Source organism: Antechinus flavipes, chromosome 5, assembly GCF_016432865.1.
Source record: "Antechinus flavipes isolate AdamAnt ecotype Samford, QLD, Australia chromosome 5, AdamAnt_v2, whole genome shotgun sequence".
NCBI classification, from domain to species: domain Eukaryota; kingdom Metazoa; phylum Chordata; class Mammalia; order Dasyuromorphia; family Dasyuridae; genus Antechinus; species Antechinus flavipes.
This window is the reverse complement of record NC_067402.1, coordinates 74515056-74587144: the sequence shown is the minus strand read 5'-3', so window position 1 is coordinate 74587144 and position 72089 is coordinate 74515056. Positions and strand designations below refer to the sequence as shown.

Below are 72089 nucleotides of genomic sequence, written 5' to 3'. Positions count from 1 at the left end.
AGGACACTAAAAATTATCTCATGGGATGATCAATTGAAGGAATCAGTGGTGTTTATCCTTGTTTATTCTAAGGAAGAAAATACTTAGGAGAACACGATAGCTATCTTCAAGTACTTGAAGGCTATTGTGTTGAAGATGGATTACACATGTTTTGCTTAGACCCTGGGGACAGAATTATGAGTTACAGATAGATCTTGGCTTGATGCTAGGTAAAATTTCTTAATAGTTAGATCTGTCCAAACCAAGGGAAGCCTTGGAAAGTAATGAGTTTTCCACACTACAGTCAGTTCTTGAAGAGGAAAATGGATGACTATTTGGGGGGCATATGAGTCAAAATACATGACCTCAAGCTCCTGGAAACTCTGAGATTCAATGATTGTGTGAATAATGATTTTTAAATCACATTTCTTATGGATTCTAAAATGTATCTTTTCTGGAGTAAAAATCTATTCTCAAACTTCTGTAGACATATTAAGGGCTGGCTTCCTTTAAGACAAATCACTTTGTCTACTAACATTGTAGCCTTCCATAAGGGCAGGGATTGTGGACATATGCCACTATACCCAGCCTGTTTTATCTCTTTCTGAGTAAAAGTTCCCTTTCATGGGAATATTAATTGTGATAGCAATTTGAGTAGATTCTTAGTCAACAATTCAGACCCTGCCAAATAGAGTATCCTTTCATCTTCCTCATCCACTCACTATGTAAAAGTTTTATGTTGTGAATGCAAAACATTATATATAACTATTTACCAACGAGGGACCTTACCTATATTTGGCTTCACTTATGTATATCTGAATTTCACTATCATCAGTTCTCATTCTTTTTTTATTATTATTATTAGATATGCCCATAAACAAATATGGCTATTCTTAAATTATACTTACTGAAAAATCATCAAACAGTGATACTAATTTTTCTAAAGAAATACAATAGTAAATATGGTATAGTTGGAAGTCAGGAAAATCTGGGTTGAAGTTTTATCTATAACATATTGTTAACTATGGGACCATGTCAGTCATCTAGCCTCTCAATACCTAAAGCCATTTCACTAGCATATTGTTAATGAATTGTTATTCTCCCACATGGAGGGAGTTTCCATACTCATAGTTCCCCACCCATAGGTTGGAGTTCAACAAACAAAAATCCTCATAAAAGGATTGTATTACTAAGTGTATGTTGAGTTAAATTCAATGTATAAATTGACCTGTCATCACTGAGATTATTCTTCTTTTCTTCCCAGGAATATGGTAGTTTGCTTTCAATTGTCCACATTAATGGATGGTAAGGGAGAATAAATCCAAAATGTCAGATCATCAAAATTTTATATTTAGCTATTTGGCTTCATACTACATTTGGCTATTGGTATATGATAGAATGGGGAAAGCATGAAGATAGAAGTCAGAAAAGAGGGTTCTAGATTATCTTGGCTATATTGCTTCTGCCAATAATTATCCTGGGCAAATAGCTGCCTGCATTGTCAGAAAAAGTTATGGACTTGAAATTTGAAGGTCCTGCCTCTGACATTTAACTGTCCTTGTTAAGATTTCTCAGAATTTCAATTTCCTAACTCTCAAACAAGGATAGTAATGGCTATGGTACCCGCGTCATAAGACTAACAATGTAAGTAAATCACTTTGCTAACTTTAAAACATGAGGTAAATGCCACATATTGTTTTAAATTTCCTCATCTTCAAAGGGAGAAGGTTGGATCAGATAGGCTTTGATGTCTCTGCTCGCATATTTCATATTAAAGTTTTCTTAGAACTTTAAGCATAACTTCCAGTAAATTATAACAACTTTCATTTTTACCACTGTAAACTAAACTATAGACTTCATGTGTTTGTTGTGAGAATGGTGCTTTGCAAACATATTATAATATTGTTGCTTTTAAATTCTTACATGGAGTGCAAAAATGTTTGTGAAAGCCCTTTTTGTAGTGGCTAGAAACTGAGTGGAATGGCTGAATAAGTTATGGTATATGAATGTTATGGAATAATATTCCATAATTGTTCCATAAGAAATGATCAGCAGGATGATTTCAGAGAGGTCTGGAGAGACTTGTATGAACTGAAAATAAGTGAAATGAGCAGAACCAGGAGATTATTGCACATGACATGACATGACAACAAAAAGATTATAAGATGATCAATTCTGATGGACTTGATTCTTTTCAACAGTGAGATGATTCAGACCAGTTCCAATGATCTTGTGATGAAGAGAGCCTTTTACATCTAGAGAGAAGAGAGCTGAATGTGGATCACAACACACTTTTTACTCTTTTTATTGTTGTTTGCTAACATTTTAATTTCTTCCTCTTTTTTTTTCTTTTTGATCGGATTTTTCTTATGCAGCAAGATAATTGTATAAATATGTATGCATATATTGGATTTAACATATATTTTTACCATGTTTTAAATGTATTAGATTGCTTGTCATCTAGGGGAAGGGATTGAGGAAAGGGGGGAAATTGGAACACAAGTTTTTGCAAGGGTCAATGCTGGAAAATTATCCATGCATATGTTTTAAAAATTAATTTAAAAAACAAAGAAAAAAACAAATTCTTACATGGAAACATGGAATTCCAGCGACTGACTAACACTTTCCCAACTTGCCCCATTTTTTGACAATGTTTAAGTCAATATTTTCTCTAAAGAAATAAAGAAAAAATGTGTTCTATTGTGTTTCTCATCTAAGAATACTCTCTGAGTTGCCATTCTGGGCACTGAGGAAGGGAGATGCTATTTGACAGAAGGGACATAAGCATTGCTTCATCTTTTCTTGATTACTTGTAATCATACCTCATGCCCTTTGCTGGAAGGATACCAGCCATGCAATGCCTTCCCTGGAAAGTAAAGGGATTCTGCCAGCTTATATGACTAATTTGCCTTTTGGGGGAAAACGGGATGTCAGTGTGCAATGTTCCTTGGTATTATTAAAGCATTCCAGTTGAATCAACTTGATACCCTTCTTTGTACATGACTAGAATGTTTACCAAAGAAACACATTATCAACTGAAACAATTAATGACACTTTTAATAGAATTCGTTATCAAATCTGGTAATGTGCCACTCATAAATTATACTTTGCTTCAGATGTCAAAAAGTTAAACATTCACATGTCCCTCGACTCACAATACAATGGAGGCCAATTCTGTAATTGTTTTCTATTAGGGAAATGAAACATTGAGCCTTCATGCCAAGCAATGCCTAAACCACAGCAAACACTGAGGGATAACTGCTACAGACTTCAATCCACTAACCTGATAAGATCTGCCTTTGGGCAATGCATGATTAAATGGACATATTTGGAAGCACAAGATGCTTCTGTTTCATTTAGAAAATAGGATTATGATGGTGATAGAAATACAATAAATCCAGGCTATACAGCCAACAAGGGCACCAAGGAGTGAACATGACATAATGTTGATGAGTCTACAAGACAGTGTGCATAGGAACATATTTTAAAATTTTTCCTTCCTACCTCTGACTAATTCAAAACCTAATACTCCCTCTGCCTCACATGAAATGGAACTATAAAGAGAAATGTTAAAATGACATTTATTTCCTCCAGTAATAGCAAATAGCCAAAAGGTATTAATAATTCCATGTTTTTAGTACTGTGTATATAGCACAATGAAGAGTATTGTCTCTAAAACCAAAATTTATGAGTTCGAATTCTGCCTCTGATGTTAATTTTCTATAAGGCTCTGAACAAAGAACTTAACCTTTCTGGGCCTCAGTTTCCTCATGTGTAAAATCAAAGATTGTACTAAATGGACCCTGAACCATTCAGCTAAATGGCCTCTCAAGCGATGATCCTATTACTGCAATAATAGTAATAATAATTAACATTTACATGGCACTTATTATGTACCAGACACTAATTGTTTTAAATTATTATCTCATTTGATTTTAAACCTCACTACAACCCTGGGAGGTAGGAAGCCTTATGACTAAGAATATAACTTGGTTGAGAATTTAATAAGACCTAAAAATTTTATAGCAGTTTAAGTTTTGCAAAGCACTTTACAAATATTGTCTCATTTCACCCTAGAAGGTAGGTGCTATTATTATCCTCCATGAGAAAACTAAAGAAAACATAGGTTAAGTGACTTTTCCAGGGTTACACAGCTAATAAGTGAGGTCAAGATTTAAACACAGTTTTTCCTGACTCCAGATCTAGCACTCTAGCCACTGTCACCTTATTACCACACTTGACATTGACACTTTACAAGAAAGAAAGCAAAAATGTCTAATCCTTGTCATATGAAACTAACTTTAATTATCAAGTCATGAAGGGGAAAGTAGAGGATTTATTGTCTATTAATTCTATAAACTCATATGACCATATCCCTTACCAAGAAGGGATATCAATACTGGATTATCCCCATAAGTCCTTGGGGAGGAACTAGGAGCCATTAGAAGATGTTGAAAAGAGACAGATTGATGTCAAATGTAAGGGAAAAAGCTGAATATCTTAATTTATCTAAAAGTTGAATGGGTTGGTGAGTTCCCCCTCACTAGAGATCTTCATAAGATCAGGAGATTACTTATTAAGGTAGTTATAAAGGGAAATCCTTGTAAAAGCAGACCTTAGATGATAAAATCTCTGAGGTCCCTTTCAAATTGGACAACCTTTGTGTGTATAATTGGAAATCTGCATTCTTTTAAACAGCAGGCTGTAACTCTATGGATAATTGATTTCTGAGATTTTCTACTTTGAACTGTTTTGCCAAGGTAATACTAATAATAACATTTGGATAGCAATTACACTTTTGGAAATATGTTCACATCTTTTGTTTCAATTAATTAGTGTTCAACATTATTTGAGACCCTATAGAAGTATGAAGTATACGAAAGAACAAAACAACATTCATATCTTTGAGGAATTTATAGTTTAGTTGATGAAACAATGTTAATATCTATGAAACAATGGGAAACTAGTGTAATGCAAGGTCATATATAATAAAGTGCTAATTATATATAAAATTTAATTCATTAGATATTAAGTACCTACTATATGCAGAACATATCCCTTGGCATTGGGGTAGGTATAAAATTTGGATAAAATAGTTCTTGTCTTCATGAAGTTTAATCTTCATTAAACACCTTTAATAGGGTGATATTATATATGCAAATAAGTTTGATATGAAATAATACTTGTCCACAAAAGAAACGGCTTAAATGCTCCAAATGGGAAAAGGCTATTGCCAACTTAGAAGTAGAACAGGATGGAATTTTTAAAAGCTTCTTGGAGAAAGGGACATTTGGGTTGGCCTCTAAAGAATGGTAAACATGTAAGAATGGAGGAAAAAGTGGCTGCAGACAACCCAATAGGGATTCTATAAGTGAGAAAACTGATACAAGTTAAATAACTAGCTAGGCTAATGAAGCATATTTGTAACTGAAAAATAACTAAAGATATTTTACTTCCTTTCTGGCAAAATTTCCTTTTTCTCTGTCAAAAGGTAAAGATTGAGGAATATGTGAGGAGAGAGCAAGAGTTTAGGGGAAAGGCAACTAAAATTAAATATTAACAAGAATTTGGTTGAAAGAGCAAAGGGAGGAAATGAGTGAGGATATGTGCATACATACATACACACACACACATATATGGAGAGAGAGCGAGGAGAGGAAGGAAGAAGAGAAGAAGAAGGAGAGGAAGGAGGAGAAGTAGAAGAAGGAGAGGAAAAAAGAAGAAGAAGAAGAAGAAGAAGAAGAAGAAGAAGAAGAAGAAGAAGAAGAAGAAGAAATCATATGACACAGCTAATTAGTCTAATAAGGAGAAGACAAAGCAAAGCAATACAGTGGAAAAGAGAAAATACTCAAATGGAGGCAAATTCTAAATTAACTATATTTTCCAGACTTTATCTAAATATTTAGTAACTTGTAGTCTCAGCTGGAGAAACATAATCAGTCATGAAAGGTAGTGGAGAAACAGTAGGAAGATAAAGGAAGGAAAAAGGAGAAATGGAAATCTGAAAATAAAAAAGGGATTATCACTTGATATGAAACCACATTACTTCATTTTGAAAATATCTCTATTTATAAGTGACTTTAGCCCAGGGGAATGGGGAGGTTAGAACTTTTCTTGGAACACTTCCTAAAATGTGCCTTAGGTCTCTTGAAAAGAGGAAACAAAGGAACACTGATTTAATAGAATATTTATTCATTCAGGCCCTGGTAAATGTGGTGTCTCCTTAGGCGTTATGTCAAAATAGTGTTGCTTATTTCATTCATGAACATCTCTCTGAATCAGGGCAACTACAATATCAAACTGTTCGTAGAAGAAGAATGATCACATCCTGGAAATTTCTTGGCCAGGACACACAGGGCCAAGTTCACATCTTTGCCCAGAACATTAAAAAACTTCCTTTACCTCTGGTAGAATGAGCAGACATCCTTTACATAGCTTCTCCTTGCACAATATTGCAATTGTAATGTATTACAGATTACTTTTACCCACTGAGACCTTTTTACTGCCCTTTCGGTAACCTTCAACTTTAATTTTCCATAAGCTGGTATCTTGAGATTCTTAGTATACAGTATCACTGAAATTCAAATCAATTAAGTCAACAAATTTGTTAACTATTTTGTCTACATGCAAAACACTTTCCTAGGGGCTGAGGATAGAAAGACAAAATCCCAAATAGTTTCTGCCTTAGAGAAAGAAGCTTCCATTCTATTGAAAAGAAAGACAGTGATTTAAGATGGATCTTTGACAGGAGCACCTGACTCTGAGGACAAATCTCTTTTTACAATATCATGCTGGCTCTTCATGGAAAGTAATGCTATTGGTACTTAACTAACAATTATGATTGATAGTTACTATCCTTTTCTCCAAGTGATGGGCAGAAGTCTAAAAAGTCTTAGCCCTAGCTGAATAAGAATCAGGGATTCCTCAACAAACTCCTCAGAGACCTCTTTGTCCCTAGAGTTTCATAAAGTTCCTGGAATCATCACTGGAAGAAGGAGGAGAAGGAAGAGGAGAGGAGCAGAAAAACTATGTGATCCTGGGCATGTCACTTCATCTCTTATTCTTTACCCTAAGCAACTTTTTAAGACAAGGAGATGCAGATCACTTATTAATATGTATTGATAAATTAAGCTTCTTCACTGTTAGTTCCATGGTTTTTAATTGCTTTTCAATAATGTTTGACTTTTTGTTATCCCATTTGGGATCTTTGCAGAAATACTGGAGTGGTTTTGCTTTTTCCTTCTCCAATAATAAGATAGTTCATTACACCAATGAAATAACAAGTCAAATTTTATCCCCCACCCTCCAAAAATTATTGCCATGTCTAACTTTGGATATATTTCTTGAATGAATTTTCTCCTTCAAATTTATGACTCTTGGTGAAGAATATGGTGTCTATTTAGCTACTAGTAAAGGTACAAGAAAAACAGGAAACAATCACTTTGGTTTAATATTTTTGTTTGCAGTTTTGTTGTATTAAACCCTGGCCCAGTGAATGAAAAACCCCAGTTCAATCCCACAATTGTGTTATATTTAGGTAGTTGCCTCTGAATGTAAAGAATAAATAAAATATGTTACTTAAATTGAAGATAACAAAACCAACTAAAAGCTTTTTTGGGAAGCATAGCAGTTGGCATGTCTTCAATGCCTCTTTTTAAGTCATGAGGGCTCATTTAATTTTCAGACTGTTGTGGTAGGGGAAAACATCAGAGACAAACAGAAGATTAATAAAAGTTAGAATAAAAGGACATAAAATAGAAAATGCAAAGTCAGAGTCCATGGCTTGCCAATATGAATGGAATTAGAGTAATAATTTGGATGGGTTAGAGGCCAAAGATAAAAGCACAATAAATTCCCAGAAAACTAGATTACCAAGAGCGCCATTGGAAATTAAAAAGCTACATAAATCACAATTGTAGGATAAATGGTATTTGGATGGCTTTTTTGACTTTTTTTAACTGATTAAATTTAATTTTTGTTTCTTCTAAGGAAGGTCTTGTTGGGGGGAAAAAAGAAAAAGGAAATCTCTAATAACAAGTTAAGAAAAAATATTTTTAATCATAAAAATGTTAAATTCCAAACCTTTTATTTTCCTACTATCTTCTCCTATGTGAATTTAGTTCATTCGTTACCATGACAACAGGTTATTCGACAATTCCTCTTACTAAGACAGTTTTTCACTGAGGATAGTTTGAGACTGAACAGTAAAATGGTTTTCCATTTGATTTAGCTCCCATACTTTCTTTCTATTTTAGGGATTCCTGTTTCAATCCATTGAAGGTTAACAAAGGCCCAAAGATAGGGCATATCACAGTTGTGGTGTGATCAATGTAAAATGAGATGACATTCTTGATGTGAAAATCACCTTCTGAATCATTTGCTGAGGGCCGACTGAGCGGATGACAAAACACTACATTGGTAAAGTTAACAAAGTGTAAGCTGTGTCTGCTTTACTTTGTGCCTGTGTTGTTTCTAATATTCCCCATTGTGAACCAGGGTGGTATCCATTAAAATGGATACGACCACAGTTCATGTTCTCATCTCTTCTCACTTGGTCTGCTGGAATAACCTACTAATTGGTCCTCTTACTTTTGCCATTTCTCCTCTCAGATTTCCTTCCATACCTCAGCCAAAACAGTCGGACCACGTTGTCCTTATTATGCTTACAAACCTTCTGTTTTTCCCTGATACTTTTAGAATAAAATACAAACTGTTCAGGCTGGCATTTAAGGCCTTCCCCAAATTGAATCCCACTAATTTAGCCTTATCTTATATTATTCTTCCTGTTAATAACTTCCATATTCCAACCTAATTGGATTACTTGTCTGTTTTTGTTTTTCAGCTTTCCATTTCCCTACTTGCTCATGCATTCTTGCAAGGCATTTACTAGACCTAAAATTCATAAAAGCTTCTCAAAATCCTCATTTTAGGAGCAGCTAGTGGTGCAGTGGATAGAGCCTGGAAGTCAGGAGGACCTGAGTTCAAATATGACTTCAGACACTTAACACCTCCTAGCTGTGTTACCCTGGGCAAGTCACTTAATCCCAATTGCCTCAGGAAAAAAAAAAATCCTCATTTTCTTTCAAGGTTCACTGTAAGAACCATTATCTTTATTTTCTTTATACTACACTTATCTGTGTAGCTGTTGCTACTCCCAATAGTAAGAGCTAACTTTTCTATAGTGCTTACTATGTGTCAGGCTTTACAATTATTATCTCATTCTATCCGCCCCACAACCCTGGGAAGCTTATGCTGTTATTATCCCTATTTAACAGATGGGGAAAATGAGGCAAACAGAGGTTAAGTGATTGTCACACAAGTAGAAGCTAAGGGCAGATTTGAATTCAGATTTGACTCCTGACCCACAGTTCTAATCATTGTATCAGCTAACTGCCTCATGGTAAACTACAAAGTCTTTGAGGTCTGGGATTAATTTTTTTTTTTTTTTGGCTTTCTATCCTCAGCCCCTAATAACATTGTATTTAGTAGGCATTTGATAAATGTTATTGAATGAACTGACTAGTCTGAAATGGGGGTGATGGGAGTAAAAGTCTGTATATCAGAAAGAAGCAGAATTTGAATGACGTGAAACTTAACACATCCTCACAACTCAAATTTACTTCCCTCTGACTCAGAGGTATACTTTATTAGAGGAGAATTGAAGGGCAGCTTGAACAACTATTTGAAGATTCCACAGAAGTTCATCCAGAAGCCCAGGATTTCTCTACCCAGTGGAGTCATTTTTCAAAGGTGCCAAAATCTAAGTTAGAAACGTAGCAATTTGATTTCCCATGAAGCCTACTAGCAACTGTCAAATGGAGGGAGCTGTGCACAACTTATTTCAGAAGACTTTCTTTTCCAAAGATCTTGAAAAATTATGAATGGAATATTTGTCGACATCATTATCAGAAAACATCGTAGTAATCCACTAAAAAATATTAGGGGGAATGTGTGCATCTTCTAACCTCAACTTTTCATACAGAATAGTTAGAATTGTGTCAAACTTAGTGTTAGTAATGTGAAATATTAAGAAGGGGAAAATGATTGTATACATTTGAATTTGATCAGAGAATTGTGGAGGGGATGCTTACTGAGCCTACTGTGTGCTAAACACTGTACTAAGTGCTTTGCATATAATGTTCTATTCCACACAAATACCCCTAGAAGAGTTATATTTGAAGCTTATATCTTTATATGAAAGAGGGATCTAAAAGAAAGCATTGATGGGTAAGGAGATAGAGGAGGGAAATGTATGAGGATATTAGATGTTGGAGAGTGATGGGAGGGTTGGGGAAGGGAAAAGAAGAGAAGAGGCAAACCAGAGATGTTAATGACAGATTTTGATGACCTCCTAATTTTGTTGTGGAAATGACTCATAAACACCTACTGATATCACTATCACATGCAGATCAGATTGAAGGTTTACAAATACTTTCTTTAGAACCAACTCATTGGATAGCTCAGAAATCATTTTCCTAATTTTTTAAAATAAGGAGGCTAGGATTTAGAGAAGACATGTAATTTTCTCATGCTCATATTAGTAAAGAAAACCGGGTAGGATTTCAGGTTTTTGTCTTAAAAGATTTGGTATCTCCTGTTCCTTATCCCTAGGATGACAGTTATAAATCTTAATCTGGAAGGGGCCTGAGAGGCTCAAAGTCACAGGCACAGGTACTAGAAAATACATACATATATACATATACAAACATATGCATGAACATGTATATTTTATCTATCTATATTAGACACAGGATTTGAATCTAGATCCTGGGAGAAGAAGCATTTGCCACAGTCATAGGGAATATCCTGGGAATAACACACAATTAGAGCAATGATTGATGGTTGTCTAGCCCATAGTGTTTGTAGGTGACAATGTGTTAATTGCCTTGAGGACCAGTGCTCTTTTAGAAGACTTTGGACCTACTAATTAACTAGATCATAATTTCCTCATTAATCAGAACTTCTTTGAAAATTTAGACTGTCAAATGTTATTGGGCAAACATATAATGTTCATTATTTACTTTTGTTCTAAATATTCTGAAATGCCTCTAGAACTATATTATTTAAAGTAAAGTGATAGTCTTTTTTTTCATTCAAGAACTATTTTTTAAGTTCTTATTATATTGAAGGGTCTGTGCAAGAGTTTGTGGAAAAACAAAATAAACAGTTCTGCCTTCAAGGAGTTTACATAACTTCCATCTGAAATGAAATAATTTAATAAACAGAGAAAATATTTTAGAATCCAATAACCTACCCTATCTTCAATTCTTAAATGGCCATAATCCAAAATTTTATAAAAATGTATCTATCTCACACATCTTTCTTTTAAAAAAAATTAAATAGTATTTTTTCCAAATATATGCTAAGATAGTTTTCAACATTCACCTTTGCAAAACCTTATGTTCCAAATTTTTCTCCTACTCTCTCCCTCCCTTTCCCTAGACAGCAAGTAATCCAATACAGCTTAAACATATATCACACATATTTTTAACAAATTTCTAATATCCATCTTTTGCATTCAAAATTGGAGGAATTGCAACTCCCACAGAGCCCTATTAGGAATAATATTGTGGGGAATAAGGGAAAGAGAGAGGGAGAAAGAGAAAGAAAGAGAGTAGTGTTTATTATTGTAAGTAGGCAGAGAGACCAACAATTAATACAAAAGTAAATTGAAGCAGCTGAAAGGTGGAAATTGAGGAAGGAAAGAGCTAAAAAGATAAGTAATACAAAGAAAATGTGTTTCTATAGAATTATAATTTATTATATTAAATAAGTTATAAATAACAAATTATAAATAAATTATAATTTATCCTGTTGAATCATAGACATTAAACACTTCTGTGAGAAAAAGAAAAATATATAATCCTAAAAACTGAGCCATTTGTTAAGAACCATGCATTTCCTATCAGGAATTTAGACAGAACATATAAAACGTATAAGGATAAGGACTTGTGATTTCATAAGAAAGCCCTGGGTTAAGAAACTCCTTCTGCTAGTGTTATATTTATGTCATCTCTGCAGCCTTTATTCCCAGAAAGTTACCTTAAATAGCAAAATCTGACGGAAATAGAAATGATCCCTTCAGGTGGCATAGTGACTTAGAAAGTCTATTATTTTTAAATGTTTATCATTTAACATTTCCCAATTACAGTTTGATCAGATTAGGTAAGAATTTAGGAGTTTGATTCTTCTGACCTCAAGCATTGAGATGTCCACTGACTATCTGGGTTTATACAGACAGTATATATAAAAGGAAGTTCTTGAACCCAGATCCTCACAACTCTTCTCTCTATCTATTATATGTCATGCATAGATGTTATGACAAATATGAAATATCTGAAGATAGTAGATTGTAGTAGTGAATAAAAAAAGAAAATGTTGATCATTGTCAATTATGATGGAAAACTTACAACATTGAATAGAGTTCTAGGCTTAGATGAGGGAAATTTTAGCTTCAAATTGGGCCTCAGACACCCATTAGCTATGTGACAGTAGTAATGAATAAAATCCCAGAGCTCTAGGCAACTCTTAGACTGTTAAATAATTCTCTAAGGAGTTATGGATCTGCATTGATGGTAGGATTCCACATGAGAAGTTCCCTATACTGATGAAACTACATATTTGGATACTTAGGAAACAAACAAATAAAACTTTTAAAGCTTAATTCATCACCTGCTAAAGTGGTACCCGTTGTAATCCCTGTTATCAAGGAGATTGAAGCTGCTAGATCTTGAGCTCAACACTCCTGAGTTGAATTGGGCTAATGCTGATCGTGTGTTCACATTAAATTTGCTATCAGTATGGTGAACTCACAGGATAAATGAGTACCAGGTTACCAAAAATATGGGAAAGAAAGGAAGGGAGGAAGGGGAAGAGGGGGGAAAGGAAAAGAAGGAAGGAGGGAGGAAGGAGGGAAAAAGGGAGGGGAAGGAGGGAAAAGGGGAAGGAAGGAGAGAGAGATGGAGAGAGGGAGAGAGGGAGGGAAGAGGAGGAGAAAAGTGAGGGAGAGAGGAAGGAGGAGGAGAGAAGGGAGGGGAGGGAGAAGGGGGAGAAAGGAAGGAATTTAATGTCCAAAGCTGGTCTACCACTCAGAAGCTTCATTTTTATATACCATGATTTTTTTTTTTTAATCAAAATGAAAGTTTGAACATGGTACATATGGCAAACACTAAACAACATATCCAAAAATGAGGATGACTTTTTTTCAAAGAGAAAGTTGTTGGTTATCAAGACAGAATTTATTTCTAAATTGGCTTATCAGTTTAGGTCAGATAATCAACAAGTTAGAATTGGTCCAAACCAATAAGAAATTAGAACAAAGAAACAAATATGAGAAGAAGAATTTATGTGCAGTTATTCAAGAGCTTATTTTATATAGTCAAATCAAAAACAAAAGCAAATGGTAAATGGACAAATTTATAGACACTGATTCTGTTACCATGTCTTAGAGAAATTTCCAGTTACTTCAGTAAGGAAGTTGAAAGAGTCTAGAAACCACTCAGTCAGCAAACACTTGATCTTCTTGTAAAGCAAAGCGAAATAGCAGCTCAGACAACAGCAGTTCAAAGTCTAATTTCATTCTGAAACCATTATTGAAGAAAATCTTAACATATGTTAACATCATGTAAAATTCCTCAATAAATTCAGCATTAAGATGTTAAAAAAAAAAAAAAAAAAAAGGAAGACATTTGCTTGCCAAAAGTGTTTACCTCAGTCATGAAGGACAGCCTATGTACAATAGAAATGGAAAACAGATTTCTTAAAGGTGAGATCTTCCATATGCTCCTGTGTGTGAATGACATTGTGTTAACTGCATTAAACTCCCGAACATCATAGGATTTTTGTAATCAAAGTAATAATTACTTCAAATTAATCAATTAACCAACATTCATTATGTGTCTACTATGAAAAAAAAGCAGATCATGCTTTCAATAAACTTACAAACTAATGGGGAGAAAGTATCTATATATATCTATATCTATATAGATAGATAGATAGATAGATAGATAGATATAACAAGCTGCAAAAGGGATTAATGGAGGAGGCACCAGCTAAGAAGGGTTGCAGAAAACTTCTTGTGGAAGGCACAATTTTAGTTGGGGCTTAAAGGTCTGTAGTTGGAGGGAAAGAAAAGTGTTCTAAACAGGGGGGCAACTTCCCTCCTCCCGCAAAAAATTCCCAGAGCTAAGATATAAAGTGTCTTCTTCATGGAATAGCCAGAAGCCAGCATCACTGGATCAAATAGTACATGATGGCAAGTAAAATGTAAGAAAAGTGGAAAAGGAGAAGGCAAATAGGATATGAAGGCTTTTCAAGGCCAAATGTAAGGTTTGATATTTGATCTTAGAGACAAAGGCTAACCACTGGAGTTTATTGAGTGGAGAGGAGAGATAACCTGAACTTGAGGAAAATTGCTTTAGTGACTGACTGGAAGATGGATCAGAGTAAAGAGAGGCAGACAGATTATACAGAAAACTATTGTAATAGTCCAGAGATGAAATGATGAGGGTCTGTTTCAAAGTGCTGGCAATGTCAGAGGAGAGAATAGGGTATATTTGAGAGATGTTGCAAAGATGAAATTAATAAGCCTTGACCTCATAATATGGTAAGTGAGAGATAGTGGAGGATCTGGGATGACTGCTGGGTTGCAAACCTAAGGACTTGGAGGATGATGTTATCCTCTAAAATAAGAGAAAAGGTAGAAGTTAGAGAAGGTTTAGGAGGAGGTAAGTTCCATTTTGCACATAATGAGTTTAAAATCTACCAGACATCCTGGTGAGATGACAATCTATACACAGATATAAATTAAAGATCTTCTAGAACCCAATGGGTTAACTTTGAAAGTAGCTGTGGCTGACATAACCAATATTTAGCTAACTTCATTAGAAGCCTTTCTGAACAAATAAGGGGTCCTCAGATGACCGAAAGATTAATTGATCATCAAAAGATTCTTATTTTAGGTCTGTGGTAGAACCTACCAGAGCTTATGATCCATTGAGTGGTTTTGAGAAACCCAGAATCAACTCCAACTCACAATAAGGCATGGAATAAGTCTAAAGTAGAGAAAAAGACATTCCTAAATATGTCAGAAAGTAGAATAATTTCCATTCCTATAAATACTGGTTTGATAGTAGAGTACATCAGAGCTTATTACAACTGAGTAAAAAAGAAATGGTACCTAAGACTGCATGCCTAAAGAACCTACAGGCTTTGAAGGTCACAATCTTTTTCTTGGAATTAAGCCTCATTTAGATAAATAATAGGACTGCAATGTGAACAGTAACAGATAAGGTACCAGGCCAAGAACAGATTCTATTACTCTGCCTACCATAATGCCATGCCAAAGAGGGTCTTAATGAATATTTGATGATGATAGTCTGATGATGAGCATTAAGTGTATTCCTAATACATAGTATTATTATCTTAGACTCAATTCCAACCTAGTATAGGTATCATCTCCTCTATTTCAAGGAATAAATCAATATAGCGTATGGATAGAATTTATTTATATAAAAATTCCAGTTTTGACTGATGCTGTCTTACACTTACAAAGTGTACTGTATTACTTAGAACTAACTTGACTAGATAGAGTTTGCAAGATTATAGATTTCAGCCCAATAAAAAGAAGAATCCTCTTTCTCAAGCTTTCCAAATGGAGTAGCTATGGTCACTTAAGAACTTGACAGAGAAATTCAGAGAGCAGATGTCTGCCAAGTATACTAGAGAAAAACACTGTGTTGGAGGATGAGTTAAATGCCTCTTTCCAACTCCTAGGTTAGGACTCCTGCCCTGTGAAGTTGATCTAAGTAGTAGTCAATGGATAGGAATTAATCCAAAATCCTGTCCTGTTTCTTCCTTGCTCACCTTCACTATTACGCTTCAGAAACTGTTAAAGCAACTAGGTAGTTTTCAGTCTTTTATAATAGCTGGAAAAAGTGAGGATGGGGATAATTCAGTGGTTGACAAGACATGTAAGTTTAGCTGATTAGGTGCCACTATGCTGAGGCCCTAGGGGCCAATGATCTTTGCTGATTTCTATCTTTATTAGTTCTTCAAGTTTGCCTTGGTATGATCAGAACTTAGGAGAACTAGTTTCCCCAGTGCGATAATTCCACCCCATCTTAGATTCCTAAGGAACAACTCTATTTTTGATTTGATTAAGAATCTTCCTAAATCTTCTTCAATAAGGAAGGAGGACATTTTTAAAAGGCACTGAGAGTGTAAGCATGAATTGGATAAAGAATAGACAGATTTGTCCTTGAGAAAAAGGTAACATCAAATGAAAAAGGATAATGAATAATTAAATTGATAGCCTAGTACAAAAACCTTGTGGGACATTTGCAATAGGGATGCTCATTTTGCATTTCTCTTCCACTGATGATAGCCAAATCAATTCCAAGTGGACTCTTCATGCCAATGGTTTCTCTCTATCCCTCTCTCTGTCTCTCTCTCCTCATATCTCAATATTCAGGTGTTCAGGAATAGGAGGGAATGCCTCCTGCATCTTGAGATATTACAAGGCCTTGCACCAATAGAAACAAGACTCAAGTAGTAGGAACCCCCATTCCAGATACAGGTTTGTCGAGAAAGTCATATGTTTACAGGAGAAGGCAGGCCAAAAAAAAAAAAAAAAAAAAAGATGGATTAGAGCCAGATTTTGGAGTGCTTTAAATATCAAAGGAATTTTTATTTGACCCCTGAAGCAATAGGAAGTCACTGGAGTTATAGAAAAGTTATGTGGTCAGATCCATATCCATTTTTATTTTAATTTTTTTATTTAAAATTTTAATGTATTTACATTACTTTTACAAAGATAACTAGGATGGATTAGAATGGTGAGAGATTTGAGGCAGGGAGACCAATTAGGAGGCTATTGCAATAAAATAAATGAGCAGTACTGAGAAATTCATGAGAGCTGATAAGATTAATGAGTGAGAGTATAGAGGAACAAGATAAGAGGACTGAGGACAGAAATTTGGGGGACATTCACAATAGGCACATATTATGATGACAATCTAGGAAAGGAAATTGAGGAATGGTGGGATAGGAAGGAGAAGAATAAGGTGACATAAAAACCCAGAGGGAAAAGAGTGTCCAGGACATAATTGATGCACACTGTCAAATGCAGCAGGAGGACTGATCAAAGACCAGACTGGCAATTAACAGGTTACTAGTAGCTTTACAAAGAACATTCTCATTTGACTAATGAAGTTGGAATATGAATTAGAAAGTGTTAAGAAGTAAGTGAAATATGAGGATGTGAAGACAGAAATTGTAGACAACTTTCTCAAGGAATTTGACAGAGAAAGGAAGAGAGCTATAGGATGATATCTTGAGGGAGCTTAGGGTCTAACAACAGTTTTTAAGGATGAGAGAGAAAAGGAGAAAGTGTAAAATGATAACTGGATGTAATGAATATCACATCACTGCAGGAAATAATGAAAATTAATAGACTCAGAGAAATTTAGGAAGATTTCTATAAATGATACAGAATGAAGTGAGCAGAACCAGGAGACCAAATCATAAAACTACTTCAGTAATATAAAGGAAAACAACTTTGAAAGATTTAAATACTCATATCAATTCAATGACTAATCATGATTTCAGAAGACTGATGATGAAGCAATCTTCCCACCTCTTCACAGAGAGGTGATAGACTAGAGGTGTAGAATGAGACATACATTTTCACACAGATGATGTGTGAATCTATTTTGCATGACTATATTTGTTTATTTTAAAAGAGGGCTTCTGAAAAGGGGGGTTGTTGAGAGGAAGTTGATGGTTGATACTGATGCAAAAAATTTTTTAAAGAAAAGGATGTCAATAAAACATCAATAAAATAAAAAAGAGCGGAAGGTTAAGAAGGAACCATAGACAGGAAGGATAATTTTGTTACGATTGTGTTAGAATGAATATACATTTTAAAAACAATGTAACAGAGGTGTCCAGTTTCATATGTAATCCTCTTTTATATTCTTTTTTCTTTGTAAATGGGAATATTCATTATTTAAATTCATACTAAAATGGGGGGGGGAGTTAAACTTTCCTAGCATACTAAGAGATATAGTTAATAGTCCAAGACTTTAAAGAAAATAGACAAATGCATAGCACAAAATATAAATGTGTATGTGTATATACATATATGTATGCATATGTTAACATCAATATATGTTAATATAACATGTATAATAATATGTACATGTTAATATACTATATGAATTACAAATCCACTATAAATAAATCATATATACAAATAGACATACGTGTAAAAAGATTCAAATGCCCCCCTCTCACCACACACAAGTATATGTGCACACAAACACACACATATACAGATTACGCCTGTGATTTCATTAGCATAAGGAATTCCTAGTAGGCAAACACCCTTCATTAATACAGATTAGCATTTTATAACTTACGATAAGAAAAGATTTGAAAGAATAAAATATGATCAAGAAATCAGTCCAGTATCCTTACTAGTATGCTTTGTAAAAAGAATGAGTTTTGACTTTTCAAGGAATTTATAAAGTTTGGGTGATCCAATACACCCTTAGCTTGTTCTCAGGCTATCATGACCTTATTTATCTTTAGTACATCATACTGTACTCAAAGGAGAAAAATAAAGCAAGGACATGAGTAAAGTTTATCCTGGATATATTTCCATCTTCATGTTGTATGCTCTGTTAGATCACACAGGAAGGCAGCACAAAATGAAATGAAAACATTTTTGATGACAAATTAACCCACTTAATTTCTCCATTATCAAAGAATTGTCATTTCACTACTTCCAGAAGTAGCTCCCCCTTCTGTCTTCAAAAGAAAACAAGACGGTATGGGGGAGAAGCTACTCATTCACATAGGATTAAATACAAGGAAAATAAAAGCCTCCAAAGCTCTGTCTTTGCTTATGCTACTGCAGTAAGCACTTTCCTCAGGTCACTGCTGATGTTTAAATAAAATAATCGAAAGACTCTGCTGATCTCCTTTCATTCTATCTTTCCTTCATGAGACAGGCAGTTCTTCTTTTGGAATCTCATTAAATCACATGAACAGCTGCACCAAGTTGTTATGGCAACTAGAATTTTAAAAGTAAATTAATTTCGCTACAAGGTGTTATTAAGACCAGGTAAGGATGGCCTTGAATAATAATGGCTCTGTATTGTTGAGCTGGAATACTAGAGCTCTAATTTAGTTGAATAAGTGTTACTACTTGAAATGAAACGTCCTTGATTTATCACTCTGTGTCAACAATTCTTATAGGAGACCTCATCCATAAATTGTGTTGATTTTAGCATAAATTCTCATATTCAATTTTAATCCCCTATAAAATCTTAGAATAGAGGAATTATATTGCCCATCACTTCATTAGTTTCTAATGCACTTGAATAACAATGGCAATTATAATTTTATGATTCCCTAATTCTTTAAAATGAGTAGGACTACTTTCCTAAATTAAATAGCAATTTATCTGTAACAAAGACATAGGTTTACATGTTGTTTACATTTGAGTTCCACAACACAGAAAGCTATCCAGCAGATGTTGTGAATTCCAGCAGAAGATGCAACTGAAATGTTTGGCAAATATACAAATTGGACATTGCTTGCCCTGGATCTTTTACATAGGTCTCAGTGTCCTGTCTCACCCCCAAGCCTGGAATGCTCTTCCTCTTCATTACTACTCTCAGAGTACCTAGCTACCTTCAAGGTTCAGTTTTAATAACATCTATAAGACACCATGTCTAATAATCCCAGTTATCAGTCTATCTTCCTCATCACCAAACTTCTTTGGCTATAGCTTTCAAATAATCTGCTTCTAATTTCCTTTATGACCCCTGCACCCCCACCCAATAAATTGAAAGGCATTGGAGAGTTGGAACTGTTTTCATATACCCATCACTTCACATAATACCCAATACACATTTAACAAATATTTGCAAAATTGAACTGAATTAAGTTGAGATAATTTTTCAAGCATGGAAGGAAATAGTCATGGGATTCTTGTACATTTCCCTCTTTTCTTTTTTATTGGTCATTTTCAACTCCTTACATGGCCAGAACTCAAATTTTCTAAGAACAAAAGTAAAGGTATTGAAAAACACTTTTGGAAAAAGATTAGCAAGTAATTTTCTATAATTTTGCCTAATTACCAAAATGCATATTACTAAATGGATAGAGGAATCTGAAAGCTACATCTTTTCTCAAGATGCTCAGTACCTATCCATAGCCATAGATCAAAGACCACTATGGATGTCTCTTTTTTAGCAAACAAAACCAAAAGGGAAGCAGAAGCTTTTAGTGAAACAGAATAACATGGTATTATCAAGGAATCCAATCAAACAATGAGTATACATTTCACCCATACCCAAATAGCTACCTCCCACACTACCAAGGGAAAAGTTAAGTCAAATCTGTGTCTCCAACACAGCCAATTTAAACTCATCATAATAGTGTTAGTTGTGCTGCTTAATTAGTTCCCCTTCACTCTCAGTGCAACCAGGGCCTGATGGAAGGAAGCTTTCTTATTTTTAAATTAGACATTTTGGAAGTATGCCTAAACAGAGTCAGGGCTGGGTAGGTACCATCACACTGTGGAACCCATATACACACTTCTGTGGGATATAATCTGGGGAACCAATCTCTGAATGGGAGAAGCTCTCCTTTGGCCTCCAAACATTGGGGGAACATCAAGGTTTTATGGAGATATTCCTTTCACATCATTTTATCTTCATCTCAATCCTGTAATTTAATGTTCACAGGCATTGTTATTCCCATTTTATAGATGAGGAAGTGGAATCCCTTGGAGATTAAATGCCTTGCCCCAAACCACAAAGCTACTAAATATGAAGAGCAGGATGTTTCTTGTAATTCCATCTGGTACTGTAACTACTCAGCTATGTTACCTCCAGACCATAACTCAATCATGCCTTCTCATTACTACAGGCTGAGGCTATACCCTTTAGGCATAGATTGGATCATCTCTAAAAGCTTTCCTTCCATGTTCCACCTATAAATCCTCATTGATAATTTGCCCAAATACACTGGAGGTTTCCCTCTAGGTCAAAGGTTCTTGAGATCTGCGGCTCCATGTGCTTTTTAAATAAATTTTGATCATTCGATTTCAATACCATTGTTTTTATTTTTATGCATTTTATTTTGCATATTTAAAAACATTGTTCTGAGAAGGGATCTATAGGTTTCACCAAATAGCCACAATTTGTGCAATATGATACTCAAAAAAAGGTGAGAAACTCCTGCCAAAGATCTTATAACAGAAAGCACAGTGAATAGATCACTGCACCAGAAGTCATGAAGGCCCTGAGTTCAAATCCAGCTTCAGATATTTTCTAGTTATATGACTCTGGGTGAGTCACTTAATTTCCATTTGCCTAAATCTCTTCATCAGTAAGATGAAGATAATAATAGCAAATAACTCCCAAGGTTGTTGTAAAGATCAAATAAAATAATATTTATAAAGCCCTAGGCCAGTGCCTGGCATATAGTAAGCACTCTATAAATGTTAAATATTATTATAACATTCAAAGGAGAGCAGCTCAGGCTTTGGGCTGCCCATTTATTATCCTTTACTTTCTCTTTTCCTAAACCCATAATAGATTTCCTAGATGATACCTTTTATGCCAGTTTTAGCAAGTTATTATTCTTAGTAATGCTATAGTCTTTTTCTTCTTCCATGTAGGAAAAATTAAGTGGAATCAATAAATATTTATGGAACACTTTCAAACATGTAAGATACTGTCCTAAACTGAGTAGCATACTAAGAAGCATAAAGATTTCAGAGACTATAACAAAGTTTGGTTCATTACCTTTCATTATCTCTTTGTGGGACTGCTGTAATAGTCTCCCTGATCTCCTTGCCTTCAGGCTCTTCTTCCAATCCAGCACCCAGCACAATGATTGTAGATACTTACTGTTTATTGAATTGAATCCATCCTATCCTAGTTTACTAAAGGAGAATCTCAGTAACGTCATTCATCCATTCAAAAATATTCACTGATTCCCATTGCCTATTGAATAGTTCACACTCTACTGTCTGAAATCAAAATATTTCATAGAATAGTCCTAATCACTTTATTTGTTCTCCCCAAACTTAGCCTCCACTTACCTATACTAAATCTATGCTCCAGTCAAACAGAATTACTTGATTTATTCAAGTAGGCTCTATATTTTTCCATCTTAGAGATTTTTGCTTCTGTCGTTCCTTCTGCAAAGAACACTATCCATTGATGTGCCCATCTTCCCTTTCATATCTCATAACTCAAATGTTAACCCCACTACGAAGACTTCCTCTCTCACCTCAAACAGGTATTATTTCTTCCACTTTTGAAACCTCAGGTAATTCTGTTAGTGCTTTTCAATCATTTGTCATACAAAGTTTACAGAAATGAACTTTAGTCTTTTCTTTTTGACTAATTTGTAAGCTTTCTGAGGGTAGGATTTACTTGTGTGATTCTGAACAAGTCATTTAATCTACTTCAATTGTAAAATAGAGATAATGATGGCACCTATTTCTCAGGGTTGTTGAAAGATTCAAATGAGATAATCATTGTAAAGTACCTGGTATATATTAAATGCTATAGAAATGTTAGTTATTATTGTTATTATTATTACCGCTACCACTCAATAAATGTTGAGCCAAATCAAATGGATATGAAAAGATATGCAAAAATGTATTGTTGGGGCAACTAGGTGGGCACCAGCCCTGGAATCAGGAAGACCTGAGTTCAAATCTGGCCTCAGATACTTAACACTTCCTAGCTGTGTGACCCTGGGCTAGTCACTTATCCCCAGTTGCCTCAGCCAAAACAACAACCAAAAAAATGTATTGTTGAGTAAGAAACAGCCCAAATGAATATAAAAGTCAGTAAGAGCTCCAGGAAGAAGCTCAGAGGAGGGAATGGTTATTTCAAAGGATTTTTTTTCCAGTCTTTTCAGCTACATTTGATGCATTCAGTTCAATTAAATAAAAACAAAATACAACCACTAAGTTCATATTCAAAAACAATGATGCCTTTAACCCAGTCAGTAATTTTCTAGGTTCTCGCTAGTCTTCTGAAAAGCAGATAAATCACATTACATCTTACATTTAACCTCAGGCTCGTCCCTTCTGTAGCCAGTCATTATCCCATAAATAGAAGTGTTATAAGACTCTTGCTAACCCTCCCTTTTGCTTTACCCATCAAAGGAACTTGTTACCATTACCACATCTTGCACTGTAATTCTTTTAAATCGCTGCTTAGAGGAGGCATTATATGGCCTGTAATGAGAAGTGTAAAATGCATTGTTCTTATTATTGCAATTTGAATAACAAATATGGTGCTGGCTCCAGTAAGAAACAACAAAACACCCCAGACAATAAAAATAATTGTTAACCCATTTTACTAGCAATCGGCAGCCAAATTATATTTTTATAGATTACAGTGCCAGGCTAGGTAAATGTGCTCACATGTTCCTTGTTAACAAGGTCACTAGTATAATTTGAATATTTTCAGCAGCTGTTGCTCTCACACCTAAAGAGGGAAACAGCTCCAGCTATGTAGGGCAAGCTAATGTGAATGCTAATAAGTCTAACAGGTTTTTTTTTGTTTTTTTTTTTTTTAATATAAGCAGGTAAAACCACTATCCATAAGGCCCCAACATTTCAGAAACCAAAGGAGAAAAGTGATCTGGGCTGAGGAATTCAACACTGCTAACATTGTTTGAATATTTGACATAGTTCTTGACCCATGCTTGGCAATATTTGAAAGCTATAAATAGAGGAACTGGGAGAAAGGAGTTTACCGAGAAAGCATATGATTCCATGGAAATGAATTGCACTTCTGGAAGGAAGAAATGAATTAGAATACATTAAAAACACGCTTTGTTCTCTCTCTTTAATAGAACTATTGTATAGAGGGCAAGCCAAGAGTAATGTCTTCTTCTATATGTCAAAGTTAAGTTAAAGTTCTAGCACTTTTACAACGATGTAAATAAAGCTACTAATTGAATCAAGCAGAGGACATTACAATTTAATGACAAAAGAGACAATCTGTGTCTATTAAAATATTACAAGGTCCTCTGTGTGGCTTTTCTCTTTTTAATAAGGATGAGACAAACTGTCTGTATCATCTGAAAATGTTAAGCTTCTTTGCCATCTAGTATTCTATGTGTTCAGTAGGTACATATACTTAGGGATATTAATGTCAAGGAGCCAGGTTCCATTATGTCATAGGGAATAGGAAACCAAAAAAAAAAAAAAAAAACATGTTTTTGACAGTGGAAACAGTAAATGTGAAAGGACCAGAGTTGTCCAAAGGTCAATGTGCTTTCATTTAGGGGATTATAAAGTTTCTTCAGCCACTATTTGGGGTGAAAAAATGTCTTACCTAGCCGGCACTGTAATTGTAATTTTTAGAACTTTTTCCATGACTGAGATTTGAAAAATTTCCAACAAGTACATAGTTTAAATTGCTCATCATCCCTTTCCTCTTGGATAGCTCAACTAAGCTAGGAGGAAGCTTATCTTAACTGTTACTCTCACAGATGAGTCTTCCAGAGCAAAACTACATCTCCCTTGTCAGGATTCTCGGGGTAAGACTGAGCAATCAGGACGATCTCTAAAGCTTGGGCTTGAACCCAAGCTTTATAACTCTTTCCCTTTGACAGCATTTGAAAATCAATTAGGTCAGCCTACCTTAAGGAGGTTTTAAAAAGGGGGTATTTACCCAAGTGGTTCACTTAGAACAGCTGGAAAATACACACACACACAGACACACACACACACACACACACACACACACACACACACACACACACACACACACACACACACACTGCCTCCCCCCCTCCCCCAAGAAAAAGGCTCTGATACTTTCCCACAAGTACGTACAAAGTCCAGCGGAATGTAGGTTCAGGCTTCAGAAAAGGTACTCAAAATTTCTGGCTGATAGGTTTTTTCTCCTATTTTTAGGAAAAGTTCTCCTTAAGCATAGTTTAAGTTTTTTGCTGGATTCCTTTCTACAGTCAACAATCAATATCCAGGTTTTCCTTGGTTTCCTATGCAGACATAGTCATCAGCTGATCTGGGATCCTGCTTGGACACTGATTGGAAAATTGCAAGTACAACACTGAATCCTTTATCACTTGCAAAGTCTTCTTCTGGTATAGAAAAAAACCTGTGATTACAGGGGAAAAGAAGGAGGTCTGATGAAGGCTTCTCCTTTCTACGCTGGTAGTTCCTCCTCAGAGGGTTTACAGGAACACCCTGCTTATTCTAGATTTCTTGAATACTTCTGATACTAAGTTGTTCTTTAGTCATTTTTCAATCGGGTCTGACTCTTTGTGATCCCATCTGAGATTTTCTTGGCAAAGATACTAGAGTGGTTTGCTATTTCCTTCTCCAGCTCATTTTACAGGTAAGGAAACTGAGGCAAACAAGGTTAAATAACTTGCCAAGGGACACACAGGCACTAAGTGCCAGAGGCTTGATTTGAACTCAGGTAGATAAGTCTTCCAGACTCCAAGCCCATCACTATCTTCACTTCACCACCTAAGTGATCCATACTAAGCTAGCTTGATAATTCAGTGTGACCAAGTTTCTTTGGTCTATCCAAACACAATTACTGTGCTACATTATCTAAGTCCAAAGACTTTTCAGTTTAAAACTTGTGTTTAAGAGTAATTATATGGGTATCACAACTTTACTTATTATAATCCTTCCCTTCCTTCTAGATCCTATTCAAGCCTTCAAGACAGAAGAGTGGGTCGCTGCCTCTGCCATTAGTGACATCTCTCTCCCCATTCTCCATCTTTTCATCTTTTGGGAGGAAGGGAGGTTCCATACTTCTGGCTTGTGATTTCATCATTATGGTGGACTCTATAATTCAATGATTTATAATCTTATAATCAGCAATTCAAATTCTAAGAAAGTTGACTTGGACACTGAGATGATTAAATGACTTGTTCATGTTCATATAGCTAATATAGATTAGGGAAGAGATACAAACTTAGATTTTCTTGACTCCAAAGTTGTCTGTTCATATATTATATCATGTTGCCTCTCAAACATTTTCTCTCATATTAATTTGAACTTACCATATTGTATTTTGTTATAGCTTTTTTGTTCATTTGTCTTATATCTTTTAATAGGTAAGTTCTTTGGATACATGTCTTATTTCACCTTTGATTTTTGTCAATCTTCTCTTAGAATATAGTAACTACATAACTAACAACAACTCACATGTATATAGTATTTTTAGGTTTTCCTTTCATAGAGCAGCCATTTAATCAATGTTTGCTGGGTATTTGCAAAGAACTGAATATTTATTATATTTGTAGGGCTTTAATAAATGTTTACTAAGTTTTACTAAGTGGAATTCACCCATCTATTGAACAAAGATATGTTAAGGACCTACTATGTGTGAAGCACTATAATTCTTACTGAGAGAGATGGAAAAGTAATTAAGAAAGGGCCAGTCAGTGTTTAAGGATCTAAAATGTTTACTTTTTTCAAGAGGAGAAAGTAAACAATGAATGAATTCAGAAAGAATGTTTCAACTTCTTCAACAACCACATTAAATTCCAGTCCATCAAAGACATTTTCATAGGTAAAATAAAATAAGATGCAAGTAGTTCTTATTCCACCCTTACTTCAATTAGCAAATGTGAGAAAAATAAAGAAAAAAATAATAATTACTCTACATCAGCTAAGGTTGTAACCCTTGGCATGTAACTACCTTGAAAACATATAACATATTTTTCATAGTATCTTATACAGAAATGACCAAATTTTATTTGCCCATTTTTTCATTTCAGTGATTCTAGGATCCATGGAAGTTTGACACCTTTTCCTCAGACTTAGCTGAAGATCCTCATGAGTTGCTGTAATTTAACATTGCTGTCTTGGAGATAAACCTACCCTTTAGTGATAAACTTCTGTGCTTCTCTGAATTTGATTAGTTGAATCTTCTCATAGTAGCTATATAATACATCACTACTCCCATATGCAAAGCCTTTCCACTTGGTAGGGCCTACCAGAGCTTATTTTCCTACTCCATAGCCTTTAAGAATCCAGAATCACCCCTTGAACCCCCAGGATGTTTTTGAAATTTTGAATGTGAGAGGAGTTTAAGTGGGGAAAGCTGGTAGTCCTTGAAGTGAGTTGTAACCAAATTGTTCTGACAGCATTATAAAGTATTTCCAGGGAAATTTTTTTTTTCTAATGATAAAATTAGAAAAAAGTAACCTATTCTCATTGTCATCATTATTAATTACTAAGACATTAGGGGACCATTTGGTGAATTACATACTTCAGAGGAATGAATAGTCCCCTAGTAGATTGAAAAAGTTAACACAGCTCCCTGGGAATAAGTAGTTTATGTACAAGAAGGATCTGGCCAACAATTAAAAGTGATAATAATGGTTATATATTAGGTAATATAATTTCAGCTTCAAAAGTAGATTTCCCACAGGTATTTTAATTATAATCATAATTAAGTGAAATTTCAAGTTAATTTTTAGAAAATCTTATTAGAAGTGATATTTTATTATGTTTTTTTTTAATGTATTCTGTAGTTTGGGAGGCAAAATGGAGGGTTTTAGTGTTTTGATTTGTTTTGGTTTTGATTTGGGGGTTTTTGGAGGGGCTAGGGAAATGAATAAAATGAACGTGGAGTAATTGCCTGAAAATTTAATTTGATTTGACACATATTCAGAATCACACAGCTGAACAACCCAATCAAGAGTGCTGAAGAATAGAAGCTTTCACTGTCTTTGTTGTTTTTCGGACTACCCCCAAAATATTTGACTCAGTAGAACCAATCAGAAAAAAGATCTGATTCCATAGGATTCAGTAATTAATTGAATTTTGTGCTCACTGCCATCTCTAAACTCCAACACATTCCAATAATCCAAGCATCTGTGATATAAGACATTGTAGTCAAGTGGAAAGAGGACACTAGAGAAGGAGTCAGAGGATCTGGTTGGTTATTCTGACTTTATTATTTCCTCTCTATAATCTAGGTGAAATAATGTAATTCCAACAGGGCCTTAGTGAATATATAAGGATTGGACTATGTGTCATTAAAATTTCTTCTAGTTGTAAATTCTATGACTTAGGAAGACTTATTATAAAACTAGAAGAAAATATAATTGTTCTGAATCCTCAGAATAAAAACCCCTAGTTCATAATGCTTTTCTTGGTGCGATGTCTGAACTCCAATTTTAGTAATTATTAGACTATGTTTTCTGATCTAACCCTTTTTATTGTCAAGACATGGGATTTCTTCATTTACATTAGATATTGCATTCTCCTGCCCTTTTCATTAAGTGTTTATGAACAATCATTATGAGCTATTAGGAAGGGTTCCATAGAAGTGGGAGTGCTAGATGAGCTTAGATAAGCTAAACTGATCTGTCTAATAATCTTTACTTTTATAAATGAGCTGTTAAATTCTCATCGAAACTTCAGTAATGAATTATGATGGCATATAGCCATCCAACTACCAGAACAAGATTTTACTTCATGGGGTGAAAAGAAGTTGGGGAAAAGAAGTAAAAGGAAAGATACATCTGTAGACAAAACTATTTTGCTTTTTCCTAGTTACTTCACAAAATACCTCTTTTATCAGCATGGAAGATAGAATAGTTCTGATCCAAATAAAAGCAAGAAAATAATATTTTTACTGTTCTTTTTGATTGCCACAATTACCTTAGTAAAGTAATTAATACTTTTGGTACTCTGGTGGATATTTGATCTCCATTATTTGAGTATTCCTTTCAATAGAGCACATGGCAACTTATCTAAAACTATGATTTGTCCTTGTCCTTGTCCTCCCATAAATCTTCATAGGGACCAAGGGAACATGTTGTGGCTCTCTTTCTAACTCATTTAGCATTAAGTATATGATAGAACATGTGAACTGTTTGCCTTGGGACCTGTCAGATTCACTTCTTTTTCTAGGTCAAGATGCATCTTGCTGATGTCACTTATGTCATTCCTTAAGCAGAAATGTTCATTGTTACAGGTTATGGTATTTACCCATATGCCTTTCCATTGTTCTTTGAATGAGTTGCAACCTTAGTTCTTTGGATCATTATATAACGGCATTTTTCAAGAACATCAGAAGATACGTTATTGTTGTTTAAAAAAAAAAAAAAAGCTAAGCCTAAGATTTTGGGAGAAGCATGGTATCTCTAAAAGTCAAATCTAGCCTGTAATACTTCTCCAGTTCAGGTGTGGGCTAAGTTCACTTCCAATTTGTAGTTTCTATCCATATAAGATATATGTACCGATAAATGAACTCTTTGGATTGTCCATCTTTTTGCCTGAACAAAAGACATTTTTCATCTACCTTTTGGGTTTCTTGTTCTTTGTGAGTAGTCTTGAGTGATTGTGGATCTGATTTTGAAGATTCTGGGATACTCTGGGTCTTGATGAATTCAACATAGTTATCTACAAAGAAGAGTATCTGAATGACCTCCTTATCTGTAAAAAGGAATCAATTTCATCAAAGTGAGATGAGTGAAATGCCTACAAAGGTAGGAAATGTATTCTGAAAATGTATGACTTAAAGCAAACATGTTTTAAAAGATTGCTTTTTTAAAAAATCAATTGAATTCAATAATAAAAATAAAATGTTTATTCTCCTCTATAAAATTTACTACACTAGATGCTAAGGATCCCCAAACAAAAATGAAATAGCCTCTCCCCTCAACCAGTTTATATTCTAGTTGGGGGAGGGGAGAGGGAAGTGTAAAACATGAAAAAAAAAAAAGCACAATAAGATATAATGCAAATATACACAAATATGATATAAATACAAATATAATACAAAGGTAATAAAATCCAAATACAGTTTGTTGATACTAAGATAGTTAGAAATGAGGGCAAAGAGGTCAACATGGTATTTTGGGAATATTTGAGATGATACAGATTATTTATTACTGGGAATGCTTGGGTAAAGCTACAGTGAAACCTCAGCTGAAATGAGCTAGAGGGAAACATGAATTAAAGAGATAAGGGAGTGTGTTCTAGGCATGGAGACTAATAATAAAAACTACTCTCTATATACTTCTTTAAGATTTTCAAAGTGCTCTACAATTATTGCTTCATTTTATCCTTATAAATGAGAAATGAGTGCTATCATTACCCTAAGTTCACTTGTGAGGAAACCAAGGCAAACCAACATTAAGTGATTAGAGTAGGATCTCCAAACCAGTAAGTATCTGAAATTACTTTTGAACTTATATGTGCTGAACTCCTTAGGTTCAGTTCATTACATCATTTAGCTCTTTCCACCTGCGTGAAAGGCATAAACATAGGGAGATGCTATGTTGAGCATGAGAAATGTTAATGGTCCCGTTTGATTAGAAAATAGGTTTCTTGAAAGGTGAATAATGTAGAAATTAAAATGATTATATTTTCTGTTTCTTTTAACTCTACTACTCCAGAGTGTCATTCTAAAAATGACCTCAAACAAAACAGGATTAAACTTTGTACGGTGAGTATCTTGCACCCACAGGTTAGTAGTCCTGACATCCATGACTCATTTCTGCCTGCCAAGAGGTCATATAAACAGACCATGTTGAAGTCAAAAGAGTGTTAGATTCAGAATCAGGAAGATTTCTGTTCCTAGCCATATGGCTCTGGGCAAGTCACTTAGACACATGACTCAGTGTTCTCATTTGCCAAATGAGGATAATGAAAAGTACCTTATGGTAATTAAAATAATATTTTCCATTAGACTGTAAAATGTCTTTGAAAGCAGAGTCTTTTGTGTTTTGTTTTCTTGTTTTTAACTCCCCTCCCTCCTTTTTTTTTACTCCCCAGTGTATAGAATCTGACAAATAGTAAGCACTTGATAAATGCTTGCTGGATGAAAATGTCAACAGCTTCATGACAGGCAGATAATGACAATAGTACATTATATGTCTTTTGTGATTAGCACCATTTTACTGATGAGGAAGCCAAGGCTAAGGAGTGGTGTTTTTCTATTACATGAAACTATATCATAATAATACTATGACATGAAACCATATCTTTTTGTCTTCAAACCCATTGACTACCTCTTGAAAAATTATTAGGTGATAAAGTTCTACAGTGTTTCTTAAAAGGAAAATAAGAGATCTTCAGATAAATCCCTAAATTTTCTGAGACTGTTTTAATAGAAAGCAACTCAAACAGTTTCCTGCTTCTAGTGATACAGCAGGAAGGGAAGGAATCACTGAACTGACAATTTCTTAAAGATTATGTTTAAGTTTCATGGGATATATGTGAGTGAAGTGGGAGGAAGGAAGAATAAAATCACCTCTTTACTCCAGAAATCGGTTTCCTGAACTAGCAACACATTTGTTCTTCCAGACAGTAAGGTCTGAAAGAAGTAGAATATGGGTAACAAGAGCTTCCAGTATGTTCTGTCAACATTTCTGATGGGGAAATAACACCCACAAAATAGATCTGAGATATCATTAACACAGGAACCATTCATTTCTGCTTTGACTATGATGATCTTACACAGATTCTTACCCCACTATTAGGACAGAGATATGTAACAATCAAAGGGAGTGGGCCTGAATCCCTATAGAAGGCATATTAGAGCGGAGTTAATAAACTTAAAATCACAAGGTGATGCAGGAAACAAATAATGAATGGAAATATAAACTTAGATAGCTCTATTTCCAATATCAATAAGAGCATACTATAAATATCAACCAATCACCAAGTATTTAAGTTTCTACTATCTACCAGGCTCTGTCCTAAGTACTAAGAATGGAAAGACAAAAGTGGCTTACCACAAACCCTCCAGAGCCTCCATTTCAACAGGGCAAACAACACAGTCTCATGGTCCTCGAGAGCCAATGTCATACACTGGAAAGAGTAAGATTTCATGTCAGAGGATCTGGATTCAAATCCAATAATTGTTATTAGTTACACGACTGGAGTCAAGTTATTTGAGGCCTCTGAGCCCTGATTTCTTTGTAACAGAGGAGGTTAGACTAAGTGGGCTTTGATGTCCCATGATTCATGATCTTATGTACATACTTAAATATAAGGATACAAACATGAGGTAACCTTGAAGAGAAAGCTCCTAAAGGGATGAAGGGAGATCAAAAGGAAAGTCTTTCTGTACAATGTGGGGTTAAATTGAGTGTTGAAGGAATTCAAGGAAGTAGAGGTGAGATGGAAGAGCATTCCAGGAATGTAGGATAGGAAGTGAAATGGCCTGAAGATAGGAGAGTCTACTTAGTATGTGAGGAGCAGCAAGCAGGCCATTATTCTCACTGTGAAGTACCTGGAAGAGAGTTAAAATGCATAAAATGTTTAGAGTTAGGCGGGGAACTTACTATGAAAAACTTTAAATACCATATATAAATATTCATATTTGATACCAGAGGTAATAAGAAAGAGTATGTAAATAAGAAGTTCTGATTTTAAAATGTATTAAACTCTGCAATATTAGGGGAAAGCAAAAAGGAGCAGAGACATGGATACTTTTGGAGGGAGGAAGCTGGATCTGTGATTTCACTATGGCAAGCTTCCCATTTCACCTATGTACATCAGCACCTCTTTGGGACTGCCTTGGGCAATGAAACATTAACCGATTTGCTTATGGTCCCATAGAGAGTATGGCAGATACAGGACTTGAACCCAAATCTTCCTGACTCTAGAAAAAGATCCCTCTCCAGTGTACTTCACTGATATTGATTCATGGATAATCCAAAGCATTGGGTAATCCAAAATTATTTAGCCCTACATTGCAGTTAAAATCTTGAATTCTCAAGACAATAACTAGTTCTTTTTTCTAGCTATTTGTTAACCTCTTCCTAAATTCACACCAAAGTCAAACATTTCAGGATCTAAGTGGGATTGTGAAGAGGAAGAGTCCAGTATATCACAAATCAAGGAATCTCTTTATACATGATTAAGACAAGAATCTAAGGGGCAGCAAGAAGAGCTACTGCTTGGAGTCCAATGTTACTTTTGTTCTTATTGTAGGTGAAATGCTTGCCCGCTGAAGAAAGATGGGAATTTGGCAATTTTGCTATGTTTGATGAAAGCACCCAATGAATGTAAAATATTATTGTACTTTATTACTCACTAAAATACTTTGTGGCAAAGGAAGATTCCTATCTTCTGTGCTGGCTATATAGTCTCTTATTTTGAATAACATGTGTGTCAGCCAAGGAGACATATGCCTTAACAGCTTCTAATTATTTCCACCGTTTGCTTACTTATTTGCATTAAACATGACTATAGTCTTTTGCATATTCATCCAAAATCCACATTCCCTTATCCTTGGGAGATCCTTTCTTCAATCACCACTGCAATGAACCCTTCTGCAAAGCCTCCCTGGAAGCTCTGGGCTGCCTGTTCTGAGTTTCTGCTGATCTTTCTTGGCAGCAGAAAAGTTTCGATTGCTCCATGCCCTGACTTGTTTTCTTATGCTTGTGGGTCAGGTTTAACCCAGCTCAACGAGGACTCCCCAGGTGCTTGGCAGGTCTGTGCTGAACAAACTCCCTCCAGTGGCAATGAAGTCATCCTCAGGTGCTTTAACAAGAATATTGTTAATTTCAGAAAGAAAGTGCCCAACACAGGGGGATGACTGTGTTTATGTCTTGTCAGGTAGAGTGAACACATGCTATCATTGGAGAGAACAAAGGCATGTTTTAAGCTGGCTTTTTTGTACTTTTCAGATGAAATTCAAGAAAAAACTTTTTTTTACTTTTTTAAGCCACATTTCCCATTTGGGGCTTTCTCATAGTGCTTCCCCACTAAGCATGAAATGATCTGGGTTTTGAGGGGAAAGTTCTGGCTTGTAAGCCATTTTGTAAAATACCATAAACAACCCAAGGTACTATGTAAAAAATGCTTGTTGAAACCCATTGGTTAGAACAACTATCATAATAAAAAATGCTGAAATATCAATAATAATAGCTAGCATTTAAAATTTATAAAGCGTTTTACATATGTTATGGTATTTGATCTTCATAATAATCTTGAAGCATATGCAATAATTATTTCCTCATTTTGTAAATGAGGAAACTGAAGTATAGACAGCATAAGTGTCTTGCCCAAGATAAAAAAAAAAAAAAAACAAAAAACAAAAACAAAAAAAAAAAACTGAGTTCTCAGCTCAATCTAGTACTCTGTTCACTATAATACCTAGCTGTTTAGAAAATGTAGAATAGAATATCAAATGCCTACTCTAGAGACTTTATATTACTTCTAGGATAAAATACAAGCTCCTCTATTTGACACTGAAACTCCTTCACAATAGGACAATACTATTTTTGTTCTGGATTTATTTCTCCATAGTTCTCATGTTCTGGACATTTCAGCCTAACTCACCACCTTGTCAAGTCAATCTTAATGTTTCATCTCCCATCTTTATGTCTTTGAACTGAAATTTGAATTGTTCACTTCCATGTCTGATGTGCCTCATATCCCTCATTTCTACCTCTGGCAACCCTTAACCCCTTTCCATGCTCAGTTCCAGGGCTACTTCTTGTACAAGACATTTCCTGAATTCTTCCATCCCCAAAGAATAGCATGCCCCCCAAAATAATACTTTGTTGCTATTTACCCATCTGTATACATCTTGTCTCTCCTCAGTACAACATAAACTCCTTAAGAGTAAGTGTTGCTCTACTTATGTTTTTGTTTCTCCACAATATAGCATAGTTTCTGACCCATGATAAGCCTTTCATAAATGCTTGTCAAATTGAAGCGGGATGAAGAAGAAACAAAAATCGATATATGTTTTGGTTCTTTGGAGTTGTTATTGAGTCTTTTCATTTGTATCCAACTTTTTTGTGACTCTATTTTAGGGTTTTCTTGGCAAAAATACTAGAATAGCTTGCCATTTCCTTCCCCAGCTCATTTTAAGATGAGGGATCTAAGGCAAACAGGGTTAAGTAACTTTCCTGGGGTGATACAACTACTGAATGTCTGAGGCCACATTTAAACTCATGAAGATGAGTCTTCCTGATTTCAAACCCAGTACTTTATCCATTGTACTACCAAGTGACTATTCTTTGGAGTATTATGGGTTTTTTGCACTTGGTAATTTTTTTTTAACAAACCCTAAGGAAATGTAAGCAAGTGGCTAGAACAAGAAGGAAGTAGTGATTAGATAGAGATTCTAAGGGAACTAGCCAAATGCTATTTTCCATCTCTGGCACATTTCTTCCTGAGTCAGACAACTTTTGAATAGGATTTCACATTGTGATTGTGATTGTGATGAAGATGATGATGATAATGATGATGATGATGATGATGATGATGATGATACATTTTCTTTCCTCTTTCTCTGATTTCCTATTATTATATTCATTTTTTCTCTCAATGGTGTGGTAATGGAATCAGTCATGAAGTAGAATAAAAAGACCTTAAGCCTAATCCAGATTTTCTCACTAATTATATTATCACATTGTCACTAGTTATTTTATCTTGAATTGTTTAACTTCTCTGGTTTTCAGTTTCTCAAACTACAAAATGAGGAGTTTAGACTAAACAATCTGAGTTTTCTTGTAATTGAAAATGTCTGTGATTGATTTAATTCCTTTTCTTTCTTTTTTTCCCCCATCTTATTTGTTGATGCCTTAGGCCTACCAATGACACCAAAAGGGCCAATTAACATTGCTTTGCTAGGTCCTGTTCCATGTATTTTGACTTTGTGTATAGAAACATTGGGCCATTAACATAGAGCAAGCAGAACTTGGATCTGTTCTGCACCCAAACATCTGACCCAAACAGATTGTGTGTGATCCAGAGCAATTCACATAAACTCTCAGTGTTCTAGGCAACTCTCTTCAGACTATAACTTACAAAGATGGTACTCACCTGCTGTGGTGTGAGAGTTTCCTCATATAGGAGTTCCATGCATCAATGAAATCAGAAGACCAGTCCTCACTTCTATATATACCATGTCCTAATTATTCTACATTCATTTCTGGACTGTTTTAAGACCCGGTCAGATGATACCATTGGATGGTATATGTTTTCTTAATCTTATTTGGTAGAGGATTTTTTTCTATGTTTGTTTTAGAATGATAGATTTAAGGTAAACCCTATATATCCATTTTATCTATATTAATATAGCAGCTTAAAATGGAAAGATCTACTTGGAATCACCAAAAACTTAGCTTTTATGATCAATTGAGAAACAGGAATGTAAAGGGTTCAAGAGCTGTTATTTTATAACTTCCTTCTTTCCTGAAGAGAGACCAATAACTCACTTCCAACTTTATAACATCATAAATTATCACCCTCCTTGCTTTGAAAGATAAATATCATAACTTGACTCAGCTATCATGTATTCTGTCACTCCATAAATACTGAAAGTAGATGAAAACACATAATTTGTTAGCAAAATAGAAGCCTGAGTTGTACAAGAGCCGATTCTCTCACCTGAGAGACCCGTGAAAGTAGGAGGGACTTGAGATTTTCTTTAGCTGTTTTTTTTTTTTCTTTCAGCCCCTTTCCTTCAGACCTAAAGCATACTCCCCTAAGGTAATGAAAACCTGATTTACATGAGACCTGTCAAATTACAGATGCTGGGACAGCTTAAATTATTTTTCCCAAGGTTACCTAGGTAGTAAATAGCAGAGCCAGGATCCAAAAACTGGATTCTTTTGACACCAAATTCAGTGTTATTTCCACTCTATTGACTCTAAATGGGAATAAGGAAGGATAAGTTAAATCTACAGAGACTAAGCTAAGTCCTTTGTAACCACTTCTACTGTCAAACCTTTCACCAGAGCCACTAAAATATAGCTGAAAAGTTATAGAGAAGTCCATTTTCTCCCCTTTGTATCTCTCGCATTTAACACAGTGCTTCATACATAGTAAATGATTACTATGTATTTCTAGAGGCAATTAGGTTGCCCAAAGGATGGAGTGCTGACAGTCAGAAAGATCCAAGTTCAAATTCTGCCAAAGACACTTGTAATTGTGCTACTGAGAACATCATTTTCCTTAGCCTCCCTCAACAGTCTGTAAAATGCACACCATAATAAAAGCTAACTCACAGGATTATTGTGAAGATCAAAAGAGATAAAATTTATAAAGCACTTAGCACAGTACCTGACACATGATAGTTTTTCTCTCCCATCCTTTCTTTTTACATTTTACCCTTCCTTGAACTAGTCTAAGACAGGATGGGTCATATGTTCTAGACAAAATCTCAGATTTTGCATGCTCACACATAACTAAAATTGGACTCTTTCTGTTTTGATTGTCTGCTATAGGATTTAGAGTCAGGAAATAAAAGATTAAAGATTCCACTTGTTATTATCTGTGAAAATAGACAAATTCAATATATTTGTGATTCAATTTCCTCATCAATGAAATAGACATAATAACATTTGTATTACTTACCTCACATGGTTTTTGCAAGGAAAGTCCCTTGGGAAACTATAGAGAACTCTACAAATGTGAGTTACTATTATCTTTACTATTAAAGGCTTTGAGCCTTCATTGAAACAGTTGTGACTACACGCCACAAAACAAGGTATTCAAAGTAGATGCATTTGAATTCCTGGAGCAGAGCCAAGATGGCGGAATGAAGCCAGGAAGCTGCTGGAGCTCTCCCAGCTTCCCTTGAAAACCACATGAAACTAAGCCTCTGAACAAAGTCTGACAGAATGAAATCACTCTCCAGCTCAAGACAGATTGGAAGGATTTCAAGAAAGGTCAGTCTCATTGGGATGAAATGTCACTTTCTGGAAAAGCCAGTGAAAGAGTCTTAACCATAGCATATCAGCAACTGAGAACCTCAGTCCTGACTCAGTAGCTAAGCAGACCAGTGGGGCAGCCTCTAGTCCCAGTTCAGAAGGCAAATCCTGGGAAACCAGGCTGTTTCCTGGAAAGAGAAGCTAAATATATATATCCTCTGCTGTGTGGACACAAACACACCTAAGGGGCCCCTGTGGTCAAAGCCAAGGCTCAGAGCTGTACAGGAAGCTTAGGACAGTCCCTCTTTTACCCCAGGAGCAGAGCTCAACCATAAAAATCACAAAAGATGAAATACAAAAAGAGAAGGAAAGAAAATGAGCAAGAAAGAGTCACAGCTTGGAAAAGAAAGTCAATCCCTTTAAAAATGCAATTGGCCAAATGCAAAAAAAAAGTCCCCTGGAAAAAACATTACCTTGAAAAGTAGAATTAATCAAAAGAAAAAGAGATACAAAAGATAACTGAAGAAAATCACACAAAGTGGATGCATTTATTTTTTTAAAAAGAAAAAATATTCTGTTATGCCCAAAAAGTTATCAAAATGTGCATACCTTTTGATCCAGCAGTGTTTCTATTGGGCTTATTCCCCAAAGAGATACTAAAAAAGGGAAAGGGACCTGTATGTGCCAAAATGTTTGTGGCAGCCCTGTTTGTAGTGGCTAGAAACTGGAAAATGAATAGATACCCATCAATTGGAGAATGGCTGGGTAAATTGTGGTATATGAATGTTATGGAATATTATTGCTCTGTAAGGAATGACCAGCAGGATGAATACAGAGAGGCTTGGAGAGACCTACATGTACTGATGCTAAGTGAGATGAGCAGAACCAGGAGATCATTATACACTTCGACAATGATATTGTATGAGGATGTATTCTGATGGAAGTTGATTTCTATGACAAAGAGACCTAACTGAGTTTCAGTGGATAAATGATGGACAGAAACAGCTACACCAGAAGAAGGAACACTGGGAAATGAATGTGAACTATTTGCATTTTTGATTTTCTTCCCGAGTTATTTTTTACCTTCTGAATCCAATTCTCCCTGTGCAACAGGAGAACTGTTCGGTTCTGCAAATATGTATTGTTTCTGGGATATACTGCAACATATCTAACATATATAGGACTGCTTGCCATCTTGGGGAGGGGGTGGAGGGAAGGAGGGGAAAAATCGAAACATAAGCGAGTGCAAGGGATAATGTTGTTAAAAATTACCCTGGCATGGATTCTGTCAATACAAAGTTATTATTAAACAAAATAAAATTAAAATTAAAAAAAAAAAAGAAAAAATATTCTGAATGCGCCAAGGGCATAAGGTCTGGGCTCATCTACTAACAATTCTTTTCAAAATTCTTCTTTGATTTCCAATACTATTTATTTTTATTCCTCACATTTCCAAGGACTTTACATAGGTAAAACTAATTTAAAAAGAGCACTTAAGTCCTTAATTGTTTTGGTAGCTCAAAGATCTCTTCTTTGAATAAGATTGTTTTTCCTAAAGTTCAAGGAGTTGTTTTCTTCAGTAAAACAATTTTTCTTGGATTATTTCATGCATTATTGTGTCATAGTTCTTTTTTTGGTCATAGCTTTCAGGTGGTCCAATTATTCTCATATTTTCTCTTCTTGCTCTGTTCTCTAGATCTATATTTTTCTTTTTCTTTTTTTTCTTTCTTTCTTGTTTTTTTTTTTTTTTTTTTTTTTTTTTTTTTTTTTTGCTGAGGCAATTGGGGTTAAGTGACTTGTCCATAGTCACACAGCTAGGAAGTATTAAGTGTTTGCAATTAGATTTAAACTCAGGTCCTCTTGACTTCAAGGCTAGTGTAATCTATGTTTCTTTTATAAGATGTTTCATATTCTGTTCTATTTTTTCATTCTTTACATTCTGTTTTGTTATTTCTTTATCTCTTATCTTTATCTTTGTCTCTTTCACCGACTTCTCTATGCCCAATTCTAATTTCTTAAGTTATTTTCATCTTTTAAGTTTATATATTCCCTTTTCTAGTTGGTTAACTTTTTTCTCTTGAATGGTTTTTAGTTTTTAGCTTTTAGCTTTTAGTTTTTTCCTCAGTGTCTGTCATTTGATTTTTAAATTCTTTTTTGAGTTCTTCTATAAATTCTCTCTGGGCACAGAGCCATTTAATGTTACTCTTTGGGGTAGAAGGAACATTTTTACTTCAGTGTCCTTTTCTAAAGATGATTTCCATTCTTCCCAAATCCCACAGTAAGTTTGTATGGTTGGGATCTTTCTATTTTGACAATTCACTTTTTTTTTAATAAGAAGTGTTAGTATAAACACCTCTAATTGTGGGGTGGGGAGATGGTGCCTCAGCTCTCCACTCTGACCAGGAACTCCAAACCAAGTACTACTCCCTGTTCCTACAAGTGCCTATAACCAGCAGTATCCCTGCTCCACTGCCTCTGCACTCACTGGGTGCTGGTTCTTTCTCACCCCTGGCCACATCTCAGCAGTACAGCTGGGCCTGACATTCCTAATCAGCTGAGATTCCCTCAGTCTGCCTGGACTTAGATCCCACATCCACATGCAATCCTACAGGTTCCTGTGGTTCCTACTGAGGCTCCAGTCACACCTAAGTAGGCCCTGGCTCCCTACTTGACATTTCTGTGGAGTTAACCTTGAGATGTTTGTACTTCCTATGAGTTAATCCCTGGGTCAGGGTCTTTCTTCAGATGTTCTTGAGTTATATCACGAGGATTCCTGTTCTGCCTCAAGTCTTCTTGATTTTTCACCAATCTATATTTACCCTGAGGTGCAAATTTGTTCTGTTTGTAGGGGAAATCTGGAGAGCTTGAAATTTACTGACTACTCTGCCAGTTTTCCAGAATCTTCCCTCACTTTCTATACAATATATTATCTTGGGGACTTTTTTAGAGCACTGAGAAGTTATGATTTATAGGACTTCAACCCAGCTCTTCTGGGTTCTAAAGCCAGTTTCTATCTCCCTGAACCAAATGCTGGGAACACAAAGACAAAATGAAAAGTCAAGAGAAGGTGGAGGAAAAATGGAAGATGTTAGAAAGGAGAAATGACTTTGATTGCCTTCCCATTACTTCTACTACTACCTCACATGCTAGAGATGAATCTCATTGGATGACTTCTGCCTCGTTCCTGTCTACTCCTGTATATCTCTATTTCTCACAATCATTCTTGTCTCATAAAGTTACCCCTTCATCTTGCTGGATCCTATTGTCCAGAACCATCCCCTTTTCATTCCTGGTTCAGAAAAAGATATCAGATAAACAAGCCTCAGGATCAGCAGGAGGACACCTTTACAGTAATCCATTACCTGCCTACCTTTTCTACTTGGTAAAAAGACCTGCAGAGAGCACTTATGTCTTGAAAGAATTTTTGTCCTATAACAGCTATACTTCTGACACCATACAAAGAAAACTACAGCACTCTTGCATATCCTACATCCTTTCTATTATCAGAAGTTCTTAAGGTGAGGTTAAGGGAAGAGAATAAATAGACATAATACAGATTTTTTTATTACTTGTTTTTCATTTTGCTTACAGAATATTTGTAGTTGCATATTAAATGCAAAGGTAATGTTTACCCTGGGGGTTTGCATTAAGTTTAAGTGAAAGAGAATATAATTAAAATATAAAATGTACTTAGTTAGAATAAGGTTACATTTCAGAAGTAGGATGTTGAGAATCTCTCCTGCTTTTATATTCTTGAGTTTTCAATTGATATTAAAGAGAAAATTTTCAGAAGGAATATTTAAATAGAAAATGAGAGAATTTTGTTGTTGTTTTTAATGTGGTGGTGGTGGGTGGTGATGGTGGTGGTGGTGGCAGCTGTGGTTTTCTGAGTCAAGGGTAAAGTATAGGAAAAGAGACAGAAACCACTCAGGAAAAGGAAATTAGTGGATTGTCTAGATGACAGTCCCCACAAAACAAAGGGAAGTATGGAAAATAAAGAGAGATGGGGAAGTAGAGAAAATGATAGTTAAGAACAGAGAGGAGAAAATGCATTCTAACAGGAGTAGAGGATAAGTTCTGAAAAGAGTTTTTAAAAAGGTTTTTTAAAAAGCTCCTCTTGTGTTTGAAATTTTTGAGCAGCTAATAAATGGGTGAGAATGGTTCTGTTTTCCTCAAAAATCACGCCAGTGACAGAGTACAGCATGTTTTCTCTCCATCACCAGTTTGCATGAGTTGCTTAGAGCTGTAAATGTACCCAAACAATCTTGTATGAGGTTTTTGTCTCCATTGGACATCATGTGATTTTTTTTTTTCCCGGAATACATTTTTCCTTTACAGAAAGTAACTATTTCATTCTCAAAGCTCTTGTTTAACTACTTATGATCAGAATAGATTTCTATGTCTCTGTTTTGTATTCTGCCACTATCTTTGGCATAGGCTGTACATAAAGTGACAAATGGTCTCTGCAAATGCAATGTGATAAGCTAACAGAACCCTAAATCTCAAGCTCTCTTTGAATGTCTGCATCTCCTCTGAAACTTTTTCAATGCCTAAATCTAATGAAGAATTCTGTTGAACCCTAAATATGTTTTATCAATTTGTGGTCATAATATAGACAGTCATTAAAGACACCTGCCACCATGGAGTCCTCCTCAAGATTCAAGGGTTGAGTCTAAATGCACTATCAACTAAAGAGATTACTACAGACCTCTGACCCTTATCTTAGTTTGAGGTCATACTTTATCAACTGGATTGAATCACAATTCTCTTTCTATAGCAGAAGGCATTATGGGATTTGAATATTTTTGCCTTTTCCAGAGAACGTGACTCTATTACCAATTCCCAAAGATAAGTCACTAAAATTAAGCTTAACCTTATGATCCTGTGATCTTAAGAACCTTAATCTTGGGAAGCAATATGGTATGATAGTTAGAAAGCTGGCCTGGGAGTTGGAAAGACCTGATTTCAACTCTGCTTCTTACGTATACCAGTTGCTTGATGGTGTTCAAATCATTTAATTTTTCAAGGACCAAGGCAATTGTCTAGGAATGTGGTATAACCTCGTTCTAGATCCGAATAAATAGAGGGACTTTCTATGCTGTGAATTTCCCAAACTGATGAAATTCCAGGTCTAAGAGGAAAATAAACAAAGAAAATAAAGTGTCACCTTAAGAATAAATAGTGGATTTATTTAAGAGTTTTTAACTCTTTTGTGTCACAGCAGTTGGCATATGTTGAAGGCTGTAGATTTAGATTTTTAAATATTTGAAGGAAATGTTTATTTCCTTTAGAGGTAGTGAAAATAAAAATGTATTTTTTTCCCACTTAAATTATTACTTTGAAATCTCTCCATGGAGTCCCAAGCCAAGCTAAGAACTCCTAATATATGTGGTTTACTTCCTAATGGCAGGCTTGGCCCTAGTGGAAATAATTAATTCAAAATTCTCAGATTTGATGATGTGATACTTTTCTGATCATGAAACACTGGCTTGATTTTTATGGAAAATAGAAATATTCTCCTCCAATCAACAACAGATTATGGAATCTATTTTCTATGGCATGTATTCCCTCCCACTCATCAAAAACTGGATACTTAGTTTGCACTGGACTAATTTCCATAGAGTTACTAAAATCTTAGATATGAATATGACCTGAAAATAGGAAATAAAATCCACCTTACAATTTTAGTCCTAAAAAAAGTTCTTCTTGAAGCTTTCAGGTGCCTGCTTTTGCAAGTTATCTCAGTAAATCTTAAGCTCTTCTTGAAATCAGGCACCTTACCGAGAGCAGTGATTCACAAATTGTGGGAGATCACTCTCCCAGTCGGATACCTTTGTCCTGTTTAATCATCCTGTTTCAGATGTGACACAGATCCTCAGTTTATTTGCTTTTGTGTGATATAAGGCTTGAGAAAGGACCAGGAAAATCCTCTTCAAAACCACACTGATGAAATCATTTGCATGAATCCTTAGAGCCACATGGTGCCAGTTTCCATTATATTCTAGAGAAGTCAACCTCTGTAATTAAAACTTGTCTATTTTATACTGCCCACAGCACTAAATATATATATATATATATGTGTGTGTGTGATTTTAAAAAATTGTCAAGTATCTGTGAAAGAAACGTGGATAAAACGAGGTTTTTGGAAATACTCTTTCTTTACTTCAAATGTCAGAATTGTAGTCGTTAGCCCCTATCAATACAAGTGAAGGAAGAAGGCATGCCAGAGGGGAGCAGAGATATGAAGGATGACTTTGAACGTAACATGTTGAATTTATGATATATTAAAAAGGGAAAAGCAAGTTTACATGATAGAGGCTTTCACTTTCATATGCAACTTTCTCTTTTATATTCTAATTTGTGCATGGAAATGTTCATTTTGTTTGTTGCTTGTTAAGCTTAGAATAGAGGCAATCCTGGCATAGTGCAGAGACAACTGGCCTGGGAAGTCAGGAAAGACTGGATTGAAGTTCTGACTCTACCTATTTTTATGACTCTGATTAAGTCACCTAATTGCTCTGGGCAACTTTCTGAAACAATACTTTGCAGAGTAGGCATACAGACATTAATTAAGGGATATCCTCATCTGAGAGTTCCTTATATCAATGAGCTCAGAGGAATGTAAGTTAGATAGAGTACTGAGCCTGGAGTCAGGAAAACCCATCTCCTTGACTTCAAACGTACCTTTGACACATACTACCTTGTGTGACCCTGGGTAAGTCACTTAACCATTGCTGCCTCAGTTTTCCCAGCTCTAAAATGGAGATAATGAGAGCATCAACCACATAGAATTGCTATGAGAATCAAATGAGATAATACTTGCAAAGTGCCTCATGTGCTAGATACTTAATAAAGGGTTATTTCCTTCATGAATGTCAAATTTATGTTAATTTTTAAAGTACAGATGAAGTATAGGTCAACCATGATGCTGGGTTAATCATGGGCTAATGCCACATCTTCCTGAAATTAAAAAGGAGAGATCAGAGCATTTCTTTTTCTTTCTGAGTACTGCATTTTGATGAAACTTGACATTTCTTGGGTATCATCCAGATACTTACCTATGCCTCACTGATTACTTAGTACCTTACTTTGTGGAAGCTGGATTTTATTAAATGTTGCATGCTTGAAACCCTAGAATTAATTCCCAGAGAAAAAATAGGGAATTGGTACAAGAAAAAGAATCCTTTCTAGATTTCCTGCTGTTTTCAAAATCATTAAATCATGGAATTTGAAAGTCGGATTTCAATTTATTTGATTTAATTGGTTCATATTTAATTGGAAGTCCTTTACTTCTTGCTTAAATTTACTAGACTATGATTTGCTGGTTGTTCTTTAACTTTGAAATCCCTTATTCTGTTGGAATTGCCCTGGCAGACTCAGGTTTTGGGATTATTTTTTAGAAACAACCAGAAATTGGATACCTGTCTTAGAACTGGCAGTTTCTCTGATCTGTTTCTCCACTCCTGTTACCCCAGGTCCTTAATTAGTATTTCAGCATACTTAAAAGAACCTTGTAGTTGACATTGGGCTTCTAAAAATTTGGGGTTTGCTGCCTTGGTCTAACTGTGCATAAGCTGCCCAGATCCTTTCTGCAGCCCTGTTTATTCCTTTGGACAGGGACAGGTGGAGCTATTCCAAGCCTCACCCTTCTCCCCTGGAGCACTTGTTGCCCCTCTGAATGGGCAGCACAACTGCCTTGAGCCCTGCTGCTCTGTAAGCAGAGGCTGAATCCTGCACAAATGACCACAGCTGTCCATCTGCTCCCCAACTGCGGAGGATCTGACAATTAATTGTCAGGAATAATTGAAATAAGGAACTTTATGTATTGCTGATTAACTCTGGGGTTATCGGGGAGAGACTTGACCTTGCCATAAGTCCTTGCATTGTTCTAGCTTTATTCTGATTTTTATTCGATCTATTTACTTCACATAGGGTTGTTCAAAATTATGGTGCTAAGACCTTCTAGAGGAAGGTAATTCAAAGATTTGAATAGTTACAAGAGAAAGAGTGGGGAATGTTGCACCAAAGTTCCTTTTTAATTTGTGACCCAGTTTCTCCAGTTATCCTATTTAGTTATTCTGCCTCAGGTTATAACCTTTCCCTCTTAATGTTTGATGAAATAAAGGTCTGCCTCAGTTGCTCTGCCCCAAAACCCCAGGCTATAATCATTCCCTCTTAAATGGTTGATGAGATAAAGGTTTTATATCTTTAGGTTGTAGACATTCCTTCTTAATGTTTGACAGGATAAAGGTTTATCCATTTTAGATGTCATTAGAATATCAGTAACCTCCCTCCATTGTGTCATCCTAGGGGCCTCCCCCACCATTAGGTTATCCCCACCTAGGTATCTACCCCATTATGTCATTGTTCTTGTTATCCTATAAAAAAGCTTGCTGTCCCAGTACTCAGGGCTAGAGTCTTTGAGATGATAGTGGCATCTATCCCTGCGACCAAGATCCATTTGGTCCCTTAATAAACTATTGAATTGGTCTCTAAAAAAAAAAAAAAAAAGAGAGAGAAAGTTGGAAGGTATCTCAATGACTATCTCTGTCCCACAAAAGGAATCTCCACTAGAATATAAAAATGTAATTATCTAGTCTATACTTGTAAACCTCCAAGGATCAGAATTTACCAACTCTCAAAGAATCACTTTGATTATTAGAAAGTTTTCCCTGCAGTCCTTCCCGAATTTACCCTTTGTAACTTCCTTATTGTTTTGCCATCTAGAGCCAAACAGAACGGTTTAATCTCTCTCCTCCCCACTCCTAGAAAATTGTTAACATCTCTACCCTGAGTCTTCTTTTGCTCGTGCTTAACATGTCTAGTTCCTTTAACAAATTTTAATACAGCCTCTATTTGAGTATCTTCCCCATCTTGGTTATTCTCCCCTAGATATCTTCCAATGTATCATTATTCTTCTTAAACCATGGAACCCAGACCTGGTTTCAGTACTACAGATGATGTCTGAATAGGGCAGAGAATAGTGGAAGTATCATTAAACATTCCTGATAGCTGTAGCTCACTTAACACAGTCCAAGACCACCTTGCCTACTTGACTGCCATATGTTGAATTTGCAATCCCCTAAAATTCCCAGATCTTTCTCAGCATTATTTAAACTTTCATCCTCCTTGGGAAGTTGTATGTATCAACTTGAAAATCAACATGAAAATGATTTTTGTGCCCAATACTGAGACTTTTTATATTTATTCCTACTAAATTTCATTTTATTAAACTCAGTCCAAAACTCTGTCTAAAATTTTTGGGACAACTTTTTTAAACTAAAATCTAGGCAAACTATCCCACAACATTTCCCTTTTTTTTAAAAGATCATAGAAAATGAAAAAGAACAAATGGAGAAGAAAAAATACAATGATCTGGTACTTCCAATTCTTTGAGTACTTGCCTCATTTTTAGTGATCTTTACAACAAAAGGCTTTAGTGTGGTCAATGAATCAGAAATAGAATTTTTTTCCTAGAGCTTCCTTTTCTTCATAATTCAGCAAACATTGGCAATTTGGCCTCTGATTTCTCTCCTTCTTTTAAAACTAGCCTGCTCTTCTGGTAATTTTCAATTCATATATTGCAGAATCTTAAGTATAACTTTAATGACAATTATTTGGTAATTTGAACATTCCTTGACATTGTCCTCTTTTAGGATTGGGACACAAACTTATCTTTTCCAATCCAGTAGATACTGTTGTGTTTTCCAAATTTGCTCACATGTTGGGCACAATAATAATCATCTTTTAGGGTTTTAGAAGTATTATATGAACTGTTGTAAAGTAAAGTGATAAGAACCAGGAGAACATTGAACACAATGACATCAAAGTTGTAATGATAATTATTAAAATCTTAGCTATGCTGTTTCCATACAATGATCCAAAGAACTTATGATGAAAAATACTCTCTGCCTCCAGAAGGAGAATTGATGAACTCCAAGTCAAGATTGAGTCATATTTTTTTATCTTATTTTTCTTGCTTTTTTAAAACAATGGCTAATATGGAATATATTGTTTATTATATGTTATATAACAAGTATCATATTGCTTAGTTTTTCAATGGGTGGAGAAGGTACTAGAGAGAGGACATTTAAAACTAAAAATTAAAGAAGGAATTACAAGTCAGAAATTAAAACAAAACAACTTTTTTAGCTTTTGCCTTCTGGTACACTTGTTTTGTATATATTGCTTAACCTCCTATTAAATTATAAGTCACAGAAACTATGGTGTTTTTTGTGTGTATGTTATGTTTTGATTTTTATTTCTCTGACTAGTGCCTTAGTGAGAGATTAATAAACTTGTTCAATTAAATTAAATTGAAATAAAAGACAATTGGGAAAATAACAATGACTCTTTTCTGAAGTTTTCCGGAAGTTCCCACCTTGAAAGCCAGATGCCTCATATTTTGATAAACCTTTCTGTATCCCCTGGATAGATTTTAATTGTATAAAATAATTTTGATGCCAATAATATGCTGCTATGTTATAAATTTGTCCTATATTAAATACTGAGTTTTTTCTGTCAGGAAATGTGATGAACCACTTTATGTTTAAATTTATATTTTATAGATGTATATTTTTTTTTTGCAAATCTTTGTTTTTACAACTTTTATAAGAATTGGCAAGAGAATAAATGACATATTCAACTTTTCCTATACTTTACAAAGATGGAGAAAATCTATTATCCCCAATTTTTTTAAATATTACTTAAGCTTAAGGTCATAATTAAATTGGTTTCAATTGAATGACTGTGATTAGGTATTCTTGTGGAGAGACATTTTTGTGCACTACTGAGAAAGACATGTTCTTCCATTATGACCCAATTAATATTTTCAGCACATCTGTTTATGGAAGGTGGCTTATAATTCTGCAGCCAGCAGATTGCGTCAGATCTGTGTGGTAACCTTCTTGATAAGCAGGAAGCAGTGATGGAATTTTTTTTTTAAATTAAGAGTTTAAAAAATAATTTATATTTGAATTTAGAATTTTTTTTCAGTTTTAATACAAGTAAAGCATTTATTCAAATAACTGCTAATAAATGACTTAGTCACGCTGAAGATGCCAGTTAAGAGTTTCCCAAATTGTGATTACTTGTTTACTTCTTCCAAAGTATCATCTCTAGGACTAATGGAGAATAATTGTCATAATCAGCACACAGTCAAGAATGGGACAGACCAGACCTATGTAAGAGAGCTTTGAGACCTGATTATTCTACAGGGACTTGGGTAATGATTGACAGAATTGTAAGTAGCACGTTGATGGAGGAAATCCAAATAGAGAGGTAATTATCACCTGACAGTCCAGAAGAAGATGGCAAGCTTGAATAAATGCTTGAGGCTCCTGGATAGAACTTCAATCCTTTAAAAAAAAAAAAATTAGGAATAGTACAAGGCAAAATTCCAGTAATAGAAGAACTGGGATATCAATTGGACAACCAAAGCAGGGACTAAAGCCCAGAGTAGAAAAAACAAGAAGCCAGTTATTAAAAATGGAGTATATCACATATATGGCAAGGACTTGGTCAGGGTAACATGGAAGAATGGTTTTTAGAAGTAGGGCACAAGATTAAGAACAAAGTGATTCATACTAATAACAAGCTCTCCCTCTCCTCCTTCTCTTTCTCCCTCTCTCCTCTTCCCTCCCCTTCTTTTCCCCCTCCCTCTTCCTCTCCCTTTCCTTTCCCTCTTCTTTTCCCTCTCTTTCTTTGTATCTCTTTCTGTCTCTAACTCTTTCTATTTCTGTCTTTCTCATCTTTGTCTCTATCTGTATGTTTGAATATTTCTCGTCTCTGTCTTTGTCTCTGTCTGTCTCTGTCTCTGTCTCTCTCTCTCTCACACACACACATACATACACACACAGAGAAAGAAAGAGAGACAGAGAGACAGAGACAGAGAGACAGAAAAAAACATCTTTTTGGCAGGAGTAAGTAGTCAAAAAAAATCATTAGAGCATAGTTTTTTCTAAGAAGTTATCCTCTCTTTATTTACTAATGGTTTGGTTAACATTTTCTCTGGAGTAAGTTTAATTAAGCATATTAGTCCTAACAGACATCATTTTCCCAAATTTTTTTGGGATGCAGCTTATTCTAGGTGAATAGAAAAAATAAATATGATAAAGTCAACAAAATAGTAAATCAAAGGATGCCTAGAAGTTGACTCTAAGTTGATAAATTACAATGTATATAATAAGCATTTAGTTGACACAGTGACTAAACTGCTGGTTCTGAACTCAGGAAGACTCATCTCCTTGATGCTTGAACCAAGGGCATACCATTCAACCCTTTTTGCCTCAGTTTCTTTATCTGAGTTGGAGAAAAATGACAAAAAACATTCCAGTATCTTTGCCAAGAAAATCCCAAAAGGGGGCATGAAGAGTTGGATATGACTGAAGCAACTGAACAACAACAAAATGTATATAATGTTTGACTCTTTGGATGAGAGAAATCCTTTGGAAAATGGAAAGAGGCAGATTTAGGCATATTATGGGAAAAATTTCCTAGCAATTAGAGCTAACTCAAAGTAGAATGGTTTACCTTGTGAGGGAATCTCTCTTTTGCTCCACTTTACTGTAGATGTTCAAATAAAAAATAGTCACTTTTCAGGGATTCTTGTTCAGCTCTAGGTTAAACTAGATTTGGGCTTCTTAACTTTTTTCCACTTATGACCCATTTATGCCTGAAAAATTTTTACGTGTCATTAGATATGTAGGTATTTAAATAGCTATACAAATCAAATATTTTTGAAAATAAATCTTGCAACACCCATAGTCAGAAGCAAGACCCCATATTGGGTTGTGACCCATAGCTTAAGAAGCTAGGGACTAGATAAACTTAAAGATCTACTGTTTTGACATTGTGTTTTTGTGATTCTATGAGTCCATACCATGGCAGAATGATCTTCCTCTGAATTATTACTGAATTCTCAAAGCAGTGTTTATAGGGGGAAAACCTTTTAAATGAGATCAAAAAAAAATTTCCAATTTCAGTTTATTTCCAATTTTAATTTCAAAATTACCACTAGATAGTTTGAGGAAAGGAGATGTTTTGTCATAAACTACAACCCAGATATCATAGGGAATCTAACTAGGCAGAATTTAATTTTCCTTATCTACTGTAAGGTTAACCTGGGGCCTGCCCTTTCACCACTGAAGCTTCTATTTGGAAGGAGCAACTAGCATACAACTTAATTCAATTCAACCAGGTATTCTGCAAGTACTTACTTTGTTATGCCCTATTCTGGGCACTAGGGAAACAAGATAGATAAGCTATGGACCTTGGTCTCAAGGATCTTGCCAATTACTGGAGGAAGAATCAAGAGGTACTCCTATGGAAATCTCAGAGCCTGAATTCAAATCCTGATTGTGCCTCTTGCTCTATATGAGAGCTTACTCAAGAAACTTACTCTCCTAAACCTTTATGATATTCTATAAAATGAGGACGTTTTAGATGCTCTCTAAGGTTCTTCTAATTCCAGAGTTATGATCCTATGATTTATGAACCCTAATAAGAAAAAGAAAATTATAGCAAAATAAGGATACCTAGGCAAAGTGTTATAATGCATTTTAAGTGAGCGATCATATGTACCTCAGGTATAGAAAGTTGGGTTGACTCAGAGAATTATAAAATAGGAGCTTTAAAAAACCTTGTTGACCAGCTACTTCTCACCCAACGAAGATGCTGTGCCCAGGGGAGAGTGACTTGCTCAAGACTCTGAAGGTAGTAAATCTCAAAGAGAAGATTCAAACCCAGTTTTTCCACCTTCAAAGCCTCTATCTTTTTCTACTGTACCACCAATTAGTATCATATTAGTCATTTTGAAGGAAAGGAATTCAAAAGGGACTGGAATTGGATTAATCAGGAGATGTGATGTCTCATCTGAGGAAAAGCAAAGAGGCCAATACTATGGTGAAGGAACAAAATATATAAGTCTTCAAAAGTAGGAAGGGTTTTATTTTTTTATTTTATTTTATTTTATTTATGTATTTTATTATTATTATTTTTTATAAGAAGGGTTTTAAAAGATAAACAAAGAATTTTAGATTTGCTCTTAGGGGTAATTGGAAGTCACAGCTAATCTTGTCCTTTAGAAAGATCAATTCAGAAACTAGTAGAGGATAGATTTAGAATGGGGGAAACTTAAGGCAGGAAGAGCAACAAGATGCTAGTACAATGACCTCATGAGGGTCTGCTCCCACCAGGATAGGGATAAGGTCCGAGGAGGAAAGGGAGTGTATTCAGTGAATGTTATAAAGGTAGAATGAAGAAAACTTAACAATAGATTAGATGTCGTGGTGGGGAAAGGAGCCAGATGAGAATGAGGAGTTGAAGATGATGACTAAATTGAGAGCCTGGGTTCTGGGAGACTAATAATACCCTTAACAGTAAGAGAGAAGTTAAAAGGTGGGAATGACTTAAGAGAAGATAATTAGCTCAATTTTCAATCTGTTCAGTTCTCAAAGATATGTTTGATATGGGCAAAAGAAAGTTGAAGATATAAGACTAGAGATAAAGAGAGAAGTTAGGATTAGTTAATTAATTAATAATTAAGAAGATGGACTAATCCATAGGAATTAGTGGGCCATCTTTGAAAAGCTGGACATATTAATAGTAAAAGAAAAAAAAACTAAATAAAGAATGTGAATTACCCTGTAATATTACAGGGTAAGGCTGAAGGATGGGGATGAAAGGCATAACCCCAGGACAAATTCTTGATGAACTTCCACACTTAGTAACCATAACTTGAATAAAGAGCCAGCAAAAGAGAATGAGAAGAAGTGGTCAGATGAGTAAAAAACAAACCAGGAAAGAGCTGAGTCACAAAAACCCAGAGAGAAGAAAGTGATTATCTTAGATAAATGCTGCAAAAAAGTCAAAAAGGATGAAGATTCAGAAAAGAATATTTTATTTGGAAGTCTAGGCTTAATTTTTAATTTTAGAAAGAATATTTGCAATTAAATACTGAGGTGAGATCAGAATCCAGATCACACAGAATGAAGAAAAGAATGAAAGGAAAGAAAGAGGAGGTACTGATTATAAATGACTTTCTCAAGTTTAGCCACAAAAGGAAAGAGTTAAACAGGAAGATTTTTATAATTCTGTAATGTAAGTATTATTCTCCTGATAGTGGAGAGATACTTGGAATTGCTGTCAATAAGAACAGGGTTCAAATTCTGCCTTAAACATTCGCTATGTGACCAAAGCAAGTCATAATTTCTCTATGCCTCAGTTTCTTTATCTGTAAAATAGAGCAATTAGATAGGATGGCTTCTAAGGTTTTTTTCTAGTTCCAAATCTACAATTATATGAAATATTATTATTCCCATTTTGCAGATCAGGAAACTACAGTACAGACCTAGGTTGAATAATTTGTGCTTGATCATACAAAGAATAAATGTCTGAGGTGGGATTAGAGCTATGTCTGAATACTTAGCACATTAAGCTCTCTAGCCATCATACCAAGTCAGCTCCAATTAAAGCAGCTGGTATTTCCTTTTGGGGTTATGCCTCTTATCCCCACCCCTCAGCCTAATCCTGTAATATGATCTACAGATTCTTTATTTAGTTTATTTTCTTTTACTATTAATATGGTCAACTTTTCAAAGATGGTCTGAATGAATGGTTTGGCAATGTGTGAAAGAGACCAAAAATGACCATTTATATTTATACCAGTTGGTCAGTGTGACAACTGGACACATTCATTTTGGCCAAATTGTGAAACTGTTTTGGGAACTTTTGAAAACCTCTACCAAGAGCTGTTCTTTCCTGTTCTCATGCGTCAGCCATTTTCTTTTCTGCTGAAAATGATTCATTTCATCCAAGGTTTCCAAGTACCACACATGGCTGAAAGATTCCACAATCCCAGGAAATCCCACAGGAAAAAAAATAGAAATGGAGCAAAACTTATAGCAGTCAGTTTTCCTCTTTACCATCCCACATCTTTTCCTCCCAGATGCTCCCTCATTCCACACAACTCTTGCCGTTTTGTGTAGCACTGTTATAGGTGCTACAGATACTGGCTCAGAGAGCACGGCCTCTTGGATGCCAGCTCCTGTCTGGCACCAGGAATTTAAGAAACGGAAATAATCTGACTTTTTGAGGGATTTTTCCATCCATACACACACCCTCCTTGATCCATCCCAAACTTCCATAATTTATGAAATTAGCAGTTGTGGAAAATATTAGAATAGTTCAGTTACACATTGAATTTTTCACAAAGAGAAAAATCATGCAACAAAAGATATCCCATTTAGCTAGAATATAATCTCTCTGAGGGTGGGAACTATTTGATTTTTCTCTTTGACTATGCTTCATATATTTTGTGTTCTCAGTGAAGTAAAATACTTTCTTATCTCTTTGTTGTCCTGAATTCTTCTGTCTCTATGTCTTGCCTGTGCTGATTCTCACACCTGGAATAGACTGCTTTTACCCCAATCTTTGTCTATTATAGTCCTTTCTTTCCTAGGAGACTGAGTGGCTCAGTGAATAGACTGCTGGACTGAGGAAAAATCGGAGTTTAAATCTTGTCTCAGATATTCACTGACTATGTGACCTGGCAAGTCATTTAACCTCTACATTCCCCAGTTATCTGTAAAATGGGGATCATGCTAGCACTTACATTCCAGGCTTTTGTGCAGATCAAATGAGATAATAATTGTGAAGCATTTGGCATAGTGCTTGGTGCTAGAAAGTGCTAGAAAAAAAATATTAGGGTTGTTGTTGTTATCCTAAAGAGAAGGATGATCATGGTATATTCCCTGATATAAATTCCATTCATAAATTCCAGTGTCTCCCTACTACCTCTAAAATCAAACAAAAACCTCTTTGGCTTTTAAAGCCATTCATACCTGGTTCCTTTCTACTTATATGTTACTCCCTTCCACATACTCTGTAATCCAATGATACTGCACTCCTTGCTCTCTTTCCTCACATAAATTCCCATGTCTTGACTCCAGGCATTTTCATTGACTGCTTTCCATGTCTGGAATTTTCTCCATCCTGGCTTTTTCTGACTTTCTTCAGGTCCCACCTAAAATCTCATTTTGTGCAAAAAAAAAAAAAAAAAGAGTTTTTCCTGATCCCTCAATGTTGGTGCCTTCTCTCTGAGATAACTGTAAATTTGTCCTATTATAGCTGCTTGTACATAGTCGTTTGAATGTTGTCTCTTTTCAGACTGACAGCTCCTTAGTAGCATAGACTAATTGGATATTTTTGTTCTTGTTTTTTTTTTTTTTAATTTTCACATTTTGATCTGTAGCATTTTGTAAAGTACCTGGGATATAGTAGGTGTTTAATAAATGTCTATAGGATTGGTTTAATCTTCTGAGACTAGTCATACTTCATACCTTAAGTGAATTAGATCTCTCTCCTGAAATTTACCTAATGTCCTATTGGAATGTCAGACTCAACATTCTTAAAACAGAATTGTTTCTCCAAAATTCAAACACTGCTTTTGAATTACCCTATTACTATAAAGAGCAGAAAGATGTCCCCATTTACTCAGATTAACAACCTTAGGGTCAACATCAGCATCTCTCCTTCTTACCCTATATATAATATTTTGCCAAACATCATTGTTTCAAACTTCACAGCTTCTCTTATGTGTTATCCTTTATCTCCTCCCATATAATCACAAACCCTTTCAAGGTCATCATTGTCTCTTGTCTGAACTATTGAAGTAGCCTTCTAATTGGTCTCCTTGTCTCAAATCTTGTCCTATTATTTTCCATTCTTCACTATAATTATTAAGAAGTTTTTTTCTAAAGTATAGATCTGGGGTGGAGTCAAGATGATGGATGCAGGCAGAGACTAACCCAAGCTCTTCCAAATTCCCTCCGAACAACTTTAAACGATGCTGGAAAACAAATTCTGGAGTAGCAGAAACAACAAAAGATTACAGTGAAATAATTTTCCACCCCAAGACAATTTAGACTGTTGGCAGAAAAGGTCTATTGTTCTAAGGTGAAAGCAGAGCACAGTCCAATGTAGCCTGCACTGATGCAAGCTATGTTCCATCAAACTAGTAACAGATATTGGAGGAGACTGAAATTTCAGTGGCAGTGACTGTTGCAGCTCTCATTACAAAGATGGTAAGGAGATCAGATAAACTTGTTAGAAGGAGATTAGAAGAGTCCCTTTCCTGGGACTGGGTATAGGACTATTTTGCACTGCTTGTATGCAGAACCAGGACACAATCCCATGACAATGAGGACACTAGGTACAGAATTTGCAGCCAGGGGAGCAGGGTCCCTGGTCAGAGTTCCAGAGTGGAAAGGATTGCTTGTAGTTGTTTAGAGGCTGAAATACAGGCCAGAAGAGCAAGCAATAACCATACTTGTCCTTACATTATATCACCTGAGAAGAACTGAAAACTTACAGATGCCAGAATTAATTCTGAAAATAGCAGCAAGAAAGACTAGAAGTTTCAGACAGTGCTCTCTACCTCAGGAGCAGATCCTTACTTTAACATAGAGTTAATAGTTAAAAAACTTAACTTTGGAAATGAGTGAACAACAGCAAAAATTTGATCATCAGAGAATTTGATCATCAAAAGTTACTATGGTGACAGGGAAGATCAAAACACAAACTCAGAAGAAGGAAACAAAGCCCAAACTGCTACATCCTCAAAGAAAAATGTGAATTGGTCACAGGCCCAAAAAAGAATCCCTAGAAAAATTCAAAAAAGATCTTAAAAATCAAATAGGTAGAGGGAAAAATTAGGAAAAGAAATTCATGTTATAAGAAAATCATGAAAAACATAGTAAACACCTTGATAAAGGAAGCATCCCAAAAATACTAAAGAAAATTATACCTTAAAAAACAGAATAGGCCAAATGGTAAAAAATGTGCAAAAATTCACTGATGAGAAGAATTTCATAAAAAGCAGAATTGGCTACATGGGGAAAATGTGCAGAAAAAAATCCTTAAAAAGTAGAATTAGCCAAATGGAAAATGAGGTATAACAGCCCAATGAGAAAAAAAAAAAAAAAAAAAAAAACAGTTCCTTGAAAATTTAGAATTGGATAAGTGGAAGATAATGACTACATAAGACAACAACAAAAAAAGAAAATAAAAAATAACCAAAAAAGAATGGAAAATAAAAGAAATTGTGAAGATAGAAGAAAATGTGAAATATCTCATTGAAAAAACAACTGTCTGCCCACTATCACCATTATTATTCAATATTTATTGGAATTATTAGCTTTAGCAATAAGAGAAAAAAAAGAAATAAAAGGAATTAGAGTAGATAATGAAAAAAAAAAATGATCACTCTTTGCCGATGATATGACGATATACTTAGAGAATCCTAGAGAATCAACTAAAAAATATTAGAAACAATTCACAACTTTAGCAAAGTTGCAGGACACAATAAATCCACATAAATCATCAACATTTCTATATTTTATCAACAAAGTCCAGAAGCAAGAGATGCAGAGAGAAATTCCATTTAAAAAACACTATAGATGATATAAAATATTTTGGATTCCACCTGCAAAGGCAAAGTCAGTAACTAAATGAACACAATTATAAAACACTTCCCACAAAAACAAAGTCAAATCTAATCAATTGGGAAAATCTCAAGTAAGCTGAACTAATATAATAAAAATGCTGATTCTATCTAAATTAGTATATTGATTCAGTGCCATACAAATTAAACTCCCAAAAAATTATTTTACAGAGCTAGGAAAAAAAATAATAAACTTCATCTATAAGAACAAAAGATCAAGAATTTCAATGGAATTAATAAAGATGCAAATGAAGATGGCCTGGCTGTGTCAGACCTAAAACTATATTATAAAGCAGTGGTCATCAAAACCATTTCAAACTGTCTAAGAAATAGACTAGTCAACCATGGGAATAGGTTAGATACAAAAGACACAATAGTCAATTATGATAGTAATCTAATGTTTGATAAACCCAAAGACCTAGGATAAGAACTCACTATTTCACTTTTTTTTTTTACAATGGAGGTGAAGATAGGGCATTAGAAGGGAGAGTAAACTTTTTCTCATTGGATTTGGTTCAAAGAGGAAATAAGATGAGTTATTTGGGTATAGCAATCTATCTTAACATACAGAAAGTTAGGAGAGAAAAGGAATAAAAGAAGGGCTTCTGATTACTGCCTTTCCCAGTCCACCTTCCTTTTATTAATCCCTTCTCCCCACCACCTGCTATTCTCTTATTCCTTTGAGGATGGACAAGGTGAAAAGAGAGACAGAAAATACGATAAATAGTGGGAGAATGGGATGGAGGGAAATATACAATAATCGCATATTCTTCTTCATACTAGTCTTTGGCAAGTGAAAAAATTTATAACAAGTATTTCTAATAAGTGTCTCATTTCTCAAAAATAAAGAGAACCAAGTGAATTTTATTTTTAAAAAAATAAGTCATTCCTCAATTGACAAATAGTCAATGTATTTGAACAGGCATTTTTCATATAAAGTAATAAAAAAAAAAACTATCTATAATCATATAAAATTATCTAAATCATTGTTGATTAGAAAAATGCAAATTAAAAGAATTCTGTAATAACATCTTATATCTGTCACATTGGCTAATATATCAGAAAAGAAAACTGACAAATATTGGAAAGAATGTGGAAATATTGGAATACTAATGCATTATTGGTGGAATTGTGAACTGATTCAAGTATTTTGGAAAACAATTTGGAACTAGGCCTAAAGGGCTATGAACCTATATCAAAAAATATTTTAGCAGGTCTTTTTTGTGGGAGCAACAAATTATAAATTGAAGATGTCCATCAATTAGGGAATGGCAGAACCAGTTGTAGTACAATTGTTATAGAATACTAATGCACTATGAGAAATGGTAAACAGAATGGTTTCAGAAAAATATGGAAAGACCTGTATGAACTAATGCAAGTGAAGTGAGCAGAACCAGAAGAACATTATTCATAGTAACAGCAATATTGTACAATGGTCAACTGCAAATAACTTAATTTCAACAATTCTCTGATTTAAGACAATTCCTAGGACTCATAATGAGGAATATTATTCACCTTCAGAAAAAGAACTTAGGGAGTCTAAATACAGATCAAAGCATACTTTTTAAAAACTTTCCTTTTTTTAAAAAAATTTGTGTTTTTTTCTCTATGTTTTCTTTAATATGGAAATAAGTTTTGCATGACTGAATATGTATAATTAATATTAAATTGCTTGCTTTCTCAGGGAGGGAGGGAGAGAATTTGGAACTCAAATTCTCTGGCCTATCAAAAGTTTCCCAAACACTTTCCATCTTTGGCCTTTAACTCTTTCCCCAAACCTACAGTACTCTCTTTGCTCCCTTGTCTTCCCTACCACCACCCCTAACTTAATTTTTTGCCTCCAGGACATAGCTTAAAGTCTACTTTCCATTAAAGAACTTTCCCTGTCTCTTCCAAATCTCCTACACCCACCCTTTAACTTACCATTCATCTATTCTCCATTTTTGTATTTTCTAGTTGTTTGTATATTGCCCTATATGTGTGTAAGTGTGTGTGTGTGTGTGTGTGTGTGTGTGTGCATGTGTGTGTGTTCCAGGAGGACAGGGACTATGTTTTATTTATCTTTATGTTCTCAGAACTTAGTAAGCTCTTCATAAATGTTTATTGATTGACCAACAGGGACTGGTTACAAAAATGCTTGTTGAATTGGATAAGATTCTACTTTGACAGAAAAAACATAGTGTAATAGAAAGAGAAATTAGAGTCTGGGTTCAAATCCTAGATCTGGTTCTTATCTATGTCCTTTGGCACATATAATTATAATTACTATTTCTATAAAACTTTAAAATGTAAAAGGTACTTTATCCACCACATTCTTCTGTGATAGGCAGTGAAAATATAATTGTCTCCATTTGGCAGATGAGAAAACCAGGACTCAGAAGTCATGTCTTGCTCAACATCACATAGTTATGAAGCATCTAAGCTGAGATCACCATGGTGACTTTCAAGGCATTTAAATCAAGTCATTGGGATTCAGTTTTATATTTTAAAATAAAATATGTAAAGTGAGAGGATGAGACAAAAGGATTTTAAAACTTGATTCTAGCTCCAAATCCTATGATTTCATGTAAACTCTCTTACTGTGCATCAATTCTTCCTCTTATCATTTGTGACTCTTATTGCAATTGCTATTGAAAATGCAAGATAACAACCAAAATAGTATCACAATGATAATGGTAATACAACATGGAATTTTGAAATACAGCAAAGTCTACTTTGGTAAAAATCATGAAGTGGGTCATATTGTTCAAATTCACATAAATATTATAATCTAATGAATTTATAAATATATAAAATTGAAACATAATACATTTCCATATTCTATATCACATATTAAAATATTTCCATTGGGTTAGAAACAGTAACAATTTTTATAGAGAGAACAAATTTATATCATACTTTATAGAATGAATTATTCACACCAATTAGTACCTAGTTCTAAATTTATTTTGAAACAGTAAAAATGAATTATGAAACACAATTTGATCTGAGACACTCAAAGTGTGAAATAAAATTACCCTATTTTCTATGACCTAAGAAAGAAAGAACTTCCAAAATTAAGAAATTCTAGGATGTGAGTTCATTCACCTAAAGCAGATTGAGTAAAGGAAAGGCACTTGCCAAAGAATGGTGAGAAGAAAAAATATGTAAATTTTTACCACATTTGCAATGAACACCTTTCCCTGTGTTTTTTCTTCACCCCATTTTCTATAAAGATTTTTAATTGACATACTAGAAATATCTAATAATTTCATGTTATCATAAGAGAAAGAAGTATATCCTTTTTTCCTTTTGTAATTCAGTCAAAATAAGATCATTATGTAATTAACTAAAAAAAATAGATTCTTTTGAAATGGCAACTAGGTAGAATTTTGAAGCTTAACACTATTTTTTAACTTTGCCTAAAAACAGGTATTATGAAGAAATTGATAGGAAAAGAGATTACACTCAATATGAAGGGAAGAAGTGGATTAAGGAAAGATTAGTGAGCCATGTATCTATAAAAAAGGTAAGATAAGTAAGGTGAGTGAGGTAAGATCAGGGCCAAGGAGTCAGTTCCCAAACTACTTACACAGAACCTAGTGAACTGGCCAGTTTTTTCAGCTGAAAAATGATACCATTTCTGCCTGACAGAAAAAAAAAAAATAAGAAGACAGTTGAATGATTAAATACATTCATATTTTCATGAAGCTATACTTATTTGAAGGCAATTCATCATATTTATGTATCACATGATCATTTGCCACCAACTTCTTTATTGAGAACCACCAGCCTGCTTTTACTGGTTTACAAAATGAAAAGAAATGAGAATTCAGTTAATATTGTTTTTCAGTTGTCTAAGGTATCTGTTTATCTGAATTAAGCAATACCTGGCATGGAAGTTAAAGATAAAATGGAGCTTTACTTTATTCAGTTAATCATTGCCATCCCATAATATATCCTAGTTACCTGTGCCAAATGTTTAACTTCTGAAATAATATAACTTGGACAAATCCTGTGTAATCATAGTTCATGCAGAAGAGATATTAAAATGTTAATGGGACCATACTAATGCATTGTTGGTAGAGCTATAAATTAACTCAAATGGAAAATAATTTGGAATTATCCTAGAAAGTTATTTAAATGTTCACATTCTTTGACTCAGCATTACAATTGTTAAGCATTTTTTTCATGTTGGTCAAGGACAAAAAGGTCTCACATATGCCAAAATATTCATAGTAACACTTTTTGTGGTAGCAAAACAAAACAAAACAAAAAACAAATCAGCTGTTGCCAAAGTGATTGCCTCTTTAAAATAAATGAAGAAACTATGGCTTGTAAATGTAATAGAATACTACTTCATTACAACAAATGAGAAATAAGAGGGATGCGAAGAAAATTGGGAAAATGTAATGTCCACCACAATGAAAATGAGTGACATTAAAAATATTTAAATTTATTTTAATGCAACGATCAATCTTTATTCCAAAAGTCTAAGGATAAAATCTATTTTTTTTCTCTGGTTGGAGACATGAGGGACTACAAATGTGGAATGCTATCTGTACTGCCAGACAGATATGAGCAAAGCATTATTTTGTTTTGCTTAACTCTTTCTCTCCAAAGTAAGTTCTCACAAGGGTAGATGAGTTATTGGGGAATTATTCCCTGTCCCTGAACTCCCTTCTCCTCCTAGTGAGTTCTTCCCTGAACCTTCATGGTGAGAAAGAGTCCAGATGCTGTCCAACCTTTGTGCGGAATCCCCTTTTTCATCTCATTTGGATGTTGTCTCCCCCTTCCCCATCTTATTGTAGGACATGGGACATAATAAACATTTAAAAAGAAAACATTGATTTGGCAAACATATATACATATACATATATATATATTATATACATATATATGTATGTGGAAGGCAGCTAGGTGGCATAGTGGATAAAGTAAAGTACTGGGATTGTAGTAAAGAAGACTCATCTTCCCAAGTTCAAATTTGATCTCAGATATTAACTAATTGTGTGATTCTAGGCAAGCCACTTAACTCTGCCTCAGTTTCCTTATCTGTAAAATTAGTTGGAGAAGGAAATGGCAAACCACTCCTGTATCTTTGCCAAGAAAATACCAAATGGGATCACAAGAGTTGGACACAACTGAAACTAACTGAACAATGATTTGTTTGTATAAGTGACTAATAAGTTAACAAACATTTATTAGTAAATGTGCCAGACATTTTGCTAATTGTTGGAATTATAAATATAAACAATATGTCTGTATCTATAGTTGTATCTATATCTATCCATATCAGATATAGATATATTCTCTGTGTTTGTATATACATATATGTATGTGAATATACATGTGTATACATAGACATATGTGTATGACACACATATGTATATACACATTAAATTATAAAGCATCTTTCAAATCAACAAGTCCTTCATTTACTTAATGAAATCAAGAATGTCTTACAAGAAAATATTTCAGATTACCTCATATTCTTGGCACATAAAAGGTGCTTAATAAATGTGTATTCATTGATTTAAAGAAAGTTATTCATGATGGGAATCTCACACATGTTCTTTTAAAGTATGGAAACACAATATAACCACACCTTTAACAAGTCAATTCAACAAACATTTACTAAATATCTACAAAACCCAGGCTTATACCAATGGAAAAGTAATAATAATTGGCAGAGCTTGAAGCTTTGAATATATTTTACTAAGAAAAAAGTCCAATTCTCTTTCTTCTGAAGCTTTAGTTTAAAAGCAGCTACTTTCTCTACTTTTTAAAATCACTCAATTTAGATATGAATCTGCCTGCATGTCACCAAACTAGTCTTTTTCCCTATCCTGTCTCACTAGACCCAGATGCACGAAACCGATTATTTATTTTTCCCTTTTCGGAAAATGTTAGTGATAAAAGTCATCAAACTGTAGACTCCCAAGTGTGGAATTCAACTTTGAGAGATCTTCTATAGTTCACCTCACTGTCTGTTGGAAACATATATCAATTATCTTAGACAGAACCATATTGGTCCCATTTTCAGACTTCCAGGGAAAGAAAAATCCACACCCTCCTTTGGTATTTCAGTACTTAACCACAATCCATTGTCATTAAATTCTTCTCTATAACTAACTTCAATTTCTCATTATTCTCTTTAAGATAATTCCTTTTATTTTTTTTCTTAAGTGGAGATTGAAACCACCCAAGAAGGCTTTTCACAGAGTTGAAGATACTGAGAAAACTCCTTAATTCTTCAGGACTGATTCATACTTTGTGAGCATTCCAGAGAAGTGGGGCTGTAGTGGGGTCTTGCTAAGCAAATGGAACATGCAAGCAAGATTTTGAAGCTGTATATTTAAACTACTTAAGAAAATAAACTGTTTGCAAAGGCTTAAGAAACAACCACACAAGGAACAACCATTGAAATGTTAATTGTTATCATCTTTATTATTAAAGCAAACTTGGAAGCCCCTTTCACTGGCAACATGTTTTGCTAGGAGGTGACATCTCTGTGAAGGTATTTTAATTCTTGAACACTCTCAGGCTATGTGATGTCACCAGTATGGGTGATCTACCCACCACATAGCCTGCAACCTCTCTGCAGCTTAGGGGATGGTCTTTCACAGTTAATTGGTATGGGAGAAGAATTCATCACCCAGAAGCCAATCTGATGATGAGCCTCTCCAAATTTAACAAGGCTGGTCTTCAGGGCCAGCCACTAGACTCATACTTAAAGATTTTCTAGTTTAGTAGAAATTGATAGAACTTGTGACCTTTGTGAAAAGTCAGTTCTAGGTCAAGATGAATCATCAGAATAGAATTTCCATAACAGGCACACAAAATGTCATTCAGGGATAATAAAATTTTATTATTTGAAATATATTTTATGCCTTAGAATTTTCACTTACTCATAGAATGACTTCTTGCCTAATATTTCTCTGAATTAATGGAAGTTTATTTCATAAGCTTCCATTTTTATACAAAATAATCATAATTCCTTCTTAATAATCTTCCCTAATTCCTACTGGAGTATTTGTCCAATTTGCTACAAGCTTAATTCTTAGTCTGTGATATCTGGAACATTATCTAATAAACTGGTATTATAAGGTTACATTTGGTGTTGTGACGAATTTCATTGAAGTAGGACTCTGAGAAGAAGAAACTTCCTCCACCAAAGCAGGTGAACGAATTCTTTGCAATTTTAGTCATAGAAAGTTGCCTAGAGTAGGAAGTAGTTAAATAACTTGCCTATGCTGAGAACACCTGCCTTCAAATCCCATCTCTGCCCCTTGTTTGCTACTTGTCTAACACAAAAGGGCTGTTTAACCTTTAGGCTTCAGTATTCTTGTTGTAAAATCAGACATTTGACCTAAATGACCTTTGCAGTATTTTCTAGCTTTGTTATAAATCTGAGCATCAAGGGACTGTATTACATAAGGATTTCCATGTGTGTCCCAGGGTTAACATCTACTAAGCTGAAAAATATTACCTACATGGCGTATGAAAATTATATGGTAATTATAGAAACCTTACTATTTCTGAGCCTGCATGTAGCCCAAACAAATCCATCTACTATATACAAAAACATTTCTTGGTTCAATTATTTATTCACTGCTGAATTGATTATGGAGTAATTTTCGTGATCTCTGTTAATATTGATGTTAATATATTTGATTAGACACAAATACTGAGATCCACCATTATCAGATTGGATTATATAGCCGTTTTGCATAGATGAGACCAGGATTCAGTAAACTCAAACAGATAAAGCTTTTTAAAAAATAATATAGCTTTTTTAATTTTCAAAATTTATTTCAAAATTTAAACATTCACCCTTGCAAAACCTTGCATTTCAAATTTTTTCCTCCTTCCCCTCTACCCTCTCTCCTAGACAGCAAGTACAATTCTTTTATACATATCAAACAGATATAGCTTAATCAATGTTTTCTAACCTTTTTTCTCCTTTTTTTGCCCTTTCCAAAGGTGGGTATAAGACAGGCTGTCCATATCTCTTATAAACCTTATGCTTTTTCTGGAATGATTTATGTTTATCAAATGTATTATACTCTGTTTCCTTCCCTCCCTCTCCCCCCCAAAAAAAATAAAATCAAGTGTTCATAATGGTAAAGCCAACAGTATCCTGATTTCTGTCTTCAGCCTTGTTTAGAAGCCATCTTCTTTAGGTGGGTCACTTGCAGGTTCCAGCTTCTACCTTCTTGTGATCTGGAAGTTATTCAATATGAAACTTGCTGAGGGTGTAACTGGAGAATGATTAGGGGGCATCTTCCAAGTATAATTGTCTTTGGAAATTGTAGCCACCATTGCCCCCTTGTTTCTTAACTGTTGGTAAGCATATAAATATGTTGCTATTGGACAATAAGCTATATATATATATATATATATATATATATATATAATATATATATATATATATATATATATATATAAAATCTTCTCTCTGTGATTGGGAAAAAGTAATGCTCTATAGTAGAGTGCCCTGCACATAGTAGGGGCATCCAGAGCTTCTATTTTTAATTCAATTTTTATTTGTATGCTTAATTTTATTTTTTAAAAGTCATCTCTCAATCCCAGGCATCCAGAGCTTTTATTTGAATGTCAACTAACTGTTAATGCCATGGCTTTTTGGAAGATATTTTGGGCTTGCTCTGTTCAACACATAGCACATGGTGATGGGATTGGCAGGTCATTTTCCCTTGGAAAGAGAATCATCAGAAAGCTTCCTTTCTGGAGCTGAGCTGTCATTTACACCAGAAGGCTGGTGGAAAGTGCTAGCCTACTTATTCTGAGTGTGAAATAGATGGTTTAAGATGGAGTTTAAACCTAAAGTAGAAGTAAATATAAAGACATTTCTCTTTTGCAAGGGTTGGAAAAAAGTCTTGATGGCTATAGGTATGATTAGTTAATCAACATCTTAAAGTTAGAAAAGAATATCCATGCTGAGTGAAATAAGCAGAATTAAGAGAATCACTTCTACAATAACAAAATCATAAAGAAAAACAATACTGAATACTGAAGAATGCCGATCAACACATTGACCAATCATGATTCCAATGGACTGATAATGACACATACTATTTACCTCCTTAGATAAAGGTGATAGACTCAAGCTATAGAATGCAATATTCATTATTTGACATGGCCAATGAAGAGAATTTATTTTGCTTAATTATGCATATTTAAGATAGGGGTTTTATTTTATTTTATTTTGGGGGGGAAGAAGAGAGATAGTGAGTTAAGAATATGAGAAAATAGATTTTTGTTAGTATATAAAAATAATTTCAAAAAAAATTTTCAAAGAAAGTAGTAGGTATTTTAGTGTAGTGGAAAGTGTATTGTATTCAGGATTAGAGAACTCAAATTTGAATAATGGCTCAGCCACTTAAAATTTATGTGACTTTGACTTAATTGCTATAAATCTCTGAGTTTCAGTTTTATTATTTGAAAAAAAATAAAGAAATTTGTATTGCATCTAAATCTAAGCTTTTATGGCTCCAAAGTGGAAAATAACTATATTTTCTGAGTCATCTAAGTAAAAGAAGAATAAACAGGTATGAAAGACTTATAGAAGGTGTGCATGTGGATTGCCAAGGTAGATAAGTCACCACTACCTCCTTCCCTAGGTTAAAGGTCAGATCTCCTACTCATGTCCTTGCCATTTCAGATAAATCCATGCACACCAAAGGACACATTCCATCAGTGGATTGTGAAATAGAACACACCAGCAACAGCAGCTCCAGTGCCTGGAAAACAGCAAGCTGGGCAAAGCTTCACAATTTGAATTACTTCCAAATAGCTTGGCTGGCTCTCTGTAGCTACACATTTGAACCAGTGACTGAGCAGAGCTATGAAGTGTAACTAGCCCAGCAGAACCCCATGAGGCATACAAACAAATAGACACTCACTACCTCTGGCTAGCACAAGAATCACTGATTCGATTTGGTTATCTGCCTTATGAATTTCCAATCGACAGGGTTTGTTATAAGTCCTTTTGCAAAGAGGGAAGAGATTCCAACTCTTACTTTTGTTCCAATCAAGGGTTTCCACTTATGGATCCAGAACCAAGACACAAAAGGGAAATCCAGTGGAGCTTATTTATGCTACTTTTCTTTAAAAAATATCTGAAGGGACTCATTCCACTCCCTGTTCAACAAATATTTCAAAAGCATCTTAATCATAAATCCTCTTATTTTACAAATAAGGAAACCTGGAAGAATTATAGCTAGCATTTATGTAGCACCTTCAGATTTGTAGTGTTATAATACCTAATCTCATTTGATTGTAACAAGAGGGGCTGTTACTGTTGCTTTTTTACAAATGAGGGTACTAGCTGGAACTAGTATCTGAAGCAAGATTTGAATACAGATCTTCCTAAATCCAAATACAGTATTCCATATACTACATCAGCTAGCTGACTTTATAATTTACCATCAAAGAAGTTAAGTAGCATAAGATCACACTGGAAAGAAATAGCATCTCGTACTCTTTCCATGCATTAAATACAAAACGCCATGATTGATGCTAAGACAAAAAAAAAGGCCAGAATCCAAATCGTTCCTGCTTGAAAACCCTTCAAAAGTATTAATGATAATAATAGTAATAATAATATATATACATAATTTATATATTATATATAGTTTTATATGTCAGGCACTATGCCAAACATTTTGCAAATAACTTCCCATTTGATCTTCACAACAACCTGAAAGGTAAGTGCTATTATTATCCCCATTTTATAGTTGAAGAAACTGAAGCAGAAATGGGTGAAATAACTTGCCCAGGATCACACAACTAGTGTCTAAGGCTAAATCTGAACTCAGATTTTCCTAACTTGGTACTCTATTTACTGTATCATCTAGCTTTCTTTTCCCTGGTTTTCTCCCAGTAGATTACTGTCATTATTGCTTCCTTATTGCTATGAAATAGATTAATGTATTTAGCTTCATGTCCACAGTCCTTTCATTTCTATTTTCTTTGAACAAATCTCCTTCCTCCCAAGATTAGCAGACAGAGCAGAGTCAGACTGCCTTCCCCTTGCCTTCCTCTGCAAACTAACATCCCGCTCTGTGAAAGTCCATTAAAGGACACCGCCCATGTCCAATCCTCCATGCGCAGAGAGTTTCTCGAGCATTTCTTCTGCTACTGTTCTCTCAAGATCTATACCATTTCATGTCTGTGGCTCAGACTTTGGAATACGCAGGCTGCTGGTAAAAGAGAAAAACAACCTTCTTCATATATTTCTATACACAAGTGTTATCAGAGCATCAAATCCAAGTCTGACCTATATACCAGACCAAGTAGGTCACTGAGTACACACTGGCCCGTGACAAATTGATTCTGAACCATCACTTATCTGGCTTTGTTGATGTCAAGAAGGATAGATCAGAATGATTAATAATTTACAAATAGCTAAAAGCTTTTTTTTTTTTTTTTTGGCCCTTGTTCCACTGCAGTCTCTGAGAGTTTATTGTTCTGAGCTCCAGTGCTAATAGAGTAGTGTTTTTGCTTAGAATTTGAAAAGAGACCAACATTAAAAGATTCGTGTTAATTCTTTTTCCCCCTATTAGTCTCCTATGAAAAAATAGTCAAGCCAGTGAGAGCATGCTCAAAACAAATGATGTTAGAATGGGATTTCATTTCCCTCTTCTTGGATCCTCCTGATATAGATGATGAATTCCAATTCCAACAAAAGAAGGGCATTTTTGAGGAAGCTTTGCAAAAGGAATTTCCTTTGTCAGATAAAGTGTACCAAGTTTGAGGTTGAACACATGATTATTTAACCCAATCACCAAAAAAGGCTTCAGAGAAAGGGGAATATTAGATAATTTCTAATGTTTCCCTGTACCCCATGAAGAAGTTCTTTCTGCAAGTGTCATATGTTCCTAATTTCAATCACCTTGAAAATTCTACCGAGAGAGGAAGAGCTAGGGCAAGAAATAAACAGAAATAATGATAGTTCTTTTCATTGTCTCTGCTCATTCCAACATGTAGAGAAGAAAGAATTTAGAGTAAGGCACTTAAGAGTCCAAGGAACCGAGTTTGAATCTTTACCTCTGACACTTCCTACAAAGGTACTTATAAGCAAATTATTTAATCTTTCTGGACCTTAATTAACTTGTCTGTAAAATGAGGGGGTTGGACTAGGTGACCTAAGTCTCAAAGTTTACTATTCCAATGGCCCCTCCTTTCTCTTTCTGAAGCAATCATGCATTGTTTCTTTACTCAGTCACTCTCACTTCTTTCAAGAGTTCTACTGTATCAGTTTGGCAATTAGGGAAGTTTCAGTACCCTTGCTGGAATTCTGAAAACTTGAGAATCTGAGATGGTATAGAAATGTTTGATAATGCAAATTGTGGAATCAGAAGACTGTATTGAGAGCTGGAAAATTGAATACTCTAATACTTTGCCTTCTGAGAAAATTGTTCTTCTGACAACCTATGACCACATAAGGGTTCCACATCCCTATCACAATTAAGATCCTAGAAAATCTTAAAAAAAAAAAAAATTAAAAAAAAAAAAAGAAAGAAAATCTTAGAGAAGATCAAGAATGGAGCTTTTTATAGATGGTAGAATAACTCTAGTAATCTTTTGCGATTTGTTAAAAGAAGATTCTGCTATAAATTATATCAAACATAGATAGAAAAATAAAACGGAATAGTACGTGTATTTGTCACATATTTTAGGTCTTCAGTGCATTATAGTCTAAATTCAGAAGTTCTCCCTGCATTCCCAAAGAATAAGCAGGGAATGGATAACATTTTCCAAGTATTAAAACTTGGCACTGAGAACTGATATGTACCTATAAATGATATGCTCCAAGTTATAAAAGAAGTTAGTGGCAGAACAACAATTGATTTCAAATAATCTGATTTTGGGGCCAGAGGTCTGTGCACTATCCCATCATGCCCAATTTCAGCCCACAGAGATAGAAGATTGATTTTCTAAATTTAAAAAAATTAAATTAAATTTGCCAATGTAGAGTTAAGCAATTATTCACTTAATAGTAACCTCTCAAAAGAAAGATGTGTTATATGTAGATCCACCAGACTATATCATATTTGAACTTGCTTGAATAATGTAAAAGATCTTTGCTATGTTTGGTGGGGGTATTCTCTTCATTAATATGGATCAGAACCCTTCTGTGTCTGAGTAGATGTTCCTTGAGAGTTGCTGTAGCTAAGTAGGCAAAGATATAGATACAAATGATATATAGATAGAGATGGAGGTGATGATAAAAATACAGAGGAAGTTAGGTGGTATAGTAAACAGAGTACTAGAACCTGGAGTCAGGAAGACAATGAATTCAAATCTAGTCACAGATATTCAGTAGCTGTGTGATTTTGTGATCTCTCTCTCTCTCTCTCTCTCTCTCTCTCTCTCTCTCTCTCTCTCTCTCTCTCTCTTTCTCTCTCTCTCTCTCTCTTTCTCTCTCTCTCTCTCTCTCTTTTTTTCTCTTCTCTCTCTCTCTCTCACTTTCTCAATTTCTCAACCATAAAATAAATATAACAGCTGCCTTCTAGAGCTATTGTGAAGGTTAAATAATATAAAATTTGAAAAGTATTTAATAAGCATTAAAGTACTTTAAAATTGATAGTTGTATAGCTCTCTCATTACTTCTGGTGATTAGTAATTTGGAAGAGCAAAACATATTAAAATTTCTGCTGGAGAAAACAGTCACCCGTACATGTGTTAAAAATATACAAGATTCTTTTAAGGATGTACCAAGAGGAATGATTAATTGACAAGAAGGCATTATAATAAATATAGCACTGTGCTTGGAGTCAGGAAAACCGAGTTCAAAGCTGGCCTCAGGTCCTGGACAAATCACTTAATCTCTGTCTGCCTCAGTTTCTTTATCTGTAAAATGGGGCTGAAAATAGCACCTGCTTCCTAGAATTTTCACAAGAATCAAATAAGATATTAATCATAAAGCACTTATCACAGTGCCTGACACATAGAAAGTGCTCTATAGATGTTAACTATTATTATTAATTGGCAGCCCTCTGAATATTAGTATTAAGCAAAGTATAATGAGGGAGATTCAGGCTTACAAAAATTCTGTGCCACTGGTGTTGCAAAGTTCAATACAAATTTCAGAGTAAAGAGGAATTTGCTATATATCATAAAGTTCTATTTGCCAAAGGCATTTTGTTGATGTCATCCAAACCTGTCCCACTGTAGTGCTACCATGAGTCAGGAAAATTTGTGTTCAAATATGATTAGACACGTACTAACTGTGTGGCCTTTGACAAGTCTGCCTTAGTTTCCTCAGCTGTAAAATGAGTATCTTAATAACACTTTCCTCGCAAACTTGTAAAAATTAAATAAGATAATGTTTGAAAAGCAGTTAGCATGATACTTTCTTCATAAATGAGACCCATAATTTTTCAAAAGTGTTCAGTCTATATGCAAGAAAAAAAAAAAAAAAGAGATGAAGAATTGTCCACATTAAGGAAGCTGTCTGAACAATCCAAAAAAGTTAGCACACTTGCACATATGTATTTGGATAAATTGTTGATGTGTTAGGTTACCCAAGGTTTTTTTTTCAATTCTCCAAGAGAAAATCTTCAAATCTGAATAGAATAGAACTGAGTAGAAACAAGAGTATTATATTAAGAATAATAGTAGTAGTAGATGAAGGAGATTTTGCTGGACTCTAAATCACAAGAATGAGAAAAACTGGGGGAGGGGAGCAATAAGAATATTTTAGTTGTTTATAGGACAGGGAAATAATGAAATACAGAACAGTTCATAGACTAAATTGCTATAGAGATTCTAATTACAAATCCGAAGTAGGAAAGTGCCCCCTGCAATGGTGAATTCCAAAAAAGCTCCCTCAGTGAACTAGAAGCAGAGACAGGAAGTCAGTGGCAAAAGACAAGAATATAGTGTAATAAAGGATTATCCCTAAATGGAGACTACTTGGTGGATCTGCAGCTCA

General features: G+C 34.8%; 1 non-coding gene across 1 annotated transcript; it reads left to right on the top strand.

Moving 5' to 3' along the window:
- The first annotated feature begins 296 nt into the window (after positions 1 to 296).
- Positions 297 to 373, top strand: LOC127539504 (small nucleolar RNA SNORD113/SNORD114 family). The gene has a single exon (XR_007947939.1). It is a non-coding gene; the product is annotated as a small nucleolar RNA SNORD113/SNORD114 family (small nucleolar RNA).
- Positions 374 to 72089: the final 71716 nt, after the last annotated feature.